Below are 72089 nucleotides of genomic sequence, written 5' to 3' on the forward strand. Positions count from 1 at the left end.
GCCCTGAAACGCACACTCGTGAAGGAAACTGACTGCTATTATATTACAGTCCAAAAAGTTTTGTTTTTGTTAAATGCAAGCTATTGTGACACCAGATATGAGTGGTGGCACTGGGAGAGTGGGCACAGTATACGCTGTGAGCCTGACACACTCGCTGGCAGACAACTAACTGCTATTCAATCCATTACAGTCAAAAAAAAAAAAAGGTCTTACCTCAGTGCCACTTGGGATTCGGGCCAGCAAACAGCTTCCCGCCCGCCCACCCCTTGTAGGATTAGTAAGTCACAGCGAGCCGGTGGTATGTCCTTGCCAATTAAGTTTGAGTGTTTATGTTTAAGGATGGAGTAAGTTCATTATGTTTGCAGGTCTCAACCTCCCCTGCTTCAAAGGTTTAACATTAGGTTGCCTGAGGTCTTGTGCCCATCGAGCGTGGATAAGGTCGGCTGATGGCGGGCATTGGAACAATATGTTTTTTATGACGAAGGAGGAGGTGAGAGGAAGTGGTGTTTAGGAACCACTGTATGTTTATTGGCAAGGACGGTTGGGTCTCTGTATAACACTGTATGTTGAGTTACCGGTATATATGTATATATGTTATTTATGATTATTTATTTCTAACAATTTTGTTACAGAAAAGAAGAGTTTAATATATGAAGTTATGGATGTGTTATACAGTAATTTATTTATGTTATAATAAATGCTGTGGTCTGTTCATCCATACTACGTTGTCTGTCGTTATTGGGGGGTTGAATGGGATTAGTCATGTTTATGTGGCATCGTAATTCCCCACTACATACATACAAGGTTCTTAAGAAAATCCCTTTCTTAATGTCTCCACTCCACCACTCTTCAGGATATAACAACTGATGCCAAGATACAGTAGGATACAGCAGGTAAAATAACACAAAAAGATGGGGATGTGTGGTAAAATGTAATGACATAAGAAATAAAAACAGGAGGGGCGTGGCCGACCGCCAAAACTTAATGGACGCACATTAAACCTCCTGCTCCGGACTCATATGCAATCTACAACAATCGGAGAACTTAAAGAAAAATGGGTAATCCCAAAAAGCACATTAATACCCAGGGACAACCAGGGAAGACCCCTACGACAAAATCGGGCTCTCTAACCCGGTATTTTAAGGAAAATCCTGATCGCTCAATTGAGGCCGCGGCCGCGGCCTCGAGTATACTGGAAACAGATTCTCCATCGGAATCACAACCACGCAGGCCCCTGCTACTCAGATAGCTCACAACACGCAGACAATCAGGACGAAATAGATATAAGGCAAATTATTAAAAACTTATCATCCATCCCCATCTGAACTTTCCCCCTGTTCTTCTTCTCTTCTAGCGGGCACCCACGTGACATCCACGGACGCATCGTCATCATCAACCGCTTCACTTGTATCTGACAACTCAGCAAAGGAAGCAGCAGTGGGTACAACATCATCATCATCACACCATACGTGTGTAATGCTGCCTGACTGAGACATATCCCTGTTATCTACATCCTCTGGCAATAATGGTTGTGCATCACTCATTTCTTCCAACTGATGTGTAAATAACTCCTCTGACATACCACGTGAAGCGGCTGTGGTGCTAGTGTTGGTGGTGGCGGCAGGCGGGCGAGTGGTAACTTGAGAGGTGCCTGAAGCTAAGCTGGAGGAGGATGGTGCGTCGAGGTTCAGAGCGGAAGCTGTAGAAGATTGGGTGTCCTGTGTTAGCCAGTCAACTATGTCCTCAGAACTTTTCAAGTTCAGGGTATGTGGCCTCTGAACACTGGGCATTATTCTAGGGCCAAAGGGAATCACAGCACCATGACCACGATGGCCCCTGCGGGGTGGCCTGCCTCTGCCTGTCATTTTTTTTTGATTAGTGGTACTATGCGTGCAAGCTACTGTGACAACAGATATGAGTGGCACTGGTGTGACACTGTGCCCTGGCAGGCCCTGAAACGCACACTCGTGAAGGAAACTGACTGCTATTATATTACAGTCCAAAAAGTTTTGTTTTTGTTAAATGCAAGCTATTGTGACACCAGATATGAGTGGTGGCACTGGGAGAGTGGGCACAGTATACGCTGTGAGCCTGACACACTCGCTGGCAGACAACTAACTGCTATTCAATCCATTACAGTCAAAAAAAAAAAAAGGTCTTACCTCAGTGCCACTTGGGATTCGGGCCAGCAAACAGCTTCCCGCCCGCCCACCCCTTGTAGGATTAGTAAGTCACAGCGAGCCGGTGGTATGTCCTTGCCAATTAAGTTTGAGTGTTAATGTTTAAGGATGGAGTAAGTTCATTATGTTTGCAGGTCTCAACCTCCCCTGCTTCAAAGGTTTAACATTAGGTTGCCTGAGGTCTTGTGCCCATCGAGCGTGGATAAGGTCGGCTGATGGCGGGCATTGGAACAATATGTTTTTTATGACGAGGCGGGAGGTGAGAGGAAGTGGTGTTTAGGAACCACTGTATGTTTATTGGCAAGGACGGTTGGGTCTCTGTATAACACTGTATGTTGAGTTACCGTATATACTCGAGTATAAGCCGACCCGAATATAAGCCGAGGCCCCTAATTTTACCCCAAAAAACTGGGAAAACTTATTGACTCGAGTATAAGACTAGGGTGGGAAATGCAGCAGCTACTGGTAAATTTCTAAATAAAATTAGATCCTAAAAAAATTATATTAATTGAATATTTATTTACAGTGTGTGTATATAATGAATGCAGTGTGTGCGTATGAGTGCAGTGCGTGTATGAGTGCAGTGCGTGTATGAGTGCAGTGTGTGTGTGTATGAGTGCAGTGTGTGTGCGTATATATTAATTGAATATTTATTTCCTGTGTGTATATAATGAATGCAGTGTGTGTGTGTATGAGTGCAGTGTGTGTGAGTGCAGTGTGTATGAATGCAGTGTGTGTGAGTGCAGTGTGTATGAATGCAGTGTGTGTGAGTGCAGTGTGTGTATGAATGCAGTGTGTGTGAATGCAGTGTGTATGAGTGCAGTGTGTGTGAGTGCAGTGTGTGTGAGTGCAGTGTGTGTATATGAATGAAGTGTGAGTGTGTGTGATGCAGTGTGTGTTTGTGTATGTGTTGGTGGGGGTGGGGGTGGGGGTGGGCATTTAATATATTATTAATTATTATTTTTTTAATTTTTTTTTATATTATTATTTTTTATAGTATTATTTATTATTTAATTATTATTTTTTTTAATTTTTTTATATTATTATTTTTTTTTTGTATTATTATTTATTATTATTTTTTTTTTTTTTTTTATTATATTTTTTTTTCGTCCCCCCTCCCTGCTTGATACATGGCAGGGAGGGGGGCTCTCCTTCCCTGGTGATCCAGTGTCATTGGTAGTTCAGTGGGGGGGAGAGTGGGGCTGGCAGAGCTGCACTTACCTTTCCTGCAGCTCCTGTCAGCTCCCTCCTCCTCCGCGCGGTCTGTGCAGCTCCCTCTGTCAGCTCCCAGTGTAAGTCTCGCGAGAGCCGCGGCTCTCGCGAGACTTACACTGGGAGCTGACCGAGGTGCTGAACGGACTGCGCGGAGGAGGAGGGAGCTGACAGGAGCTGCAGGAAAGGTAAGTACAGCTCTGCCAGCACCCCACTCTCCCCCGGTCTGTATTATGGCAATGCAAATTGCCATAATACAGACTATGACTCGAGTATAAGCCGAGTTGGGGTTTTTCAGCACAAAAAATGTGCTGAAAAACTCGGCTTATACTCGAGTATATACGGTATATATGTATATATGTTATTTATGATTATTTATTTCTAACAATTTTGTTACAGAAAAGAAGAGTTTAATATATGAAGTTATGGATGTGTTATACAGTAATTTATTTATGTTATAATAAATGCTGTGGTCTGTTCATCCATACTACGTTGTCTGTCGTTATTGGGGGGTTGAATGGGATTAGTCATGTTTATGTGGCATCGTAATTCCCCACTACATACATACAAGGTTCTTAAGAAAATCCCTTTCTTAATGTCTCCACTCCACCACTCTTCAGGATATAACAACTGATGCCAAGATACAGTAGGATACAGCAGGTAAAATAACACAAAAAGATGGGGATGTGTGGTAAAATGTAATGACATAAGAAATAAAAACAGGAGGGGCGTGGCCGACCGCCAAAACTTAATGGACGCACATTAAACCTCCTGCTCCGGACTCATATGCAATCTACAACAATCGGAGAACTTAAAGAAAAATGGGTAATCCCAAAAAGCACATTAATACCCAGGGACAACCAGGGAAGACCCCTATGACAAAATCGGGCTCTCTAACCCGGTATTTTAAGGAAAATCCTGATCGCTCAATTGAGGCCGCGGCCGCGGCCTCGAGTATACTGGAAACAGATTCTCCATCGGAATCACAACCACGCAGGCCCCTGCTACTCAGATAGCTCACAACACGCAGACAATCAGGACGAAATAGATATAAGGCAAATTATTAAAAACTTATCATCCATAGCTGATATTCAACAAATGCTAAACAAAATGGAAACGTCCTTCCAATCCAAAATGGAGAAGATGGGCACCGACGTCCAGCAATTAAACTTAAGCGTCACTGACCTAGAAGAAGAAAAAGACTTATTACAAGCGCAAATTACAAATATAATGACAACTTTAGACTCACAAATTTTAAATTGGACATCTACACAGCGCCATATTGACGACCTCGATAACAGGAGTCACAGAAATAACCGGAGGATCAGAGGTATACCGGAATCCCAAGGGGAAAATATTACAGTGCTTCTCACGGAGCTTTTTAACTTAATACTGGGAAATGCTGCTGACAATCCCATCCTCTTAGATAGAGCTCATAGATCACTTCGCCCAAGAGGCCTAACACAAGACACCCCGAGGGATATAATCTGCAGGCTACACTATTTTAACGTGAAGGACAACATAGTGAAAGTCCTATGGGATACAAGTCAACCACTATTGTTCCATGGAACTCCAATTCAAGTGTATCCAGACATATCTCGGTACACCCTCCAAGCGAGGAGAGCTCTTAAACCCATCATGGAGCTTCTACGACAAAGAAATATAAGATACCGTTGGGGATTTCCCTTTGCCTTGATTGTGTCAGCGAAGGGTACTATATACTCCATCGCAACATTCATAGATGTATTACCATTTCTACGGGCCCTGGACCTTCCAAACACATCAGTGGTAGACTGGAATAGCCCAAGACTCACTACCGCCCTCCCAGCGGCAAAGATGGCTCACACCGGCAAGAAAAAGACGCACTTACCGGAGATTCCAATCCCCTAACCAGAGGCTAAGTAAGCTACTAGTGGAAGGCACTCCACAAAGGCAAAGCTCAAAAGACAGTCATTCAACGTAATCAGCCAACCTGTTATCTTAGAAATCTACTAACTCTCTGATCTGGTGAGATCAGCTCATAACCTGACGTTTACAATAGACTTCCCCTTATTGGACTTGCCTTTCTATTTGTCTCTGTCAGCGCCAGACAGAGATCCGAAAAAATCTAATCACTCAGGTCGTATACTCTTATATCACAGCTTGTTGTATATACCTAAAATACTCTAAGTTAAAAAGTCACGAAACAGTTAATTTCAATGTTATTGTATATTGTTACCAGAGTTCACAGTCTAGCTAGACATGTTTGCCTTCGAATGATATCTATTTGCAAAGAATTATGATTTTTATATCCTTTAAATCTATATCTATACGTTAATAGCACGTAAGTAAACTGTAACTCCACAACATCTTTCCCCAACGGAGAGATCAAAGATCCAACCACGCTTAGCACTAATTAAGAGATGCGTAAATATCGTCATGAGACGACTATAACATAATGTGATTTGCAAATTATTTCCTTTTTGTAATTTATGTAAAATATGGGGATATCTGGTACAACCGTACGCGACAACTGGTAACACTAAACTCCACGACTTCTCACAGCTCCCCTTCCTGAACCAGGACCATACTTCCAGATCCCCACTACACACAAAGCTCCATAACTCTCATTTCTTCCCTTAATCCATAATATCTCGAAAAATCCCACCCAATCACTAGAGCTCCCATATGTACCAAATGGTTGCAAAACACATGTCTCAACTAAATTGATGTCACTTGTTGGAATTATGGTAACTTATACCTTTTAATATTAAGCTTACACACCAATAGTACGTAAGAAAATGAAGCTATATAACTTACTCCCCCAGCAGAGAGTCGAACACCTCTATCCCACTCAGCTCGGGTCACGAGTTGCACAGGTATTGACATGAGATGAATATAATTCCATAATACATACAAACTATCCCTTTCCGGTGAAGTCTATTAGGATAAGGGTTATCTATTAAACCAGTACGAGACAACTAGTACCACTATCCCTCACGACATATTTCAGCTTCCTCTCCTGAACTGAGATAGTACCCCCGGTTCTTCACACCACACAAAGCTCCATAACCCTCACTTCTTCCCTTACTCTGGAATACACCAGAAAAAACTACACAAAAACGCTAGTGCTCTCAGATGTATCAATTAATTGCAAGCTACAACAACACCAGCTAGATGTCACATTTAAAAAAATATATATAATATATATATATATATATATATATATATTGATTTAATCACAGCAAACATAGCATAGTTAAATAATGCATATCTACAACTTGCTCAAAACTCTCTCATAAGGCCTAAAACTATCTCTCGAAAACCACGACCTAATGATTACTCACTAGACCTCAATACCCTGAAAGGCATCCAGATTTCTAACAAACCTCACCAGACAAAGAGGGAAATTGTATATAGTTAATACTTCTCCAATACAAACTTATATATTAAACTATTGGATTGCAACTTGGGTCTTCAGCCTAAGCGCAAGTTCTTGACCCCAATATCTTTAGGTTCTATCTCCTGCGTCAAGATAGAACCAAATTTCCCTTAGGGAAAAATTCTTGCTGTCTTTTATACCCCATAATCTTCCCTCCTCCCCTGTCCTTTCCCCGTCTTACAACCTCCCTCCCTTTCCCCTGACTTCAACCGTACCCCTACCTCTTAACCTCCCTTGGACACTAGGTTTTCTAGAAACCTCATTTAGCGAGTAGTCTAGACTTCTCTAGACCTCAATACAGAAGACGTAACCCCTACACTCTGAGGGGTCACCCTTTCCTACTAGTTATTAAAAGTGTTTCATGATTTTAGAAACTGTTTAATACTGTTACTCAATACAAAAGTTGTTTTGTTGTATCACTTAACTACTATAAGCAATAATTGTGTTCTAATACTACAATATTTATACTTTGATTATTTAAGTTGTATTACAGGCACTGGAAGACCAAGCACTCACTCCTTATTTATAACTTGACAAACATCCATACAGTAAGAACCTCTCATAATTGACACACAAAAATTACTCTAACTTATATAATCTTAAACAATCCCTCAACAGGAGAAGCTTAGACCCAACATTTGTCTTTTAACTAGATAATATTCCTCTCCTTCTACCAGACTCCCCCCAAATCCGTCACTCTGATATTCTTTTCCACCCAGCGATTTTACCCTTAAGGTAATTTCATTACTATACACCCACAAAGGTGACTATGACTACCATTCATATCCACACACAAAACGGAAGGGGATTGAATTCTCCAGAAAAAATATCTATCGCTCTTACTGACTTCGAAAGATACAAAGCACACATAGTATATATACAAGAAACTCAGTTTAGGAAAAATTCTTCTCCCAAACTCCGTAATAAAGACTACCCACTAGGATACTTTAGTCACTTCTCGGAAGCAAAGTCCAGAGGAGTAGCAATTCTTATAGGACAACATTTACAATTCTCATTCCAGGAGCAATTGGTAGATGACTCTGGGAGATTTGTATTCGTTAAAGGCAAAATAGGCAACACCCAAGTCACCCTAGCAAACATTTACCTTCCAAATAAGAAACGTAAACTCTCCGTATTTCGAGAAGGAATCCTCATAGCAGGAGGAGATCTGAACATAGCATTAGATGAAACACTGGACACTACTTCTAGATCTAGAGACTACCAATCTCAATCTCGATCTCTCATTAAAAAATCCTTATATGAAGCTCAACTCTATGATAGTTGGAGAACCATCCATCCCACAAAAGAAGACTACTCCTTCTACTCCTCGCCTGCGGGTACCTACTCTCGAATTGACACTATTTTCTTACAACATATATATCTCTCACTAATAAAAGAGGCCAGTTATTGCCTGATCACATGGTCAGATCATGCCCCCATGTCACTTACCCTTTCCCTACAAACCACTTCCACACCATTCTCTCAATGGAAACTCAATGACCTAATTCTGAATGACAAAGCAACCTTGAACAAGATACGAGAATCGGCATCAAACTATTTCACAGAAAATACGGGCCCTGACACTACCCCTATCATGACATGGGAGGCTCATAAAGCAGTGATTCGAGGGGAACTAATTAAATCTGCAGCTACATTAAAGAAAGAAAGTGAAAAAAAGATAGAGCAACTTACCAGATAAATCACTAACCTAGAAAGCAAACATAAAACTACCCTTTCTTTAGAGGAATACAAAATACTCTCCAGCAAATGGACTGAATTAGCGTCCATATTACATCTCCATGCCAAGAAAAAACTATCCTTAACGAAAAACACATACTACACTCAGGGAGGCAAAGCAGGCAAGCTTCTAGCAAAATCTATACAACTAGAAAGCCAATCTTCCTTCATTTCTGAAATCAAGAAAAGTGATGGTGCCTTAATAACGTGCCATATGCCAGATATATTGACCTCTTTCCACAAATTTTACTCCCAACTATATAACCTCACCAATAACAAACCCACATCTGAAGAGATACTGGAATTTCGTAGGCCCAGAGTTAAACGCACTATCCCCCCAACGAAATAAAATTTCTAGATAGTCCAATAACAATAGAAGAATTCCTTAACACGGTCAAATCTTTACCCCTTGGTAAAAGCCCAGGCCCTGATGGCTACACAGGGAAATACTACAAGGAACTGTCTACCATACTGGCACAACCCTTCGTCAAGGCATTTAACATGAGTCAACTCTCTTCCCATATCCCAGGCTCAGCTCTTGAAGCAATCATTTCCATTATTCCAAAACCGGGGAAAGACACAACTATATGCGGGAACTACAGGCCTATCTCACTTATCAATATCGATTTGAAAATACTGACCAAGATAATGGCCACCAGACTTAAACCATTCATGCCGGCACTAATACATCCGGACCAAGCAGGCTTTGTACTTGGAAGGGAATCCAAAAACAATACCATGAAAATTATGAATATAATTCATTGGGCCCAATTACACAAGACCCAGAGTGCCATCCTAGCCATCAATGCCGAAAAGGCGACAGAGTCAACTGGTCATTATTGAAACACGTCCTTAACTTTCTTAATTTCGGTCCTAGATGGTTGGAATGGATAGATATAATTTATTCGAAACCTACTACGAAACTGAGAATTAATGGCCAACTGTCCGACTCAGTAATTATTTCAAATGGCACGAGACAAGGCTGCCCTCTATCACCACTCTTATTCATTCTGGTGTTAGAACCCTTCCTCCAGGGCATCCGTGATAACAAATTAATAAAGGGAATTCAGATCAAAAACCAAAATTACAAAATTACAGCATTTGCTGACGATCTTCTCTTCACCATGTCAGACCCACACAAAACCATTCCCAACATTATTGCTGAAATGCAATTATACGGAAAGATCTCATTCTTTCAGGCCAACCTCACGAAATGCGACTTGATGCCAATCTTTTTGACAGATGCCCAGAGTAAACTGGTCAAATCCAAATTTGCATTTCAATGGACCGATACCTCTATTAAATATCTAGGAATACACATTCCGAAAAAATGAGATTCTACTTACTCAATAAATTTCCCGCCTCTGATTGATTCCATCACCAAAGACCTGATTAGATGGCACAAACCGTGTTTTAGGCTCTTATGCCGAGTAAATATCATCAAAATGAACATTCTCCCTCGTATCCTCTACCTACTTCAGACAATTCCACTAAAAATTCAGTCTAAATTATTCTCTACTATCAAGTGTTTGTTTTTGAAATTTGTATGGGCTCACAACACTCCTCGTCTGGCCTACCAAACACTAATAAGAAAACGAGAACAAGGCGGATTAAATCTTCCAGACATAGACAGTTATTACAGAGCGACTCATTTACAAAGGCTATACGAATGGACGAAAACACCCAACACACTCCAATGGGTTGAGCTTGAAAACAGTTTTACAGATATTCCACTCCATATACTCCCTTGGATTCATATTGATAACCACCTTATGGGAAAATTCAACAAACATCCAACAATCTCAGCCTCACTGCATATATGGCTCAAGATGAGGACACAAACGAAGATCTCACCTTATCCACCATCCGTATACCCTTTAACTGTTAACCCCTACTTACATGAGGGAAACACGGGTAAACAATTTGGTCTTCAGTACAAAGGCTCGTTTCTGAAACTTTGCGACGCAACACAAGAGGATAAACTAAAATCCATGCAAGAACTCACCGGCTCCGATAAACATTCGGGGGTCCAAACCTTTTTCTATGACCAAATGAAACACTTTATCAACGCTAGATCACTCTTACCGAAGGGAAACAGGCCTCTTACTGAGTTTGAACTTCTTTGCACCACACACCCACCAAAGATTAAAACCCTCTAAACCATGCACTCCATACTCAGGGAAGCACACTCACAAAATTTTCCCACCTTCAACCTAAAATGGACAGAAGAATAACAAACCACCTTAACTAAAGATCAGTGGAAAAAGGCCTTTATTTCCATCCATAAATCTTCCATCTCAACACACGCACAAGAATGCAACTACAAAAGGTTAACCCATTGGCACAACACACCTGCTAAACTACACAGATACTACCACACCCCACCTGATGTGTGTTGGAGATGCAACACTCTAAATGCACATCATGCCCACATTTGGTGGCAATGCCCAATGATACACAAATTCTGGAAGAGGATCCACATGATCATTCAGCTGATATACCAAAAACCCTTTGCATGTATCCCGGAACATTATATTTTTCTCCTCCCACCACAAGAACTCACGAAGTTGGAATACACCCTGTTCTGTCACCTCGCAATGGCAGCCTCGCAACTAATTCCAAAATATTGGAAACAACCCCAATCTCCTTCAATTCAAGAGTGGGTGCTGAGGGTTGAGGAGATCAAACTAATGGAAGAAATCACATCAGCTAAACTAGGGAGACACATTAAATTTCGATCAATTTGGAATCCATGGAATACATATAATAGCTATAATCTTTCTCTTACCAAATAGAAAAACTTACTTGAGGAAAAATATCTCAAACAAAATCACGAACATCAGCCATATATCCTGGTCTATACCGACTTGAATGCCCTTGATTCTTTTCTCCTTTGTCCCGCATTCCCCCCATTTCTCTCTTTCTTTCATCTCCTTCCCCTGAAAAGAGAACACAACATAAATAAACATAGGGTTGTATGATGAAACAAACCAATAACTAAATAAAGATTTTGACTAACTTAACATGTAAACTGATAAACAATTACTTAAGTAATTGAATAAATAAATCAACAAATTAGAATAAACAGAGCGACATGACATAAGTCAGCACCTTCTACAACTACCTTCTAGAAACACTACTACAATGATACATTATTCTCCTTTTTCGCGAATTCATTCATATACATATCACTTATCTCTGGTAACCACTTCAAACAGAGACTTGGTCTTCCAACCCTCGGAAGGGAGTTCCTCTTCCTTTTTTATCTATATATGGAATATATTGAAGTTTATACAGGACACAATGTAAATGTTAAAAATGTATTGTACTCTTTCAAACATTTTTAGTTCGGATACTGGTTTTCTTTAATTATGATGATATATATCCAAACTTTTATGAAGATACAACTGACTGAAAACTGAAGATACCACAAACTCCGATGATCACAGACTACACTGAGATCTTGTGATATCCACTATGCTACTACTGTTAATATTGTTGATTGATGATTTGCAATGTCTTGAGTTTGTTTATGGTGACTAGACACCAACTTGATAACTCGCTATACCAAACTGTATTTCTTTTCTTTGTATAAACTATAAAACAATAAAAAGATAAATTAAAAAAAATAAAATAAAAACAGGGATAAAAAGTGCATAAAGTGAAAAATAATTGATAGCAGCACTGATGCGTTTCGACTCATATAGTCTTTCAATTGTATGAATTTTTCCTAGTTATAAGCTGTTATTTCTAATTTGCTCTTACATATTTTATGAACAATAATTGTATTTTTATTTTCACTTTTTTTGAGCTAATTCTCTTGTGCATTTTGATTTCTAGCACTTTAGACCTTGCTCAAGACTTTAAGGATCTCCGAGATTCCATTGCCTAGCAACAGCCTTTCCACTGATTGTAGTTTCGTATGATATCACACTTCTCACGAGATCTCGCCCTGGAGCTATGATGCCAGGTCTAGAGCTGGAGGAGCCAGTGGTTGGTGGGATTTTCTTTATTTTCACTTTCTATATAATTGCTTGAGTGCACTGTTTTATTCCTAGGGCTTTGCTTCATTGATAAAGGGCAGCGGTTCCAAAATGTTTACATTTTGGCATGTTCTTCTAATAAACTGATTAAATAAGCTGCACTTGTACTTTTTTCCATTTAGTTTACTATATTACATTTGATCTTTCAATTGCATAAGTGACTCTGAATTGTAATGCTTAATTAATAAAATAGCTGAGCCCCCTTTGTCTGCTGGTTTTATGACTATGTATTTATCTTTTTTTTTTATTCACAGATTGCTTATCTTTTCTTTGTTTTCATAATTTGTTTTCTATAACTATTAATTTCCTTACTATTCCATTAGTTTACTACTAATTATTCAAATATGAACATTTAATTTTACTTAAACGCATGTGAATAGAAACTGGATCTGAATTTCAATCCCAAATTTATTTCTCCTGTTTTCCATTTAGCATAATTATTTTTCTTTGAATATATATATTTAAAAAAATATTTTTGCAACACTAACTTTCTTGTGAAGTCCACATATGCTTTAAATGTATTAAGACTTTTATCTGGAACAGACTTAAGACCTTTTCTAGTCTCCTATATTAACTAAATATAAACAATGACATTCTTGTTAATGATCCAGGACGGCTTATTAAAAGAGAAAATTAATCAAATTTATAGAAATTTTCAAAGAAAACATTTTGATTCTTTAGCAACACTGCTTTGTATTCCTACTTTCTGGTAACAACATCCATCTTTTAGCCTACAGGAGAAAGATTGAGCTGCTCCTCTTATAGTAGCAATATGATGAATTAGAATTTATATGTTTTGCCTGCAGGTGCAGGCTATGGAGAAACCCCATTGAGGCCTGACAGTTGGTGAAATGAGAACCTTGTTTAAAGAGATTCATGGAAATATAACCACTGTGTAAATGTGAAGATAATCAGAAGCTCAGCTGCTGAAATGTTCAACAATTGGATACGGATAAATCAAATCACGCAGGAAGACTATTTTTCATTGCATATGTCTAGCAAATATTAATAGAGTGATGAATTGATGCCTCCATGCCTTGCAAGTTTGACTACTCTTCAAGGTTATCATTTCAACTATAAATTAACATTTTCCCAGGCATTTCTTTATCTATAAATGTGCAGAGAAAAATGTAATGCATTTTGTAATCATAACACTGGGAATGCATTAACATTTAAATAAGTATAGAGTTTAATTTAATTGCTAAATTATGTAAGGGCAAATTGATCCTATGGATGATGGGTTATGGAAAATGATGTGCTAAGAAGATTTAAATAGTCACTTTTGTGTAAATTGAAATTTTAACAAGATTATTCATTAGTCTAAAATGCCCCCTCAAATTATCAAGTATCATCTGTAGGTATCCTGGGCAAATGTGGACATTGATCACCATATTTACTCTCTTCCTGTCCATGCACTGGATGGCCAGTGCTGAATTCAGTGGAAGATTCAGATATTGTAAAATAGGTACATACTGGCAGTTCTAGCAACCAGCTGTCAAATAATTAAAAATACTGTTGGAGGTGCAAGGATGTATGATGTATGTCATATAACTATGAGGAGGACAAAGTCCTTCCACTACCAGACATGCTGCAGGTGGGGGCATGTCTCCAAAACTTTACCACTCCACCATATAAACAATGGAATGTTAGTAGAATAAAAATAAGGAGGACCTGTCCCCTTATTTGCCCACTACAGCTGAGGAAATAACACTAACACTACAGGGAGGACATTTCATTGGTCCCCAGTGCCTTCCAATAATCTCATGTTAATGGAACATTGCCCTAAAGCATTTTCCCCCTAATAGTTATAGGCGTATTTCAGATTCCAAGACCCTTTTTTTTTAGTTAAAAAAAAGCCATTAAATAATTTTTCTCACCTATATTACAAACAGCCTATTTCCTGTAGCCTGATACTCCAATGCAGATGTCATCATTCTATATGACCATTTTGTCCAACCAAATGCATGTCAACTTTGTAGACTTAATGCTCATGTGCACAAATGTCAGAGATGAGACAATTAATGCAAAGCATCTCCATGATATGCATTGATTGCACTTCAACATTCTCATGCAATGAAAGAGGCTGTAGAATGTCAAGAACTAAGTTTGGCTCAAATTCATTCAGATAAAGTGGTTTGTGTGCTTATAATGTTCCTTTAACTTCTTTGTGTTAAAAGATCTTAACCCCCAATAGTGGTGACTTCATATTTTGGTGCTCATGAGTGGTGACCTTGTGGAAACCAGTGGTCCTCACCTTTGTATTGTTAAAAAGCTGCTAATCGGATGGGGAACCATACTGCCCAGTTTTTACTAAATTGCATCCCTTCAAAAGCAAGCATATATTCAAATTTGTCTAATAGACCACTCTACTGTTCAGGGTTAGGGGCAAAAAAAGTTGCTTGCTGCTGGCATTTCTAGTTTTAGCAGACATGCCTCCACCTGTGGCATATTGGGTGGGAGTTAAGGGAGTACTTTGTCCTACTTTTAGTTGCATGGGGCCCTATTGCGCGCCATATTATTTATTTATTACTTTTTAGTATAGTGGCTGGCAAGTGGGAGCTCACTATTGCTATACTGAGCGTGTTTTAGCTATTTGCCCACTGGCTTAAGTGCTGCAAGTAGGCACATATTCCCAATTTAAATAGATTTCCCTGTCTTTGTGATTTTGCCTTTATCTGAAATAGCAAAGTGCATTGCCAGTGAAGAACCCCCCCCAAAGGTTTGCTTTGGGGGGGGGCGTGTCCCACCGGCGGACGAGAACGGCCGCGTGAGTGAGGAGCTCCTCCGATACACGGTGTTCCCAGCTTGCTCCACAGCGTCTAACCGGCTCAAAACTGGCCCAACACTCAGCAACATATCGGGCTTTACCCGCGGACACGTATGGCGGCTAAAACCGGCAAGAAAATGAAGCAACGAACGCTGCAGATACAGGTTACCCCTGCTCACTCACACACCACAAGAAAACAAGATGGCGCAGACAGCCCGCGCTCACCATCACCCTTCTCAGATGGAAGTGACAGCACCCACAGCATGTCAGACCCCACTCACACTGTCACTAATGCTACACTCAAGGCATTGCTATCTGACCTCAAAGCCACCCTCCACACTGATCTGATGCAGGTGGCAGCTGACATAAGATCAGACATTCAGCTAGTGGGAGAAAGGACAGCGAAACTTGAAGAAAGGGCAGACGAAATAGTAGATGCCCACAACAACCTGGCTGATGCTTACTCTGCATTAGAACACAAACTTAAATTCCTAGAAGATAAAGTGGCAGATCATGAGGACAGAGATAGACGCAATAACATCAGGCTAAGGGGGATACCTGAATCAGTAGTACATACGGAGCTGCAGTCCTATGTGCAAGAAATATTTAAAGCCTATATGCCTGATCCTTCAGACACCGACCTTCTCTTGGATTGCACGCACAGACTCCCCAGACCAAAACACCTGGGAACCACCCACCTCCTCCGGGGAAATTTGAGCAAATTAAACTGTTCATCGACCTATCAGCCTCCACAATGCTGAAGAGAAAGTCCTTTGCCCCCATCATGGCAGCACTACGAGAGGCAAAAATTCCATACAAATGGGGATTCCCGACTAAACTCCTGGTTAAAAGGAAGGTACAGCACTGTTGAGGGATTGGGACATTTTCCTGGCCAAATCAACTTCCTCCATACCACACCAAAAGGCATCTCCAATAAAGCTTAACAGGGACTGGTCAAAAGTGGTCCACATTCGCCCACAGAAGACTCCCTGAACCTCATCGGATGGGCAATGTGCACGCCCAATGGCATGCACAATATGTCACTGTAGATCGAGATGTTGTAATTGCAATCCATGTATTATGCTTCTGTTGCTCTTCCTCTCTCTTTTCCAAGAATAACACTCCAGTTGATAAAAAGTTAAATACCGTTACCGGAGACTACTATTTGAAGGATTAGATACTCTATCCTTAGTCCCTACACGTTCATTGTGGAACATCCACCCCCCCGAAGTGGCCAAAGAGATGGTCCACACTCTTAACCGTTTCCTATGCCCTTGTCGATACACATCGACCAACGGTTTTTTGTACATAGTTAACGTATCAATGTTCATTTATCTATGTTTTACGTGTGACAACCCTGAAAGGCAGATAGTAAGAATCACAAGAATCTATATGTCCGGTGCCACTAGGCCCCAACTCAACCCTCAGATATCCCAGATATACCTTAGAGATCCCGATGAGGGAGGACTCCGCAGGGCTACCCAATGGCTCAGCGTTAACGCTGAGAGGCACAATAGCAGAGGCCCGGTTCCCTCTTCCGTTGGAAAGGGTTATTTAACTGCTCTTCAACAACAAGCATATGTGCCACCCCCAACCAATGGTGCTTAACATATTTTCCCTTTACGCCAAAGGGCTTAATTCTCCGAACAAGAGACACCTAGCATTAAAAGAAGCCAAATCCCACGCTGCCCACGTGGTGTTCTTTCAAGAATCCCATTTTAAATGTGGTCAGCAAACGAAATTCAACTCTGCAGCGTTCCCTGTGGACTTCCATGCCTGCTACGCAAAGAAAGAATGAGGGGTGTCCATCTTAATTAGCAAGGATGTAGCATTCTCGCTGGTTAGGAAAATCGGGGATAAAAAAGGGAGGTATATTGTACTGCAATGCTATGTCAATACAGGGAGTGCAGAATTATTAGGCAAATGAGTATTTTGACCACGTCATCCTCTTTATGCATGTTGGCTTACTCCAAGCTGTATAGGCTCGAAAGCCAATTAAGCATATTAGGTGATGTGCATCTCTGTAATGAGAAGGGGTGTGGTCTAATGACATCAACACCCTATATCAGGTGTGCATAATTATTAGGCAACTTCCTTTCCTTTGGCAAAATGGGTCAAAAGAAGGACTTGACAGGCTCAGAAAAGTCAAAAATAGTGAGATATCTTGCAGAGGGATGCAGCACTCTTAAAATTGCAAAGCTTCTGAAGCGTGATCATCAAACAATCAAGCGTTTCATTCAAAATAGTCAACAGGGTCGCAAGAAGCGTGTGGAGAAACCAAGGCGCAAAATAACTGCCCATGAACTGAGAAAAGTCAAGCGTGCAGCTGCCAAGATGCCACTTGCCACCAGTTTGGCCATATTTCAGAGCTGCAACATCACTGGAGTGCCCAAAAGCACAAGGTGTGCAATACTCAGAGACATGGCCAAGGTAAGAAAGGCTGAAAGACGACCACCACTGAACAAGACACACAAGCTGAAACGTCAAGACTGGGCCAAGAAATATCTCAAGACTGATTTTTCTAAGGTTTTATGGACTGATGAAATGAGAGTGAGTCTTGATGGGCCAGATGGATGGATTGGTAAAGGGCAGAGAGTCCGGTCTCCCAAACGACTATTATCGTACATTCCAAACAATCCTGTCCCCGCATCTCCTTAATCTTTTCCGTTATAGCATAGAAAAGGGTACCCTACCAAAATAACTTTTGCTAGCCCACATCTCTATGCTCCCTAAACCCGGGAAATCCCCCACAGTATGTAAGAACTTTAGACCAATTTCCCTGCTCAATTGTGGCGCAAAGCTATATGCGAAACTCCTTAGAAACAGACTGGCACGACTCCTACCCAAATTAATACACAACGATCAAACCGGCTTCGTAAGAGGGAGACAAGGATCAGACAATTCCAGAAAGGTGCTGAATATCCTAGTGGGACTGGAGAGGGGAGGAAGCAAGGGCCTTTTTTAGCATTAGATGCAGAAAAGGCCTTTGATACGCTGAACTGGACGTATATGCAAAGGGTACTCTCAAATTTGGCTTCCCACAAGCACTCACAAAGACAATCATGGCTTTGTATGCACTCCCAGAGGCTAAGGTATCATGTGGTGGCTTCCTTTCCGACACCTTCCCCATCACCAATGGGACCCGTCAAGGGTGCCCTCTCTCCCCACTGCTCTACATTCTTTCCCTGGAGCCACTAGCACAAAAAATAAGAGACCACGTACACATAAAGGGAATCCACATGCACGGGAGGGATTATCGCCTTGCCCTTTTCGCAGATGATATCCTCATAGCACCCACTATACCCGGCATAATTAAACGTAACTACACCCCACTGATCCGGATGTGTAAGACGGAGCTGTCGGGATAGAAGTCAACCAACTTGTCATGGTTGGGCAAAATCAACACGTTTAAAATGATGACCCTCCCGAAGCTCCTCTATGTTTTCCGGATGCTACCCCTGCTGGTCCCTACTTCGTTTCTCAAGTCCCTGCAATCCATCTGCAGTGCGTTTGTTTGGGGAGGCAAAAGAGCGAGGATCCCGCTCGCGCTCTTACAGAAAACACGTTCAGCAGGAGGCGTCGGCCTTCCTAATTTACCTCTTTACTTCAGAGCTTCGGCCCTTGCGGCCGGAATAGCAGTACACTCGCCCCAGGGCCACACACAATGGGTAGATATGGAAAAAGCCCAGTTTCCAGATCAAGCCCTGATTGATTACCTCTGGACGCCGAAACACCTCCGACCTGTCCATAAGGACCTCCTCCCAACCACTAGGCTAACCTTGAAGGTGTGGGACACCTTTATGGCACAAATGGGTTGTAAATGCAAATTCCATCCTAAAGCCCCATTGACGGCACTTAAAATTATAACATGGACGATATCCCTCAGTACCTGGTCCCAAGCGGGCATCACTCACCTCGAGCATCTCCTGGAAGGGAATAGAGTGAGGTCCTTTCCCGAATTACCAGACCAAGACACTTTCAAATACCTACAGGTGAGGAGTATGCTAACCTCCCATGCCCTCCCCTCGCCCAACACCCAAACAAGTCGCAAATTGTTATCGCCTCCTCTGATAATAGGTGCTGGGCAACCCCGACAAAACCAAAGGCCCTCTCACTTTGCTATAAAGCGTGGCTAGAAACACTACCAGACAATCCACCAGTGTGTAAATCCCAGTGGGAAAAAGATTTAGGCACGGTTATCTCAGAAGATAACTGGCTCAGAGCATTGAACGGACTAACTAAATGGACGAAATGCTACTCGCACATAGATTCCCACAAAAAGCTACTATTCCGATGGTATCTAACGCCGCACAAACTTCACAAAATATATCCAGCGGTGTCCCCAAAATGTTGGCGATGTGGGGTGGAGGAGGGGGCGCTGCTCCACGTTTGGTGGTCATGCTGCGGTATCCGCCCGCTGTGGGAAGATGTGCACACACTGTTAAAACAATTAGGATTAAAATCGTTCACACCCTCAGTCCTAACATGCCTACTCTTGCTGCCAGACACTAATACACAACCGGCCCAACACCAACTCATAGCACTGGTGTCACTGGCAGCTAGAAACCTGATAGCAACTAACTGGAAAAAGACGCTTTGCCCATCACTAACTCATTTGAAAGATAGGCTACAACAATATTATATATACGAAAAAATGTCGCTCAGCTTGCCATCCCAAACCACCAAATTCTAGGCAGCTTGGGCAAACTAGGTCTCAATCTCACGGCAAGATAGTCAGTAAACGCATACAGCAGGCCACGACAAAGCCTTTCAGTTTATATGATTCCTAGCCCCCAGGCCACACGGTTCATGTTGTCACTGTTTTTAGTTTTGTTTTTAGTTTCATTTTAGTTCATTCTGTGAATTATAACATAGTCACTAAGTCTGTTAAGCTACTAATATGCTACAATTTGTGTTATCCTACGCTGTACCAACAAGTTTGTTACCATGACTGAGAGCAAGCTGCGACTTGCGATGCAACTTATGTCATCTTTACCAAGTAACTATGTTGTGATTACTTTTGTCTTGAAAAAAACTCAATAAAATATAAATTGAAAAAAAAAAAAGGTTTGCCTTGATACTTAACCACTGTTAGAATGGTTCTACAAACCTGTTATTTGGATTTGATATAATAAATAGGTAAATTTTTTTGCAAATGTGCTTGTTTCCACTGAAAATATGATACAAATCCTGTTGTGCAAATCCTATACAATATATAAATACACATCTGAGAATTACTGATTTTAAAACAGACATTGGAATACCGACATAAATGTGATCATTTGGCATTTGCAATTACCAAACATGAAAAATGCTATTATTTTAACTGAATATTATCCATCTGGACCAAATTTGGACAGTAATGAACAACCCTGTAAATGAACAGTGGTCCTCAATGATTTTCAAAATCAAGGACATTTTTTGCAACATTATGTCGTACTTATTTAAAACAAAAATTAACAAAACCTGGTAGTCAAAAGTATATACCTCTGTAGATGTGCAAACTTTACAAGAGCATATATTTATTTTAAAAAATAATTATTTCTTAATGTGTTTTAAATCACTATATAATAGTGTTTCTAAATTTGAGATTTTAAAGAATCATCAAAAACCCTTCACTAATCAGTATGTAATTTTGTCAATGTTATGAAATTAAAGTGGGCTATTCCTGTTAATAAACTGGGCAATATAAGGCATTCTTAGTTGGAAGAGCAGATGTGAAAGATTCGTCCCAGTGAGAGACAATTCTCCACCATACGCATTCACGAGACTAGAACATCAAATGGTAATTTTGACGATAAGCCACTCACTGAATTAACTTCTAAGGCATTACACACCTTTCATAAATTAATATTTATGTAAATAAAGTCTACAAATATGCTGCACATTTGTTTTCAAGGTTTGTTGATTTTATTAGAACAAGGTTTGATTGTCATAAAACAATTAGATTAATATGTATTTGTGCGTTTTGTTTGTGTAATACACATTGATGATTACTCTTCTTTGATTAATAATTTGATGTACTAAAAAAATTGATATATTTAAAAATGAATACAGAACTAACATTCTAAATAAAACAGCAAATCGGTGAAAATTTAAAATAATTTGCAATATTAAAAACGTGAAAAAGTATAAGCTTTAACAAGTGGTAGGATTTTAAACAAATTCTTTCATGCTTAGCTCCTTTGGTTATGAACACATTTATAACAAGGCAAGATGCAATTATGATTTGCAAAGTAACACAAAGATGACATATGGTTTTGGATGATTAGCAGTTTAACAGAAGCTTTTAAAAATTCTGCAGTAAAAAATAAAATACGTTCAACAGGATTCAGCATCCTATTTCAATGCAAATTCTTTCACCCCACCTTCTAACACTCAGCTCATAAATGTTGTTATGAGTCTTTTTTGCATATCAAGAGAAAAAACACCATACATCTCATTAATACATCAATCCATTATATGGAAATTCATTGTAATATTTTTGATGGGTTTCAAAAGTAATTTAAATAATTGATGGACTTCGTCATCAAAATTTTTATTTAATTTTTTTTTGTTAACAGATTCTTTAGAAATATATATCATACAAAAGAGTACGTTATACTTGTCTATTAACATTCTATGTAGTCAAACATTGCTCACAAACTTTGGCAATTACAGGATATAGTTCTGCAGGCAAATGTAATTTTAAATTAATGGAAAACTAGTTTTATCATAGTCAGCCATATGTTCATTTTACATTTTATTTCTTTTGCAAATAATAAGAGCGTAATAATAGTATAACCCTAATTCCCACTCAGGTGAGACTATCATTGTGAAATTCATACCTACAGAGAATATGAACTTTCATTAAAAATTCTAGGTAAAAAAATATAAATAAATAATATGTACATTAAATATATTTTGATAAAGATTGTTAGCCTAATAATTCAAAATTTAAAGGGACACTGTAATCACCCAGACCACGTTAGCTCAATGAAGAGGTCTGGGTGCCTGGTCCCTCAGGTTTTAACCCTCCAGATGCAAATATATGAGAAATTGCTATGTTTACATTTGGGGTTAAGCCAGCCATTAGTTGCTGTCTTCCGGACAGCCACTAGAGGCGCATCTGCGGGGCTGGAGGCATATTATGCCTCCATCGCACAGAGCGTCCATAGGAAAGCATTTAAAAATGCTTTCCTATTGACAGCTTGAATGCGCACGTGGCGCTTGCTGCACATGCGCATTGGGCTCCGCTGACGTCGGCAGAGGGAGCTGAGGTTGGCGAGGGGAGGAGAGTTTGCAATTCAGATGCATATGCAACATAAGCTGAAATGTACTAAAAAACATATATCAAATATAACAAACTAGGCATGACATACAATATTTAATTCCCTAAGAAAATTAAAATAAAATAAAAAATAGTTTATTGAGAAAACATAAAAATAAAATGAAAATAAGCCTCAGACGAAGGCACCGAAATGTGCGTTGAACACTTTGTTGCTTTTCGCACATTTTCTCACATTTATTTTGAGCAGTTTATGATTTACATTATTAAATGAATTTTGAGTGAATTGGGTGGTTTAGTTATATTACTTAAGCTCTAAATTTTGATGGATTATTTAATCTCCATGCTTTTGAGCCTGTGGATTCTAAAAGCAGTATATACATTTTTTGCCCCTCTATCTTTACAATATTGTAGCAGATGTTATTACAGAGAGAGCTTTAGATTTAGTATCTATTTATTTGTGTAATATTTCTGTTTGGATACACCTGAAGAGAGGGTCTCATAAAATTGAATATAGTTTATCTTATCTGCAATAAGAGTCATTTGTAGCTCATTTTGACCTAAGGGGAAACTCATTAAGGGCTCTGGTGAATTGCTCCTCTCAAGAAATGGTTTATATTTTTAGGTTATATGTATTATCCCTGTCTGGCAGGCTGTCAGGATTACAAGTTGATCCAGCACGCAGTACTGTGTCACACCTAGGACTAAGCATAACGTATAACAGGACCTTAGAATGGCCGGACTTAACGTATCCAAGAATAGTCAAAATACTAGCCGAGGTCAGGGATACAGAATCAGAAGATGAGGGAAAGCCAAAAGTCATGGATACCAGATATCAGGGAAGTCAAAACAAAGCCAAAGTCAAAAAACAGAAAATCAAGATCAGGAAAGCACTCTCGGATAATCATATGGATGAAACCTCGACAGGGCACTGAGCAAGAGGAGAACTGGGCCTAAATACCCCTCCTGTGGATACGATTGGTTGTAAGGCAAAGGCAATTGCCCAAAGGCAATTACCAGGTGTGCATGATTGCTGCTCAGCTAAACCCTCCTGTGGATTTGATTGGCCATGACCTGCCTTTGACCCCAAAAGTGATTACCAGGTTTGCCTGTGCATGATTGATGCTTGGCACAACTTTTCCTGTCAGGACAATAATGTTGCTCTGCACAACTCTCCCTGTCAGTACAGTAAATGCCATTAACCACATTTTTATGTGCGGATGAATACGTGACACAGGCTCCTTGTATACTTTATACACCTCTGTCAAACTGCATGTAATTATCTCCCACTTTTCTAGCTCCAAGCCTATTTTATTATTGTGCAACTAGTGTGAGCCCCTTTATTTTATTTTTATGTTTTCTGAAAAAATTATGTGTTTGTAACGGATCACCTGGCACCCCGACTGGGTACCTCCGTTGAAGGATGCTCCTAGTGCTTCCTGAGGGCTCCAAGCACTCCAGCAGACACCATAACCACCGTAGACTCCTTCAGAGAGCAAAAACCGGAACAAGCTCTTACAAGAGCTTAGCAGTGAATATAACAAGGGAGTATGCAGAGCATAGCAATCCCTTGTAGCAGATTCCCCCAATAAGAGACGACACTCCAAATTGAGGGTAAAGTAGAACTGTAGCTTTAATCCAACACTCTGCTTTTATTTTATTATTGTGCAACTAGTGTGAGCCCCTTTATTTTATTATTGTGCAACTAGTGTGAGCCCCTTTATTTTATTTTTATGTTTTCTGAAAAAATTATGTGTTTGTAACGGATCACCTGGCACCACGACTGGGTACCTCCATTGAAGGATGCTCCTAGTGCTTCCTGAGGGCTCCAAGCACTCCAGCAGACACCATAACCACCGTAGACTCCTTCAGAGAGCAAAAACCGGAACAAGCTCTTACAAGAGCTTAGCAGTGAATATAACAAGGGAGTATGCAGAGGATAGCAATCCCTTGTAGCAGATTCCCCCAATAAGAGACGACACTCCAAATTGAGGGTAAAGTAGAATTGTAGCTTTAATCCAACATTTTACAAACATAGTAATGCCCACAGGGTTTTGAAGAACAACCAATCAATACATTACAACACAGCTAAACGCTCCCATTCATAACAGCAGAAATCCTCCCCTCTGCCTGTGATACAATTATCTCAACACAATAGACTAACTTAATTATCACAGGCAGAAAATATACAGTTTATACACAATATTAATAACTTTCAAAATATACATGCCATTCACATAAAACATACATTTTCAGAAACAGCATACTCCATATACAAACATACTCAAAAATCATACAATTCCCTCCAGTGGTTTAAAAGTTAGGTGTGGTAACTTACTTATCTCCAGTACAGGCATATCTCCATTTACAACAACAGTAAAATACCTAAAAATCCATAATTCCTATCATACTGAACAGAACCCCCACATTCAACCTATCCCCAGATAGCTTGGATCTGAGCGCTCACTATATCCTAACAGCGCTCAGAATCCACAACCACAGTCAAATCGCCATGGGGTTAAACCACAGCAAGGGCTGATAAGAGACAGAGGAGGGGCAAAACAGCAAGTTCCAACTGGTCTGGCAGTGTCCCTGGGACAACGCCCTGCTGGAGAACAATAGACAGGAAACGGGGGAGGGGCACACCTTCCCACGTATTCAAAGGGGCAGAAAAAGTGTTTCAAAATCCAGTAAGCCCAAATAAGTTTCTTAAAGGGCAATACATCCCAGGGGCCATAGTCACATGGTAGGAGGCTGGCAATCAGTCTTCTCCAATGCCCAGTGGCGAGGCTGGTTTCGCCACATTATTTTCTTTTCATTTCGTAGGGACTTATTATTGTCTGGCATTAGAGATGTCGCGAACAGTTCGACGAGAACTATTTGCCGCCGAACATAGCTTGTTCGTGGTCGCTGCAGCAGGTGAACATATGCGATGTTCGGTCCACCCCCTATTAGTCATCATTGAGTAAACTTTGACCCTGTACCTCACAGTCAGCAGACACATTCCAGCCAATCAGCAGCAGACCCTCCCTCCCAGACCTTCCCACCTCCTGGACAGCACCCATTTTACATTCATTGTGAAGCTGCATTCTTAGTGAGAGTAGGGACAGTGTAGCTGCTGCTGATTTGATAGGGAAATTGATAGCTAGGCTAGTGTATTCAGTGTTCACTACAGTCCTGAAGGACTAATCTGATCTCTGCTGTAAGGAAAGCACCCCAAAAAGCCCTTTTTAGGGCAAGAACATCAGTCTGCTTTTTTTTTTTCTGTGTAATGTAATTGCAGTTGCCTGCCTGCCAGCCAGCCTGTGTGTCAGGCTCACAGCATATACTGTGCCCACTTGCCCAGTGCCACCACTCACTCACTGGTGTCACAATAGCTTGCATTTAACAAAAAAAAAAACCTTTTTGGACTGTAATATAATAGCAGTCAGTTTCCTTCACTAGTGTGCGTTTCAGGTTCTGCCAGGGCACAGTGTCACACTAGTGCAACTCATATCTGGTGTAACTGTAGTGTACATTTAAAAAAAAATAGATTGAATAGCAGTTAGTTGTCTGCCAGCGTGTGTGTCAGGCTCACAGCGTATACTGTGCCCACTTGCCCAGTGCCAACACTCACTCATTGGTGTCCCAATAGCTGGCATTTAACAAAAACAAAACTTTTTTGACTGTAATATAATAGCAAGAAGAAAAACTCACAGGCACTTCTTCTTGGATTATTGTTCTGGGATTGCTGGTCCTGCTCTGGAGCACCCTTGGCCGTTGGGATTGAGTGCGGTTATCACCATTTACTCTGTAATATAATAGCAGTCAGTTTCCTTCACTAGTGTGCGTTTCAGGGCCTGCCCAGTGCCACCACTCACTCACTGGTGTCACAATAGCTTGCATTTAACAAAAAAAAAAACTTTTTGGACTGTAATATAATAGCAGTCAGTTTCCTTCACTAGTGTGCGTTTCAGGGCCTGCCAGGGCACAGTGTCACACCAGTGCAACTCATATCTGGTGTAACAGTAGTGTACATAAAAAAAAAAAAAATACAATTTTGACTGTAATAGATTGAATAGCAGTTAGTTGTCTGCCAGCGAGTGTGTCAGGCTCACAGCGTATACTGTGCCCACTTGCCCAGTGCCACCACTCACTCACTGGTGTCCCAATAGCTGGCATTTAACAAAAGCAAAACTTTTTTGACTGTAATATAATAGCAGTCAGTTTCCTTCACTAGTGTGCATTTCAGGGCCTGCCAGGGTACAGTGTCACACCAGTGCAACTCATATCTGGTGTAACAGTAGTGTACATTTATAAAAAAAAATACAATTTTGACTGTAATAGATTGAATAGCAGTTAGTTGTCTACCAGCGTGTGTGTCAGGCTCACAGCGTATACTGTGCCCACTTGCCCAGTGCCACCACTCACTCACTGGTGTCTCAAAAGCTGGCATTTAACAAAAACAAAACTTTTTTGACTGTAATATAATAGCAGTCAGTTTCCTTCACTAGTGTGCGTTTCAGGGCCTGCCCAGTGCCACCACTCACTCATATCTGGTGTCCCAATAGCTTGCATTTAAAAAAAACAAAACATTTTGGACTGTAATATAATAGCAGTCAGTTTCCTTCACGAGTGTGTGTTTCAGGGCCTGCCAGGACACAGTGTCACACCAGTGCAACTCATATCTGTTGTCACATTGGTTGCACGCATATTACCACTAATCAAAAAAAGTTGAAAAACTATCAAGCGTCCGTGGATGTCACGTGGGTGCCCGCTAGTAGAGAAGAAGAACAGGGGGAAAGTTCAGATAGGGAGACAGAGAGGAGGAGGAGGAGACGAGTTGGAAGCAGGGGGAGGTCGTCGCAAGGAGCTAGTGGCACAGTCAGACAGCATGCATCGGCACCCGGGGTCAGCCAGACAGCACGCAAATCAACGCATGCTGTTGCCACCACCAGAATGCCGTCATTGCAGAGCTCAGCAGTGTGGCATTTTTTTTGTGTGTCTGCCTCTGACTACAGCGATGCCATTTGCAACCTGTGCCAAAAGAAACTGAGTCGTGGGAAGTCCAACACCCACCTAGGTACAACTGCTTTGCGAAGGCACATGATCGCACATCACAAACGCCTATAGGATCAACACATGAGTACAAGCAGCACACAAACTCAAAGCCGTCATCCTCCTCCTGGTCCAGCATCTTCAGCCACGTTAAACACTGCTGTCCTCCTTGCCCCCTCTCAACCATCCGCTCCTCCATCTCTCGCCATGAGCAGTTCCTGCTCATCTGCCTTCAGTCAGGTGTCTGTCAAGGACATGTTTGAGCGTAGGAAGCCAATGTCACAAAGTCACCCCCTTGCCCGGCGTCTGACAGCTGGCTTCACTGAACTCTGAGCCCGCCAGCTTTTACCATACAAGCTGGTGGAGTCTGAGGCATTTAAAAAAATTTGTAGCTATTGGGACACCGCAGTGGAAGGTACCCAGCCGAAATTTCTTTGCACAAATGGCAATCCCCAACCTGTACTCGATTGTGCAAAAGGAAGTAATGGCATGTCTGGCACACAGTGTTGGGGCAAGGGTCCATCTGACCACTGATACCTGGTCTGCAAAGCATGGTCAGGGCAGGTATATCACCTACACTGAGCATTGGGTAAACCTGCTGACGGCTGCCAAGCATGGAATGTGTGGCTCTGCAGAGGAGTTGGTGACACCGCCACGACTTGCAGGCAGGCCTGCTGCCACCTCCTCTACTCCTCCTACTCCATCCTCTTCCATAACCTCCTCGGCTGAGTCCTCTTCTGCTGCTGCGTCTTGCTCCACATCAACGGCACCCCCCCAGGTCCCCAGGTACTGTTCCACATCCCGGATACGGCAGTGTCACGACATCTTGGGGTTGACTTGCCTGAAAGCAGAGAGTCACACCGGACCAGCACTCCTGTCCGCCCTGAACGCACAGGTGGATCAGTGGCTGACTCCGCACCAACTGGAGATCAGCAAAATGGTTTGTGACAACGGAAGAAATTTGTTGGCGGCATTGCATTTGGGCAAGTTGACACATGTGCCGTGCATGGCACATGTGTGTAATCTGTTTGTACAATGCTTTGTGCATAAGTACACAGGCTTACAGGACGTCCTTATGCAGGCCAGGAAGGTGTGTGGCAATTTCAGGCATTCCTACACGGCAATGGCGCACTTTTCAGATATCCAGTGGCGAAACAACATGCCAGTGAGGCGCTTGATTTGCGACAGCCCGACACGTTGGAATTCAGCACTCCTAATGTTCGACCACCTGCTCCAACAAGAAAAAGCTGTTAACGAGTATTTGTATGACTGGGGTGCTAGGACAGCCTCTGTGGAGCTGGGAATTTTTTTGCCACGTTACTGGACGCTCATGCGCAATGCCTGTAGGCTCATGCGTCCTTTTGAGGAGGTGACAAACCTAGTCAGTCGCACCGAAGGCACCATCAGGGACATCATACCATGTGTTTTCTTCCTGGAGCGTGCCCTGCGAAGAGTGCTGGATCAGGCCATAGATGAGCGTGAAGAGGAAGAGTTGTGGTCACCATCACCACCAGAAACAGCCTTATCAGCATCGCTTGCTGGACCTGCGGCAACGCTGGAAGAGGATTGTGAGGAAGAGGATTCAGAGGAGGAATGTGGCTTTGAGGAGGAGGAGGAAGACCAACCACAACAGGCATCCCAAGGTGCTCATTCTCACCCATCTGGTACCCATGGTGATTACGTGGCTGGGGGGAAGAACATACCTTCAGAGAGATCACTGAGGACGAGGAACAGGACATAAGTAGCTCGGCATCCAACCTTGTGCAAATGGGGTCTTTCATGCTGTCGTGCCTGTTGAGGGACCCACGTATAAAAAGGCTGAAGGAGAATGACCTGCACTGGGTGTACACGCTACTAGACCCCCGGTATAAGCAGAAAGTGCCTGAAATGTTACCGAATTACGGCAAGTCAGAAAGGATGCAGCAGTTCCAAAATCAATTAAAAAGTATGCTTTACACAGCGTATAAGGGTGATGTCACAGCACAAGGGGAATCTAACATGGGAAGAGGTGAAAGTTATCCTCCTCCTCCCACGACCACCCCGGCAAGGACAGGACGCTTTACAGACGTGTTGTTGATGGAGGACATGCAGAGCTTTTTAAGTCCTATGCATCGCCACAGCCCTTCGGGGTCCACCCTCAGAGAACGACTCGACCGACAGGTAGAAGACTACCTCGCCTTAACTGCAGATATCGACACTCTGAGGAGCTATGAACCCCTTGACTACTGGGTGTGCAGGCTTGACCTGTGGCCTGAGCTATCCCAATTTGTGATAGAACTTCTGGCCTCAAGTGTCCTGTCAGAAAGGACCTTCAGTGCAGCAGGAGATATTGTCACTGGGAAGAGAAGTCGCCTAGGTCAAAAAAGTCTAGTTTACCTCACCTTTATTAAGATGAATGAGGGATGGATCCCGAAGGGACTGACAGTGGGCGATACATTCGACTACAAAAGGCCTGATGAGGGGGACTACTTAACACACCACTCCTATCTGGTGGCACATTAGATTGCACGCGCAGTGCCCCAAATTTGAAGTAGGAGGACCGACCATGCATGTCTTTCCATCTCCCGCTTCCTAAAATCGATGCCTTATATACACGTCCCCTGATAGGGGACGTAACAGGGATTAAACTGATAAGAATAGTACTACTTAACACACCACTCCTATCTGGTGGCACATTAGATTGCACGCGCAGTGCCCCAAATTTGAAGTAGGAGGACCGACCAAGCATGTTTTTCAATCTCCTGCTTCCTAAAATTGATGCCTTATATACACGTCCCCTGATAGGGGACGTAACAGGGATTAAACTGATAGGAATAGGAGGAGAGAGGCAATGCAGAAAGAGGAGTCTGAAGAAGAGTTGTCAGAGGAGGAAGGTGGCTTTGAGGAGGTGGAAGGCCAAACACAGCAGGCGTCCCAGGGGGCTTGTTGTCACCTTTCGGGGAACCTTGGTGTTTAGTGGCTGGGTGGAGGAAGAGACCTTCAATGACATCAGTGAGGACAAGGAACGGGACATGGCTAGGTTGGTATCCAACCTTGTGCAAATGGGGAGTTTGCGGTTGTGCAAATGGACTGTTTGCGGTTGTTTGCGGTGCGTTAAACGGGGAGTTTGGTCTGTCACCGTGAAGCGGGCGTAACCCTTACACTACCTGATCGATACAACATCATACCTGATGTTTTAAAGCAGGTTATTCCAAACAATTTAGGAATGTTAGGTGATTTATGCCCTTTATGGATTAAAACCAGACTCTGCATCAACTATGTAATTTTCCATGGGAGTTTTGCCATGGATCCCCCTCCGGCATGCCACAGTCCAGGTGTTAGTCCCCTTAAAAACTTTTCCATCACTATTGTGGCCAGAAAGAGTCCCTGTGGGTTTTAAAATTCACCTGCCCATTGAAGTCTATGGCGGTTTGCCCGTTCGCGAACATTTGCGGAAGTTCGCGTTCTCCGTTCGCGAACCGAAAATTTTATGTTCGCGACATCACTATATGAGATACTGGGACATCAGGGATGCTGATGAGCTCAAACATAATGGGCAAGTGACCTTACAAGCATACCTTGTTGGAGACACCGTGCAATCTTTATTTGTTGTTAATTTGTTTTTGTATAAGTTGATCTAAGTGACAGTTACTGAAAATATAAATTTGCTTGATTGTCTATTGTCTATGAAAAATAAATGACAAAGTGAGTTATTACATTAATTATGTTCATCTGTATATATTCAATGTCAATTAATATGTCTAGAGCCTTGAACCACTGTTATTGCTCGCATGTCATGATATGTTGGGAAGCAAAAAATTATGTGTTTTTAGCTTTCTAAATTTGATTTAGTAACTTTGATGAAGCCAATTAATTCCTGTATGCCTGACTATAAGATAAGCAGTGGCAGTTTTTAACAACCTATCATAATTGTAGCCTTAGGGTGTCATCATTAAAATCTAATACTTGCAAGATAAGTTACAGATTAGCATTACTTAATAAATCCTAAGGCACTTTTCAATATATGCTGTGACTAGATAGATAGATAGATAGATAGATAGATAGATAGATAGACGCATATTTATAGGTATAATCCAAAATCAGGGAAAAAAAAAGGGAATTAGACACCACTAATTCAGTCTCCATGAGAAGACTCAGTCAGTGGAGGAGCGTACATATGGGACAGCCTACACTTGGAGCAGCATCCCACCAGTTTTTATGAGGGGGCTAAAATATTTGCAGTAGTTTAAAAAAAAATGAGTCTTTGTCTGAAGGGGAGGGTGGTAAGCCCCTGCAAATGGAAAAAATATATATATCTTTAATTCTGTAACAGGTTTCAGTTTTGCTGGGTCCCTCCTCTATCATTGATAGCTGTTTAGAGAAGCTTACTTGAGAGCATCTAGACATGTCAAAAGATGTTGCTGGTTTGAAAAGGTATAGCAAATTTTGCACATGCATGGTGCCCTTTAAGAAGGAATTTTGGTAATTCTCATTGAGTTGCCATTCGGCAACAGAGTCAACTATCCATGAGTGGAGGCATGCTGTTGGCCTCTCTACTCTGGGGCCATCATTGACTGAACACTAGGGGGTGGGTTTACGGCACCAATAGCAGAGAGAAGGAAGAAACCATCTTGAAAGTAACACACAAAGAGCACAACAGCAGCATCTGGCCCCTGCCAAATATAAGTGTGTAATATTGTTGTTTTGCCTTCGTAAATAGCCCTAGTGACTGCCTGAGGGCTAATAAAGCACAGGAATTTACTCAAATATATAATTTATATATATTAAACCATGGAAGTGCAGGAGTAACAATGGAAAGGAGACATTTCTGACACAGAGCACTGTTCTGCTTGTCACTATTAGTTTTAATAACCCCCTACTGCACATACCAATCAGGGCTGTCTTTAACACAGGGCAAACGGGGCAGCTGCCCTGGGCCCAGTTACTCCTGGGGGACCCAAAGCAGCTGCCCTGTGGGCCCACAACAATTTGGAGGGGCCTATCAGGTGGCCCATGCATTTAGGGCCACCCGATGGGTATCTCTGAACAGGGACCCGGTGGGGTGCCATGGCCCTTTGAGAGCCGACCGGGCCTCTGTAGTATTAGCTGGCTGGGAGGAAGTGACAGCCAATCACGTCCTCCCAGCTTCGGAAGAGAGCACCACGGGAGGAAGGAGGTAGCAGCATGGGGAGAAGAGGCAGGAATGAGCTGCTGCTCATTCCCACTCCCATCAGCCTCAGCCAGCTCTAAGCTGAGTTGAAGGTAAGTGTATCCAGTCCCTGATCCTCTCCTTCTGGGTGAATGGCTGCAGCTAGGATAGTTTTTAGAAAAACCACCCCACTCTCTGGCCCTGTCCTGCTTTCCCCCACTTACTGCTTATCTTCTCTGTGCCCCCACTTACTGCTTATCTTCTCTATGCCCCCACTCTCTGGCCCTGCCCTGCTTTCCCCCACTTACTGCTTATCTTCTCTGTGCCCCCACTCTCTGGCCCTGCCCTGCTTTCCCCCACTTACTGCTTATCTTCTCTGTGCCCCCACTTACTGCTTATCTTCTCTATGCCCCCACTCTCTGGCCCTGCCCTGCTTTCCCCCACTTACTGCTTATCTTCTCTGTGCCCCCACTTACTGCTTATCTTCTCTATGCCCCCACTCTCTGGCCCTGCCCTGCCTTCCCCACTTACCTCTTCTCTTCTCTCTGCCCCTGCCCTGCCTTCCCCACTTACATCTTCTCTTCGCTGTGCCCCCACTCTCTGCCCCTGCCCTGCCTTCCCCCACTCACTTCTTCTCTATGCCCCCCACTCTCTGGCCCTGCCCTGCCTTCCCCACATACATCTTCTCTTCTCTGTGCCCCCACTCTCTGCCCCTGCCCTGCCTTCCCCCACTCACTTTTTCTCTTCTCTATGCCCCCACTCTCTGCCCCTGCCCTGCCTTTCCCCACTTACTTCTTCTCTTCTCTGTGCCCCCACTCTCTGCCCCTGCCCTGCCTTCCCCCACTCACTTCTTCTCTTCTCTATGCCCCCACTCTCTGCCCTGCTTTTCCCCACTTACTGCTTCTCGGTGCCCCCACTCACTGCTCCTGCCTTCCCCCCTCACTGCTTTTTTACCCCGTGCCCCTACTCACTGCCTTTCTACTATGTGCCCCCACTCACTGCTTTTTTTCTGTTTAGATGAGTTTAATTATTGCTGCAGTTGCATTTAAGCACAGTGTTTATTTTATGTTTTAATTCTTTTTTTTGTTGTGCATCACATATAACAGTACCAGCTTGCCTTGCCACATCAGCATCAGCATTTGCAAGCTTTGTGCCTCCTCCAACTATCTGCTTATGCCCTGCTGCAAACATAAAAATTATCACATGTATATCAGAGTGTGTGTATCTGTGTGTATGTGTGTGCCACTGTGTCAGTATGTTTATATGTGTGCAAAAAATACAATCTACAAATAAACATAAAAGAACATAGTGTAGTTGGTTTTAAACACCATATAATGCGCTAGTTAAATTGCACTCACAGAAAGAAAGCGCAGTATAGGCGTATAACAATCTTTGTGGACTTGACGGAGTCTCTGTAATCTTCTTTAAGACCTTATTGGAGAAGGAGAGACACACAAACCATAGTGCACCGATATAATATATAACAATATGATTTTATTAAGTTACACTTACAGAAGTTCAGGTGTAATGCAGCGTATCAATCACTAAAAGGGATTATGGTGTCGACATCCTTCCTCCCATAGCTGATAGGAAATCGCTGAATTTAGAACATATATAAAAATGAACTTTAAACATAAAATAAAAATTAAAATTAAAATACAAATAAAGTCCAAAGGTGCTGTTGTGGTCCCTCCGCCCTATGCGTTTCATCCAAATTTGGACTTCCTCAGGGGCAAAAAAAGAAGGTCTGCAAGCAGAAAAGGTCTCCGTCCGTCTTTTAAGTCCTGGATTCAAAAATCCCGCCATCTATGTGGCCAATCCCATCATGCCGTCATATGCGTTCCATTTTCGCTATTCAAGCCTCTCTTTCATGTCCGTATAAGGTGTATATACTTCCGGTATTGTGTGGAACGCAAATATGCGTTCCACACTCGTAAATTAAACAAATGAGTAGAAAACGGGCATGAAAAGGAAAAAGAAGAGTAACTATCAGATTCTTAGCCAGAAAAAGATAAATGAATAGATACATTATAACTGAAACAATTTAATATCGTCAGTTTAAATTACGAAAATAAAAGTATAAAAGAATACTGAAAAAACATACTTGATATCAAAGTCCACTTATAGTCATATACATAAAAGATATAGCTATAAAAAATAAAAGTGTAAATACTATGATTCATATTTCAAAAAAGGGACGATTGGATGACATAAATATAATCACTAAAGGAATTTATATATAAAAATTGATAGAAAAATTTAATAGAAAAAATTAGATAGAAAAAATTCATTTAGAAAAATTTATAAATAGTATTTCAAATTTATAAAAAAGATTATAAAAAACATACCATGTCAAAATCAACATTCAGTCCTATTGGGCTAAAAGTCTTCAAATTAAAAATCCAAAAACCCTCTCTTTGTCTTAATTTCATAATTAAATCTCCTCCTCTGTCACTTTTTCCAATCCCGTGCATAGAAAGGTTTCCAATTTAAAATCAGGACAGTTGTTACAGTGAACAGGTACCGAGTGAGTGGTTAATTTTTTCTTTATGTTATTACAGTGTTCCATAAACCTAACTTTCAAGGCCCTGCTAGTCCTCCCCACGTACTGAATACCACATCCACAAGTTAAAAGATATACTACATTAGTGGTATTACAATCAATGTGACAATTTATCTTGAAAGTTTCTCCTGTTGACTGACTGTTAAAAGTTGACAGTCAGTCAACAGGAGAAACTTTCAAGATAAATTTCAAGATAAAGATGGCCCTGATACCAATCATCTTCTTTAAAGTGCTCAGTCACTCTACAGCTGAGATTTGAGACACTCATGCTGTGGTTCGTTAAAAGTTGTGAAGCTTCAAGCTGCAAGACTCTGACTGTTACCCTGAGGACTGATCTGAGTCTGATTTCAAGCTGTTTTAATCTGTAATCATTGCTGATTCTGTTAACCATGACAGTTACTTATTTGCTCCATATTACTTATGCAGATTAATTATGTTGCCTGCTGCAAAAGTAATAAGGAATCTATCAGAATCCTGCTACTTTATTCCTGGGTACACTGTGTGAAGAGAGTTAATGTACACAGGATTAAAAAGCAGCAGAATTTTGATAGCAACATACTAGTCATCAATGGAAGACTTCTTTGCAGTTGCTGGAAGTTTTGCAGAGCAAGCGGAGACCTGGCAATATACAGACAAAGATGCAAAGAGTATAAGGTGGGTGTTTACAACCACAAAGCTTCCATATACTACATCAAGAGACAAGTATCTGGAATCTAAAAAAAGAGAGAAATAGACCTGGACCTCCACTTACCACAAAAGATTACAAAATTCCAAAAAAATTCCATATCAAAAACATCCCAACTATAGGCAGACTGAAACCCAAAGTCTGCAAAACGTGGACAGCTGTCCACAATAAATGCTCATTCGAGGTAAAACAGGAGGATTGGTGTAGCACCTAGGTTGTCCTTAGGAGATATATGTAATGACAAGAAAAGAAAATACAGGAACAATCAAGCTAAGGTGTTTAGCAAACAACCTATGACGTCACCAATTTGGAAATTTTCATTGAATTCTCTTTTAAAATCGAAATCAAAGAATAAACAGCACATACAATTACTGGTGGTTTTAAATTATACTAATATAATGAAAAAGAGTATAAACAAACACTGTGACCTACTGAAAGAGGATGATATCTTAAAAGAAGTCATATCCGCTAAAAGAAAAATAATTTTTAGAGGAGCCCCTAACCTAAATTCTTTTTTTAAAGGGACACTATAGTCACCAGAACAACTACAGATTAAAGGGACACTCCAGGCACCAAGACCACTTCTGCCCATTGGAGTGGTCTGGGTGCCAACTCCCACTACCTGGGTGCCAACTCCCACTACCCTTAACCCTGCAATAATTACCTTGCAGGGTTAACTCTTCCTCTAGTGGCTGTCTACTAGACAGCCACTAGAGGGAACTTCCGTGTTTATAGCATATGAAAAGTGTGCTATAACGTCGCTGGACGTCCTCACGCTATGTGAGGACCTCCAGTGTCGCTGAAATCCCCATAGGAAAGCAGCGAAAGCATTTTTCAATGCTTTCCAATGGGGAGGTCTAATGTGTGTGTGCGTCATTGCCGCGCATTCACATTAGGTCTCCCCCGCCGGCGGCCGTACATGCTCAATAGGTCTCCCCCGCCGGGGGACGAGCGTGAGCGGACCCTGACCCAGTGCCGAGGGATATCAGCACTGGATAAATGTAAGTCACTGAAGGGGTTTTAACCCCTTCAGCAACATGGGATGGGGTGGCAGGGAGAGGGGACCTGCTGTGCCAGGAAAACGGTTTGTTTTCCTGGCACTGGAGAGTCCCTTTAATGTAGTTGTTCTGGTGAGTATAATAGTTCCCTTCAGGCTTTTTTATGCAATCACTGCCTTTTCTGAGAAAAGGCAGTGTTTACATTGCCTCTAGGGACACCTCCAAGTGGCCACTCCTTCGATGGCTACTGGAGGTGCTTCCTGGGTTAGTGCTGCCAAAAAAGCAGCCCTGACATTCAGTGTCCCCACGCTCTGCATGGAGATGCTAAATTTTGATTGACCAAAACAGCATTTAGCCCCACCCACATGCCGATTTTAACCAATCCAATGCTTTCCCTATGGACCCGCGCGGCGCTGGAAATAAGGTGAGTTTTACATTTTTATAGGGGGCTAAACAATACATTCCTATACAAACAATGCTTTTTTATACATCTTTCTATAATATCAATAGATTCATATCTGAATGATGAGTGATGTGTGAAGGAGGAGAGTGATGGTGAGAGGGAGGGGGGTAATGGTGAAAGGGAGGGAAGGTGATGGTGAGAGGGAGGGGGTGGAAGTGAGAGGGAGAGGGTGATGGTGAGAGGGAGCAGGAGTGGGGTGATGATGAGAGGGAGGGGGGTAATGGTGAGAGAGAGGGAGGCTGTTGGTGTGAGGGGTGGAATGAGGGAGGTGGGTGATGGTGAGAGGGAGCAGGAGCGGGGTGATGGTGAGAGGGATAGGGTGATGGTGTGAGGGAGGGGGGTGATGGTGAGAGGGAGGGGAGGTGATGGTGAGTGGGAGGGGGGGTGATGGTGAGTGGGAGGGGGGTGATGGTGAAAGAGAGGTGGGTTATGGTGAGAGGGAGGAGGGGTGAAGGTGAGAGGGAGGGGGGATGATGTTGAGAGGGAGGGGGTGATGGTGTGAGGGAGGTGGGTGATGGTGAGAGGGAAGGGTGTGATGGTGAGAGGAAGGTGGGTGATGGTGAGAGGGAGGGGGTTGATGGTGTGAAGGAGGGCGGTGATGGCGAGAGAGAGGAGGGTGATGGTGTGAAGGAGGGGTGTGTTGGTGTGAGTGAGGTGGGAGAGGGAGGGTGGGTAATAATGTGTGGGAGATAGGCGATGGTGTGAGGGAGAGGGTACTAAATACCTTTTGTCATTTTCTGGTGGTCCGGTGTGAGCCCCTTGGTAATCCAGTAGGCTCCCTGGTGGTCAGGTGGTGATTTCCGGTCTGCAGCTCCTCAGTGTGCAGAGCTGCAGACCATGTATCTCACGAGACCCGGTATCTCGCAAGCTGCAGACCAGCGTTCAATGACGTTCTCCTGCCAGGCCGTGCAGCCTGGAGTGGCCTTGCACCCGGCGGCATACTGAGCAATAGACATGTGCAATTCATTTCCAAATGTGAATCTGGATGAATTTCGGGCAATTCGGATGCATCTGAATGTCCGAAGTACCGAACAGAACCAAATTGCCAAAATGCCGAATTGCCGAATTTCAGGAAATGCCAAACCAAACGGAATTGACAAAGTGCCGAATTGCTGAAGTGCTGAATTGCCGAAGTGGCAAATTTCTGAAGTTGCAAAGTGCTTTGGATTAATGAAAAGTGGCAAAATAAGAGAGGGAGGGAAAATTATGTGAATGATGACAGCGGTAGGGTTTGGGTTAGGGTAGAGTTAGGGTAGGGTTAGGGTAGAGTTAGGGTTACGGTTAGTGTAGGGTTAGGGGTAGGGTTATGGTTGGGTTAGGGTAGGGTTAGGGTAAGGGTAGGGCTCGGTGTAGGTGTAGGTTTAGGGTAGGATTAGGGCTAGTGATGTCGCGAACACAACATTTTTGGTTCGCGAACGGCGGACATGAACTTCCGCAAACGTTCGCGAACCGGCGAACTGGGCGAACCGCCATTGACTTCAATGGGCAGGCGAATTTTAAAACGCACAGGGACTCTTTCTGGCCACAAAAGTGATGGAAAAGTTGTTTCAAGGGCACTAACACCTTGACTGTGGCATGCCGGAGGGGGATCCATGGCAAAACTCCCATGGAAAATTACACAGTTGATGCAGAGTCTGGTTTTAATCCATAAGGGGCATAAATCAACTAACATTCCTAAATCACAATGGATATGGATTGACACCTGACATATTGACACCTCGACATATAGATTGACACCTGTCCTCAGAGACCCTGATACACACTGACACAGAGCAGAATAGGGACTGTTCCCCCTACATAGGGTCACTTGGCAGATATGGATTGACACCTGTCCTCAGGGACCCTGATACACACTGACACAGAGCAGAATAGGGACTGTTCCTCCTACATTGGGTCACTTGGCAGATATGGATTGACACCTATCCTCAGGGACCCTGATACACACTGACATAGAGCAGAATAGGGACTGTTCCCCCTACATAGGGTCACTTGGCAGATATGGATTGACACCTATCCTAAGGATCCCTGATACACACTGACACAGAGCAGAATAGGGACTGTTCCCCCTACATAGGGTCACTTGGAAGATTTGGATTGACACCTGTCCTCAGGGACCCTGATACACACTGACACAGAGCAGAATAGGGACTGTTCCCCCTACATAGGGTCACTTGGCAGATTTGGATTGACACCTGTCCTCAGGGACCCTGATACACACTGACACAGAGCAGAATAGGGACTGTTCCCCCTACATAGGGTCACTTGGCAGATATGGATTGACACCTATCCTAAGGATCCCTGATACACACTGACACAGAGCAGAATAGGGATTGTTCCCCCCTACATAGGGTCACTTGGCAGATATGGATTGACACCTGTCCTCAGGGACCCTGATACACACTGACACAGAGCAGAATAGGGACTGTTCCTCCTACATAGGGTCACTTGGCAGATATGGATTGACACCTATCCTCAGGGACCCTGATACACACTGACACAGAGCAGAATAGGGACTGTTCCCCCTACATAGGGTCACTTGGCAGATATGGATTGACACCTGTCCTCGGGGACCCTGATACACACTGACACAGAGCAGAATAGGGACTGTTCCCCCTACATAGGGTCACTTGGCAGATTTGGATTGACACCTGTCCTCAGGGACCCTCATACACACTGACACAGAGCAGAATAGGGACTGTTCCCCCTACATAGGGTCACTTGGCAGATATGGATTGACACCTATCCTAAGGATCCCTGATACACACTGACACAGAGCAGAATAGGGATTGTTCCCCCTACATAGGGTCACTTGGCAGATATGCATTGACACCTGTCCTCAGGGACCTTGATACACACTGACACAGAGCAGAATAGGGACTGTTCCCCCTACATAGGGTCACTTGGCAGATATGGATTGACACCTGTCCTCAGGGACCCTGATACACACTGACACAGAGCAGAATAGGGACTGTTCCTCCTACATAGGGTCACTTGGCAGATATGGATTGACACCTATCCTCAGGGACCCTGATACACACTGACACAGAGCAGAATAGGGACTGTTCCCCATACATAGGGTCACTTGGCAGATATGGATTGACACCTGTCCTCAGGGACCCTGATACACACTGATACAGAGCAGAATAGGGACTGTTCCCCCTACATAGTGTCACTTGGCAGATTTGGATTGACACCTGTCCTCAGGGACCCTGATATACACTGACACAGAGCAGAATAGGGACTGTTCCCCCTACATAGGGTCACTTGGCAGATTTGGATTGACACCTGTCCTCAGGGACCCTGATACACACTGATACAGAGCAGAATAGGGACTGTTCCCCCTACATAGGGTCACTTGGCAGATATGGATTGACACCTATCCTAAGGATCCCTGATACACACTGACACAGAGCAGAATAGGCATTGTTCCCCCTACATAGGGTCACTTGGCAGATTTGGATTGACACCTGTCCTCAGAGACCCTGATACACACTGACACAATGCAGAATTGGGACTGTTCCTTCTACATAGAGTCACTTGGCAGGTTTGGATTGACACCTGTCCTCAGGGACCCTGATACACACTGACACAGAGCAGAATAGGGACTGTTCCCCCTACATAGGGTCACTTGACAGATATGGATTGACACCTGTCCTCAGAGACCCTGATACACACTGACACAATGCAGAATTGGGACTGTTCCTTCTACATAGAGTCACTTGGCAGGTTTGGATTGACACCTGTCCTCAGGGACCCTGATACACACTGACACAGAGCAGAATAGGGACTGTTCCCCCTACATAGGGTCACTTGGCAGATATGGATTGACACTGTCCACAAGGACAAGCTGCAGGCTTCCTGGCAGGGCCCATACAAGGTGGTAGAGTAGGTTTGTGATACCACCTTTGTGATCGGTGCGGTCACAGGCACGGGAGGCAAGCGCATGCTCCATGTGAACATGCTCAAGCCATACCACGAGCGCACGGAAGAGGTAACCGCGATCTGTGCACCTGCCACTGAAGATTATGATAATTTGCCACGCCCAGATCTCCTAGACCAAGAGGGCCAGAGCGGAGACCTGGGAGAAGTACAGTTAGGAGAACGGTTAGACCCCCAGGAGTGAACCCAGGTCCAAAGACTAATCCAGGACAAGGTGGCCACGTTTTCCAACCTACCTGGGTACACTCCGTTAACCACTCACAAAGTTGAAACCCTAGACCAGACCCCCCTTTGCCAAACCGCTTATCGCATACCCGAAGCAGTTAAATAAAATATAAAATAAAATAAAAAAACCTATTGTCCCCCCCTGGCCCCCACCCCTGAGCGGCGGGTGGGGGCCCTAAAAATAACAATTAGGGGGGACCTATTGTCCCCCCCGGCCCCCACCCCTGAGCGGCGGGTGGGGGCCCTAAAATTAACAATAAGGGGGGACCTATTGTCCCCCCCCGGCCCCCACCCCTGAGTGGTGGGTGGGGGCCCTAAAATTAATAATAAGGGGGGGGACCTATTGTCCCCCCCCCACCCCCACCCCTGAGCGGTGGGTGGGGGCCCTAAAATTAATAATAAGGGGGGGACCTATTGTCCCCCCCCCCGGCCCCCACCCCTGAGCGGTGGGTGGGGGCCCTAAAATTAACAATAAGGGGGGGGACCTATTGTCCCCCCCCCCGGCCCCCACCCCTGAGCGGTGGGTGGGGGCCCTAAAATTAACAATAAGGGGGGGGACCTATTGTCCCCCCCCCGGCCCCCACCCCTGAGCGGTGGGTGGGGGCCCTAAAATTAACAATAAGGGGGGGGACCTATTGTCCCCCCCAGCCCCCACCCCTGAGCGGTGGGTGGGGGCACTAAATACAAAGGGGGGTGCCCTTGTTAACCCTTCCCCCCCCAAAAAAAATGATCTACCTACCTACCCCCCTCACCCTAAAAATAATGAGGGGGGGACCTTTAACTAAAACCCTGTAAAAAAAATAGATAAAAACAACTTACCATTTGATGTTTTCTTTCTTCTACAATCTTCTTTTTTCAGCCCCAAAAAAGGCCAAAAAAAAACCATAATAACCGACGCAATAAAAAAAAAAAAAAAAAACGACCGCACAAAAAAATAATCCATCTTCACCCATGGAGGGCTCCGCGCAGACTGAGCTCTGCAGGGCGGGAGAAGGCTTATAAAGCCTTGCCACGCCCTGCAATTAGGCTAAGAACACTCTGATTGGCTGGTTTAAGCCAATCAGAGTGCTCTTTGTCATTTTACACAGCGTGGGAAAACTCCAAAGAACTTTCCCACGCGTGTAAAATGACACAGAGCACTGTGATTGGATGGCTTGAAATCCATCCAATCACAGTGCTCTGTGTCATTTTACACAGTGTGGGAAAGATCAATTTTCCCAAGCTGTGTAAAATGACACAGAGCACTGTGATTGGATGGATTTCAAGCCATCCAATAATAGTGCTCTGTGTCATTTTACACGCGTGGGAAAGTTCTTTGGAATTTTCCCACACTGTGTAAAATGACAAAGAGCACTCTGATTAGCTTAAACCAGCCAACCAGCCAATCAGCCTAATTGCAAGGCGTGGCAAGGCTTTATAAGCCTTCCCCCGCCCTGCAGAGCTCAGTCTGCGCGGAGCCCTCCATGGGTGAAGATGGATTATTTTTTTGTGCGGTCGTTTTTTTTTTGTTTTTTTTTTTAATTGCGTCGGTTATTATGGGTTTTTTTTTGGCCTTTTTTGGGGCTGAAAAAAGAAGATTGTAGAAGAAAGAAAACATCAAATGGTAAGTTGTTTTTATCTATTTTTTTTTACAGGGTTTTAGTTAAAGGTCCCCTCCTCATTATTTTTATGGTGAGGGGGGTAGGTAGGTAGATCATTTTTTTTTTGGGGGGGTGGGTTAACAAGGGCACCCCCCCCCTCCCTTTGTATTTAGGGCCCCCACAATAGGTTAATTTTAGGGCCCCCACCCACCGCTCAGGGGTGGGGGCCGGGGGGGACAATAGGTCCCCCCCTTATTGTTCATTTTAGGGCCCCCACCCACCGCTCAGGGGTGGGGGCCGGGGGGGACAATAGGTCCCCCCTATTGTTAATTTTAGGGCCCCCACCCACCGCTCAGGGGTGGGGGCCGGGGGGGACAATAGGTCCCCCTTATTGTTAATTTTAGGGCCCCCACCCACCGCTCAGGGGTGGGGGCCGGGGGGGACAATAGGTCCCCCCCTTATTGTTAATTTTAGGGCCCCCACCCACCGCTCAGGGGTGGGGGCCGGGGGGGGGACAATAGGTCCCCCCCTATTGTTAATTTTAGGGCCCCCACCCGCCGCACAGGGGTGGGGGCCGGAGAGGGGGAGGACAGTAGGTCCCCGCCTCATTATCTTTATGGCCCCCACCCGCCGCCCAGGGGTAGGGGCCGGGGGGGGGACAGTAGCCCCCCCCTCATTATCATTATGGCCCCCACCCGCCGCACAGGGGTGGGGGCCGGGGGGCAGAGGACAGTAGGTCCCCCCCCCTCATTATCATTATGGCCCCCACCCGAACCCTGGGGTGGGGGCCGGGGGGGGAGGAGAGTAGGTCTCCTCCCCCCCTTCAACCACTATTGTGGGTTTTAAAATTCGCCTGCCTATTGAAGGCTATGGCGGTTCGCACGGTTCGCCGGTTCGTGAACATTTGCGGACGTTCGCGTCCGCCGTTCGCGAACCGAAAATTTTATGTTCGCGACATCACTACCGAGGACGCCATCCACAAGTCGGCATTTGTCACCCCGTTTGGCCTGTATCAGTTTAAGGTCATGCCATTCGGGATGAAGAATGCTAACTTTCAGAGGATGGTAGATCGGCTACTGGATGGGTTTCAGGAGTATGCCTGCGCCTACTTGGATGATATAGCCATTTTTAGCTGCTCCTGGCCCGAACACCTAACCCACATAGGAGCCGTACTAGACCGGATTAGGGAGGCCGGACTGACCCTAAAGCTCAGTAAGTGCCATATAGGAATGGCAGAAGTTCAATACTTAGGGCACAGAGTCGGGAGCCTGCTAAAGAAACCAGAACCCGCTAAAATAAAGGCAGTCGCCAAGTGGCCAACCCCCAGCACTAAAACCCAGGTCCTCGCATTCCTGGGTACCGCAGGGTACTACAGGAAATTTGTAGCTAATTACAGCACCCTAGCTAAACCTCTCACGGATCTAACATGTAAAAACCTCCCCAAGATTGTAGTATGGGCCCCAGAGTGTAAACAGGCTCATTAAAACACCTGTACTTTCTGCTCCTGATCCAACTAAACGCTTTCTCGTCCATACAGACGCTTCTATGTTTGGATTGGAAGCAGTACTGAGCCAAGTCGGAGCAGATGGCGGTGAGCAACCCGGGGCTTATCGAAACCGGAAACTTTTGCCCAGGGAAGTAGTTATACTGCCATTGAAAAGGAGTGCCTGGCGCTGGTGTGGGCCCTCAAAAAGCTGCAACCTTACTTGTATGGACAACCGTTTACCTTACTCACAGACCTTACTCACAACCCGTTGGTGTGGCTGAACAGGGTGTCAGGAGACAATGCCAGGCTGTTGCGCTGGAGTTTGGCGCTACAGCCTTTTGCCTTTACAATTCACTATCGCTCTGGGAAGCAAAATGGCAATGCTGACGGGTTATCCAGACAAACAGACCTTGAACAGTGATCTGTGAGTACTCCTCCGGACAACCCCAAGCCGATCCTGGCCTGCTTCAGGACATCATGTAAGCCTGGGTACTTGTACGATCAGATTACACACATGTGCCATGCACGGCACATGTGTCAACTTGCCCAAATTCAATGCCGACAACAAATTTCTTCCGTTGTCACAAACCACTTTGCCGATCTCCAGTTGGTGCGGAGTCAGCCACTTTTCCACCTGTGCGTTCAGGGCAGACAGGAGTGCTGGTCCAGTGTGACTCTCTGCTTTCAAGCAAGTCAAACCCAAGACGGCGTGACACTGCCGTATCCGGGATGTGGAATAGTACCTGGGGAGCTGGGGGTGTGCCGTTGATGTGGAGCAAGACGCAGCAGCAGAAGAGGACTCAGCCGAGGAGGTTATGGAAGAGGATGGAGTAGGAGGAGTAGAGGAGGTGGCAGCAGGCCTGCCTGCAAGTCGTGGCGGTGTCACCAACTCCTCTGCAGAGCCACACATTCCATGCTTGGCAGCCGTCAGCAGGTTTACCCAATGCTCAGTGTAGGTGATATACCTGCCCTGACCATGCTTTGCAGACCAGGTATCAGTGGTCAGATGGACTCTTGCCCCAACACTGTGTGCCAGACATGCCATTACTTCCTTTTGCACAATCGAGTACAGGTTGGGGATTGTGCAAAGAAATTTAGTCCGGGTACCTTCCACTGCGGTGTCCCAATAGCTACAAATTTTTTGAACGCCTCAGACTCCACCAGCTTGTATGGTAAAAGCTGGCGGGCTAATAGTTCAGACAAGCCAGCTGTCAGATGCTGAACAAGGGGGTGACTTTCTGACATTGGCTTCTTACGCTCAAAAATGTCCTTGACAGACACCTGAATGTGGGCAGATGAGCGGGAACTGCTCAAGGAGAGAGGCGGAGTGGTGGATGGTTGAGAGGGGGCAAGTAGGACAGCAGTGGTTGACGTGGCTGAAGATGCTGGACCAGGCGGCTTTGAGTTTGTGTGCTGCTTGTACTAATGTGTTGATCCCATAGTTGTTTGTGATGTGCGATCATGTGCCTACGCAAAACAGTTGTACCTAGGTGGGTGTTGGACTTCCCACGACTCAGTTTCTTTTGGCACAGGTTTCAAATGGCATCGCTGTAGTCAGAGGCAGACACACAAAAAAATGCCACAATGCTGAGCTCTACAATGACGGCATTCTGGTGGTGGACACAGCATGCGTTGATTGGCGTGCTGTCGGGCTGACCACGGGTGCAGATGCATGCTGTCTGACTGTGCCACTAGCTCCTTGCGATGACCTCCCCCTGCTTCTAAATCGTCTCCTCCTCCTCCTCTCTGTCTCCCCATCTGAACTTTCGCCCTGTTCTTCTTCTTGCCGAGCGGGCACCCACGTGACATCCATGGACACATCGTCATCATCAACTGCTTCACTTGTATCTGACAACTCAGCAAAGGATGCAGCGGGTACAACATCATCATCATCATCACACCGTACGTCCATGTGTGTAATGCTGCCTGCCTGAGATATATCCCTGTTATCTACATCCTCTGGCAATAATTGTTGCACATCACTCATTTCTTCAAACGGATGTGTAAATAACTCCTCTGACATACCAAGTGAAGCGGATGTGATGCTAGTGTTGGTGGTGGCGGCAGGCAGGTGAGTGGTATCTTGAGAGGTGCCCGAAGCTAAGTTGGAGGAGGATGGTGCGTCAAGGTTCCGAGCGGAAGCTGTAGAAGATTGGGTGTCCTGTGTTAGCCAGTCAACTATGTCCTCAGAACTTTTCAAGTTCAGGGTACGTGGCCTCTGAAAACTGGACATTATTCTAGGGCAAAAGGGAATCACAGCACCACGACCATGAAGGCCCCTGCAGGGTGGCCTGCCTCTGCCTGTCATTTTTATTGGATTAGTGGTACTATGCGTGCAAGCTACTGTGCGACCAGATATGAGTAGCACTGTGCAGTGGCAGAGGTTGGCAGAGTACACGCTGTAGGCCTGACACACCCGCTTGAAGACAACTAACTGCTATTCAATCTATAACCGTGAAATTTTTTTTTCTTTTTAAAGGCACGCTATTGTGACACCAGATATGAGTGGCAAAGTACACTGGCAGAGGTTGGCAGAGTACACGCTGAAGTCCTGACACCCAGACGCTTGCAGACAACTAACTGCTATTAGCTTACAGTGAAAAACTTTTTTTTCTTTTTAAAGGCACGCTATAGAGACACCAGATATGAGTGGCAAAGTACACTGGCAGAGGTTGGCAGAGAACACGCTGAAGGCCTGACACCCAGACGCTTGCAGACAACTAACTGCTATTAGCTTACAGTGAAAAACTTTTTTTCTTTTTAAAGGCACGCTATAGAGACACCAGATATGAGTCGCAAAGTACACTGGCAGAGGTTGGCAGAGTACACGCTGAAGGCCTGACACCCAGACACTTGCAGACAACGAACTGCTATTCAATCTATTACAGTGAAAAAATATATATTTTTTTTTAATGCAAGCTTAAGCTATTGTGACACCAGATATGAATGGTGGCACTGGGCAAGTGGGCACAGTATCCACTGTGAGCCTGACAGAGAAGCTGGCAGACAGGCAACTGCAATTACATTACACAGAAAAAAAAAAAAAGCAGACTGATTTTCTAGCCCTAAAAAAGGCTTTTTGGGGTGCTGTCCTTTTGGGGCGTTAGCCTTTGAGAAAGGCGCTTTTCATAGCGCCGAAACGCGTTAGGCAGATTATGATTTTATGATCACAGCACTTTATTTTCTTTAACACTGTTTGGGGTGTGTAGTTAGGGAAAGAGGAGTTGTAGCCTGATTGGAGCGTTATGTAGGGAAAGTGTGAGCTTACTCTTTTCAAATGGCATTGTTTCACTGAGGATTTATTTGATCACAGTAGTCAGTGTGAGTTACTATGTAACACTGGTTTAACTAGTATCCTTCAGTGTAGCCATTTAACTGGGGCTGGAATGTCTTTCTACTCTTAGTTGGCATTTTTTCACTGAGGATTTATTTGATCTCAATAGTTAGTGTGAGCTACTATGCAACACTGGTCTAAGTAGTGTCCTCTAGTGTAGCCATTACTGGGGCTGGAGTGTCTCTTTATTATCAGTTGTCACTATAGCTTATGTCCGTTTTTTCCGAGAGCTATTGATTAACAATCTCTCTTATTTGTATACCCAATCTTTTTTTTGGGTGGACACTTATATAGCTATAAACTACTGATACCTCCTATTACCCCTTGTTTAAGCTCCTCTGTTAGCTCCCTGAGCTTCTTATTTCTCCTCTCTCCCTCTCTGAGTGTGTTTATTTATTTATTATTATTATTATTTTGGTTCATTTTCTCTTGTTCATGGTCTTGTATACCAATTAAACGATTTTTATTTTAAAGTGACAGGCAACTCAGTTCTATATCTCACTAGTGTTTCCTGGACGTTCTGTCCTAGATCTACACTTTTTTCCTCCTTTTTGTAAAATGGATGCTGTACAGGAGGTGGGAGGGTCTGGAAGGGAGGGTCTGCTGCTAATTTGCTGGAATGTGTCTGCTGACTGTGAGGCACAGGGTCAAAGTTTACTCAATGATGACGAATAGGGGGCGGATCGAACCGCGCATGTGTTTGCCCGCCGTGGCGAATGCGAACACGCTATGTTCGCCAGGAACTATTCGCCAGCGAACAGTTCGGTACATCACTAATTAGGGCTAGGATTACGGTTAGGGCTAGTGTTAGGGGTAGGGGTAGGTTTAGGGAGCCCTACAGATGTTCCGAATTCTGAAGTCCCGAATTGCCAAGTCCCGTAATGCCGAAGTCCCAAATTTTGGAAGTGCCGAGGTCCCGAATAGCCGAAGTCCTAAATTTCGGAAGTGCCGAACCGAAGTGCCAAAAAATATTCTTACACGAATTTACGAACCGAACTGAACAGAATTTTTTGATCATGCACATCCCTACTGAGGTGTCGGGTCCTCAATCACCGACCAAGGACCCGAAACAGTCTGCTCTAAGGTAGTTTAGGCAGCCTCCTAAACTGCTTAATTAGAGTTTTTAAAATGATGTAGGGTGGCCTTTGGGGACAATTGCCTCCCTGCCCCCCATCCCAGCCCACCCCTGACCATTATGGGTTTAAATGCAGAGCTTGATTTATATATTCATATATTTCTTGTTTTCAATAACCTCACTTTTTCCCCACCATTAACAATGTCATTAAAAGACTGTTTTTATATTATGTTTGTTTTCACATTTGCTTTTATATGTTTTATTAGCATATGTATATATATATATATATATTCAATATAGTATTCACTTAATATGTGTTTTATTTTATTTACTCTCCCTTCTATATGCATTAATTACATTAAAGGGACACTATAGTCACCAGAACAACTACAGCTTATTACATTTGTTCTGGTGAGTATAATCATTCCCTTCAGGCTTTTAGCTGTATACACTGTGTTCACATTACGCCCTGGTAATAACTCCACTGGCCACTCCTCAGATGGCTGCTAAAGCGGCTTCCTTGGGCAGTGCTACAGAGCAAGCAGCACTGCCATTCAGTGTCTCCACCCTCTGCATGCAGACACTGAACTTTCCTCATAGAGATGCATTGATTTAATTTATCTCTATGACGAGATTCTGATTGGCCAGGGCTGTGTTTGACTTGTGCTGGCTCTGCCCCTGATCTGCCTCCTTGACAGTCTCAGCCAATCCTATGGGGAAGCATTAAAATTGACTAAGACCACTGCTTTTGATGATGTCAGAAGACAGAGGTAGTTCAGGGGCAAAGGCAGAGGCAGTAGCTTCAGACTTGAATAGAAGTAAGATTTTACTATATTTTTTTTATTCCATTTTAACTACTGACTTAAATTTTACCACTTAAAGAATTTGATAAATAAAATAGCTATTTAATGCCAAGAGACATAGCATTTCAACTATGCAGTTTTAAAAATGTCACTCAGTAGGGCAGCTTTTTCCTTTTTAAATCATCTGGCAGTAGTTGATAATACTCTTCAAAATGTTACCTGTGAAGACTGAAATGTCACCTAAATAAAACAGTAATATTAGTATTTACAACATTAGCAGTTTGGTCCTCACCTCTCAAATATCTAACTGCAGATTACTTATTGATGTGTTCTTATATTGCTTTGTTTTTTCTGTTTGCATCTTTCATTGATTTGAAAGAGCAGTGAGAAATAAGCTTCAAAATCTTCCCTTATTGAAGTAATTTCATCTCACTTCATCTCTGAATTGGTGAAAATTAACCCAATGAATTCCCATATATTTATACATGTGTGAGGTAATGGTAGGTTGATTATAATGAACATCGGTTTCATAAAAATCCAACTCCCCACATGAGATCAGGTAAAGAGGTCCAGTGGTCCCATTTTAATACAAAAACTCACTGATTTATTTATTTATTATTATGCAATATATATATATATATATATATATATATATATATATATATATATATATATATATATATATATATATTGCATAATAATAAATATATATCTAATTTCTTGTATGTAGAAATTCTACTATAATGTTGAACATGTCTTATTACTGTATCATTGTAAACATTGTGAATTTCTCTATAAATATATATATTATAATATATAGTCCCATATGTATGAAGTTAATTTATATGATCTTCATCATTATATTAGAGATTAATGGAATTTGTTCAGTATAGTTACAGAAAATGTGGGGGAATGTCGTGACAAACAAATGTTATGACTCAGGATACATGTCCTTTTACTTCGGACTACTTAGCCTTTCAAATACTAAAGAGCCAAACTCAGTCAACACCTTTAGTGAGGTCACAGGGCATACTTCCTTTCTCTCTCTCTTCTTATGTGTCATCGTAGAAAGGCATGGTACATAATAGTGTTGTTGTGGATGTGATCTAAAGGTTTTTGTATGTTTATTTGTGGATAGTGGGTTTGTTGCTCTAGATAGCTTATGTTCTTTCTATTTGTTTGTGCTGTGTGTTTTATTTTTTTAGTTGTAGAAGGTGGGTTTGTTGTCCTGGCTAGTTTTTGTGCCATTTATGTGTGTGTGTGTTGAGTATTTGTCTCTGAATAAATATTAAAAATAGATGGACCAAAGTGATTGTATTTTATTGTGAAAAGTATTTTAATACCACAAATCTCACAAAAATGTATGTGTTTTATTATGCCTTGTATGTATGTGTGTATGTATGTGTTTTAGGACCTTAAAACCTTTTCCTGTGAAAATAGTCAAACTGTGTTGATTTAGAGAAATTGTACTAGGTTTTCTATATTTACATTACTTCACATTGCAGCAGAATAAAAAAAAAAAAAAAAAAACGAGAGTTGTTTATCACTTTTTTCCTGTGAGGAAACAAAAATAAAATGAGAGCATTTCTCCCCTATGCAGTCGTAATATGCTATCAATCGTCAGCATTATGGGTGCACTCTTTACCTTTCCTCATTATACAAGATATATTACTTTGCAAAGTGAAAGGCTGATTGGGAACAGACTATGTTTATTGTCATACCTCCAGTGAGTGTCATTCATAATCATAAACACCAGAATACTAAAAGTGTCCTTTGCGACAAGTACATAAGTATCAGAGGATAAATAAGCAACTAATAAAAAATGCCTTATATCATTTAAAACTGTGCTCTGTGCAAAGTATTGTAAAGTAACTTTGATTTCTCATTGCAAGGTAAGGGACCACAAATATTTCAAGAAATACAATTTTTCGGTCATGTGGTGACTTGTACTTTGAAGGAGTGTTAATATAAAAAAAAATATATCACCACTATGGTGTTGATTGACTAAGCATACTGTTTAGTAAACACGAGAATTCAACGTGAATTTTAAATTTAAGGCCAGGGTGGTTGAACTACAAACATAGCCAAACTGAAAACAAATGAATTTTTCCAGTTTGGCTTTTTCAAACCTTATATATTTTTTTTAAATTCTTTATTTTATTGAGATATGGCATTTATAATACGGGATTGCAAGAGAATGTAATGGAAGAAACGGGTGTACAATTTTACATAAGTGAGACGAAAACAACATTCCAGTTTATCGTACCTAATTTTTGTTATTTGTAATACACGAGTAATCCTGTGTCGTCGGGTGTCAAGTCTAAGTGAATCTCTTTGAATTCACCTCGAATCCTCACGTTAGTGAATAACATTATGTATTTTCTGGTGGCGGGTTTTAAGCCACCTGCAATACTATAAAAAAATATAACCTCTGGTCTGTGCAAAACCACTTCATAGCAAAGCACAAAATATGCAATGCTACACTTTGCTACACTTTGCTACAAGGCATTGTGATTTCTCAGGTGTAGAACAGTCAATTTCTGAGGTAAATTATATGGCTAGCAGAACCAAGTATAAGGTTTTACTATTGTGAGATGGCATGTAAAGCATTAGATAAATGTATTAATTGTATGCCACAGATTGGAAAATTTATATATTTTCTTATGTGATGATGAAAGGATACCACAGGGGGGGGGGGGGGGGTGAAAGCATGGCCAGACCACGGAGCTAGCCGGACGCATATAAGCAGAACTCCTTGCCAAACCCAGGCCTAAAAGCTAACAATAACAATCAAAAGTGCACCAATCAGCGCACAAGAAGCACTCCAAAGTACATCATGGACAAGCGGACCCTGAGATAACCTCAAAAGAAATCCTCCGACCCAGGGATGACAGTAGCTGAGCTGATTGCAGCTTCCTGCATGGCTCAGGCCGAGCACCTAGATGGCAGCCAGAACAGCTCGCAGGCCTCACAGACGCTGCCGAGAGCCAGCACTCCAAAACACCCAAGCTCACCGAGAGCGGACACTTCCCAAATCCTCTTAAGGCTAATGGAGGTGAAAACCTACCTGGGAGGGGAGATCACCAAATCGACCAATGAGTTGAAGGCAGAGATAGCTGCACTGGGGCACCGGACAGCCATCATAGAACAAAGGCAGGAGTTCACCACCAGGGCACCCAATGAGGAACTACCTCACTACGATGCTTACAATGGCAGAGGCCAAAATAATATCAGGCCGAGAGGCCTACCAGAACGCGACGGAGAGGGCTACCTGACTGAAACAGTCTTAACTATACTGAAGTCACTTTTTTTGAATAATTCCTAGGCGAGTGTCTATTGAATGTTTTACTGCTGTCCAGAACTCCTGCAGGTTTGTGCATTGCCACCAAATATGATGTATTGTGCCTTTTTATGTTCCGCACCTCCAGCACGTGTTAGATGTATTAGGAAACCTATGCTTAAGACGGGTCAGTACCAAATACCATTGTTAAATTATTTTCCTGGAGAGTTCTATATGATTTGTACATAGGGTTAACTGTTCGTGTTCTGTAAATATTTGTTGCCAAATAGAATCAGGGAGAGTGTTGTTTAATTCTTTTTCCCAGGCTGTAACAAATTTTTATTTTTTAATCAGACTCAAGTCTATTGAATTGGAATAAAGTAAACATATTAACTTGGTTGCTGGTTTAAATTTTAACATAATTTTTTCAAAGCTCGTCAGCTGTTGCTTATGTACAATTCCTTTTTTATGATTTTTTTGTTCCCACATCCACGATTGTATTTGTCTGTACGAGAAATGTGCTATCAAGGGGAGTTTATGAATTGTTTGCAGCGTGTAAAAATCTTCAATCAAATAAAGTGCATGTGAGTGTAATTTCACTAATTTGAGATAATAAAGTGCTTAAGTGAGCTACAAAACAATAGACTTCCATTCTGAGCAATGGAGTAACCCAAAAAATCTCCTCAAATCTACAATCAATGCAAATACAATACAAAAGTCAATCAATACAATACAAAAGTAGTACCTTGGAGTGATTGGAACATAAACCTGACAGCCATACTAAAGACAGAAATGAATGACCCTGTGTTATTGTATCTTGTTAATGTACCCATTTCAGTGGGTTGTGTTGTATTTGTACTGGTGCTATGGAGCTAATAATTGCCACCTGATGGTATAGTTTTACGTTAGGGAGATTCATTCCTCCTTGGGTAAATTTATTATAGAGTGTGGATGCTGCAATTCTTGGGATTTTATTTGCCCAAAAGCTAGCATTACCAGATGAATACAGGGAATGGAGGAGAGTCACAGATCTCCTGAGAAGACACAGCATCAAATACACCTGGGGCTACTCCTTCAAAATGGTGATCAAGAATGGCAGACCTAAGAGCCTACAACCATACAGAGATATTATAGCCTTCCTACAAGTGCTAGATATACTGGCACCTCCTGGGCTCAAGTTGAAGATCGCTTCCATGCCCGACATGCTGCTACTCCCCAGGGAATGGTACTCGGCAGGAGAGAGACGGCGCCCATCCTAACCACTGAGCAATATATTCAGGACACCTACCAACGAGCCCCCATGGATTTCCACTGACCCAATGTGTTACACAGGTATCGGGGCTGTGGGATGGGGAAAGAGAGGCCACACATATGCTGCCAACGTTGGCAAAACTTATTGAAACCTGGCCAATATATGACTAAACAGTGGGAAGCCATACAATACCTTCAGTAAGTTTTTACTACGGGGGTCACTTACTATACCCACCCACGATCATCTATCTCGGGGAACACAGAACTGCACAAAGGGACTGCACATACTGCAGTTATATGCATTGGGGTGGGGGGAAGGAGGGAGGCAGGGGTAGTCTAAATGACTCCCCGGAAGGACAGAGACAAGGGTATCCCCACAATGGTCTTTCAATGTATCCTACCCTCCCTTCTGTGGGGCAGCCGCAAACCAAACGAAATGACATGCAAAATGTAATGATGTGTTGCAATTTCATGCAGGAGATCATCTGCATGGTATATGCAACATGCTGCTTGAATCTAGGGAAACATTCTGAATTAACATAGGCGAACGATAGATAGACACACACACTTTAACCCCACAACACATATAGGAAGACACCCTCCTTCCAGACGCACCCCCTGACATACTGCTTACCAAAAAACATAGCAATCATCCCACTACCCACCCAAAGTAACCACCCTAAGCCCACAACACAACAGACCACACATGAATAACGACACATAGCAACCACCACACATCACAAGAAACCTGACACCACTCAGTCATCCAAGGGGAATAAAAGTGCGAGGAAGTCAGCGATGGGCACAACCCATAATTGTTATTATTTTTCAATGCATATAATTACCTTAGAGTATTTTACTTGAAGCGGGCAACACAGCTTGTCCCAGAGGACTACAAAGATACCTACGGGGCACCATAAATGTGCACCCACACGCGGTCAGGAACGGGCCATGCGGCACGACCGCACAGTTAAAGGGTCCATGCCTCCGCACGCCAAACTCGACTTAGTCGGGTGGGATGTGCTGATGCATGCGCTCCACTAAAGTCTGGCAATAGGTAAGACCAGACATTACTATTGTATACGTTTACATGTTTTATCTCTCCATCTTTTTCATCTCATTAATTCTACATCTCTTTCCATGGACAACGGTGACATCCTGTTGAGCACCTGATACAGCAGCAGCTAAGGGCAGGTTTCAACTGTAACTGTAACTCAAACGGCCTGGCAGGTGGACAAGGTCAGAGGCGGGCAACAGTAAGTCACCCACACAGCACATAAACCCCAGACATTAAATGTCAATACAAATTACCTCCATAAATGTTAAGGCACTGAACGCACCTAAAAAGAGACGCCTCTTGCTTAAAGAACTCAAAAGACTGAACCCAGACATAGCTTTTTTTGCAGGAAACCAACTTACCAGTCAACATAGGAGTGAAACTCAAATATCACATGCACAGTGCTGGCCTTGAAGCCAGAACACATCGCAAATGCAACATGGCGATACTTGTCCACAAATGATGCCCCATACAAATAACAAATGTGGAACCAGACTCGGAGGAACGATTTAAAATCATCTCTGGGATGCTGTTCACGCATATCATACACCTCATCAACATATACGACCCAATGAGCCAGTCAACGACACGCGGCAGGGATGCCCACTATCCTCACTACTATTTGTACTGTCCCTAGAACTGCTCTTCCAAGCCATACGCACGGATCAAAACATACAGGGCAGTACGGTGGGCGGACAAGAAATTAAGGTGTTGGGATACACGGGCGAGGTTTTACTCACCCTTACACATCCCAGAGACTCAATTAATTCATTGACTGGAGAACTGAAAAAATATGGTACTGTTGGGGAATAAAGTAAACCTAACCAGATCCAGTGCACTTAAAGCCATGTCAGCGACAGACATGGCGTCCATACGGGACAAGCACCGTATAAACATAGCACACATGTCTATAAAATACCTGGGAGGCCAGCTGACAGCTGACCTGGCGCAACTATACCACTCCAATTATGTACCTGTCTTCAAGACCCTGATAGGCGACTTAGACAAATGGGTGGACAAGCATGTGTCTTGGATCGGAAGGGTCCATCGAATATAAAATGAACAGACTACTGTTCTACTTCCAGGGCATACCAATCACCAAAACCAACTTAGATCCCTTACAAAAAGCAATAGAAGACTTCATTTGCAAAACAAGAGACATAGAATATCTAGAGATGTTTTATACAGAAAGAAGCCTAGGTCTGCCAAACCTTTTCTACTACTACTTAGCGGCACAGCTAGCACAGATCGCTATGTGGCACTCTACACCTGACGAACGCAGATGGGCAGTTCTTGAATCCAATATGATGGGGCTGATCTCCCTCAATCCTATATCTGGCTACCAAGGCGATCCTCCGCACACAGTGCCCCGCAATTTTAAACTCCCTCTGGATCTGGGACTCCACTGCTCTGAAATACAAACTAACCACATCCCCCTCACCAATTATGCAAATACTGAGAAACAGGGCATCCTCCAGGAATTAAAGCACATGACTACAAGGGCATTGAATACACAGGACTGCTAAGGGTGTTACGGCTATACGAGGGAGGCCAAATCATAACATTTGAGGCACTGAAGGACAGGGATTGCTAAAACCCACAGATTTTTTTAGATACCTCCAGATTAGAGATTTCACCCAACACAACCTAGTAAAAGAAGCAGCACATAACAACCGACTTTGAAAACCTGTGCCTCAAAGAAAAACCTCAGAAGGGACTCATCACCTCCCTGTATGCCCACCTGAGCTCTAATAACACTGACTGGGGAGTATTACACTAACCAACCCAATGGAAATCTGATCTCTGGAGATGCAGAAGGGTACAGAAGGGAGAGAAAGATGGGACACTAATAGGGCTACATCAGTATGTGCCACACAACAGGAACAGGCATATAAAACCATACTCAGATGGTACAATACCCCGGTAAAGTTATACCACATGCACTGTGGGGATATTTATGGGATGATAATATTAAACAGACGAGAATTGCCCACTGTTTCAATTCTCTTAGATCTTAGAGATCGTTATCATCTAGGTGAAATGTATTACATACAAATAAAATCACAATTTGTTATAAAAATAGATATAATTTATTGTGACAAATACAATAATAATAATATCAGGCAGCATGCATGATATTAATCAGTGAATATTTAGTATAACATAAGTATGCAATACAGTGGAATGGCTATACACGTTCCAATGGCTAACACAGTAAAAATCTACAGCATCAACTGTCAAGACTTTAGATTTATGAGGGTATTTCACAGACAGAAAGTAAAACTTCACACAGTTCAGCGAAAAGCCATAAAACCTTGGCTAACAGTTAACTCAACTGAATAACCCTTTCAATGCTGGCTAGATCCTCCTAGGCATATAATATCCTATTCTCATGAAATTTTCAATTAAAATAACATTCAAACCAGCTAATTAATCATTTCCTGGAACCATCCAACAAGTATAATCTACAGATTCTATAAGCCGAATTTTAATTTGCCTAAAATGATATCTTATCTTATTTAGAGCAAATCAATATGCCTGGATAAAAACAGTGGTATGCTAACACGTGATAATATCACACTCATATATAATTATTCTTAATTCCACCTGCAGAATGGAATGTTTATAACTATATATTCTTTAGTTAACTAAGATTTCTAAATATAGAAATCTAACCGTGATTTATCCAGTCATATATCATGCTATTAGATTTTTAATTAATTTAGATTAATTAAATAAAACCAGCATAATTACCAGTTAAGTAGATGTTCTCATCAGATGAGTAGGTAGTCCCAGGAACTTGAATGCGTGTATGATTGGTTGTATGGAGGTATGTAAGTAATAGTAAAAAAAGTAAGTGTCCAGGAGTGTTTCTTGAGTGTTAGTATAAGAGAGTTTGAGTGTTAGTCCCAGAGTGAATATCTGTCATGGATCTCTCTACATGTCTGAATTTGAAAGCCCAAACTTCTCCCACTCCAACTAACTTCTCTCTTCCCTATGTCCTAACTTTTAAAGGGCCAGACTCTCTGTACATCATTAGTTGATAAGGCCAATATGAAACTGAAGGTGTGGTCAACCTGCAGATTGCAATTTAGGTATTTGGTCCATAGAGGGCAGTCTCGCCTCACTAAACCTTCCTATCCAGGAAACAGTTAACTTTTCCTGATGACGATTTTGACGTCATTTGGCTTATCTAAAATAACCACCATAACTTAAATTTGCTGTCAGTTCAAAGCATTTCTTTGGATTTTCTCCAGACAGTGCGTCGACAATTCCTGTTGTAATTTATAAAACTGACAGTTGTAAACTAAATTTCACCTTCACTTTACAATGGAACCTTGTAAAATTTAGAAAGTAATATTAATTACTTGTCTTCTCTGTCACTAATGTCTGTGTTTAGAATTATTTCTATTCTATTAACATTTAAACAGAGCATTCCATCCCCCTGCTTCATTGCTTGTCACTTGGCTTGTTTATATAATGCATTCCTTAGCTCAGGCTCAGTGGTTAGTGTTACAGAAAGGATAGAAATTATGTGTCTTTGTCTTGCCTGTAGAAAGCAAAATGGAGTCTGCTCTGTTCTGAGTGACTCTGACAATATACACTTTTAATTTCTATTTTAGCACAAAATGCCTGCCGATATAAATATCCTGACAGCGCCAAACCCCGGATGACCTGTTCTGGAGGGGATGTGAATACAGGGGGACATATAAGCACATGTGGTGGGACTGCCCTAAAGCACAATCCTTTTTTGGAAGAAGTGGGAGACCTATTAGACAAGGTATTCCAGAGACAGGTAAAAAGAGACCCATGGGTGATCCCGCTGTCCAGACCATTAGACAACTGGCCGAGAAAGCAACACTAATTACTAAACAAACTTACCCTAGCCGTCAGTCGATCTATGGCACAAGTATAGCTCACACCTGACACCCCCCTATTAGACACTGTAATTCATAAAATTAAAGATGAACATATTCTGGACCACCTGCGCAAGTCAGAGGCACAATTAAATCATATGAAAATATACAGGAGTTGTGGATGGCTGGAGACTGGGGGTCTAGGGGAAGCGGGAGCTGGGAGGGGGAGACCAAAACCCCTACACCCAGTAACAAGAATCCCGACCCCGACCTCCCGGTACAGCAAGACACGAACCCAGGAAAGATACGGAACCCCTGCCAGGCCAACCCGACATGTACACTACAAAACCCTTACAGCAGAAGCCTAACCGATAACAAACATACATAACTCTTACGCCCTGAACTCTGACCATATGAACTTTTCTCTCTTCTCTTTTATCCTTCCTTCTCTACTTCTTTTGAGATCATCATTTACATTGCCAACATTCAAATAACTGCACCTGTGGCTGATAGGCAAAGTGTTTTGAAATGACAGGCTCTTATGTTGATGTTAACCCCTTAACGCCGTTACGGCGTTCTATGCCGTCCCGGCTTTAAAGGGCTTTAAAGCCGTTGCGGCGGCATAGAACGCTGTAACGGCTTAAGCCCCCAGGAGGTGAGATCTACTTACCTCCACCGTGATCCTCTTCTGGAGGGCTGCCTGACAGCCCAGGCAGCCCTCCCCGGCAAATGAGGCCTCCAGGGACCATGTGATTGCTCTCAAAGAGCGATCACATGTCCCCTTATATCTGGCTGTGGATCTGCCAGCAGGGGGAGTATCTAAAATATCAGACAGTCCCCCTGCTGGTAGGTAGTGTTAAAAAAAAATTAGACATGTTTAAAATTAAATGAAAAGTATTTTTATATATATATATAATATATGTATATATATTATATATAATATATATACATATTATATATATGTAACGTCATACAAAGTGTATTTTAATATTATTAGTATATATATATTAATATTAATATACACTTAGAATGACGTTACATATATATATAATATGTGTATATATATATATATATATATATATATATATATATATATATATATATGATATATATAATAGATATATACACATATTATATATATATATATATATATATATATATATATATATACGTATAATTGCAATAATAAATAAATAAAATAATAAAATAAATAAATAAAATATTGAAACAAAATGTAATATAAATTATATATTCATATGTAATTTCATTCTAACTGTATTTTGTTATTAATATATATATATATATATATATATATATATATATATATATATATATTGGTAACAAAATACACTTAGAATGACATTCTATATATATCTATCTATAAAATACAAATAACCGCAAATATATATATATCTAGATACATACATAAAATTACATAAAAGATTACATTAGTATACACGTAGAATTTAAATACCTATAAATGCATATATATTAAAATTCTATGTGTATATTTAAATAATCTTTTAACATAATTATGTGATTTTATTAATTAAAATTTGATTGACATGTCTGACAACACAGGGAGAAAGTGCAGAGAATTTATTTCGCAAGCACTATATTTGACCCTGTAACTCTCCAAGACACCATAAAACCTGTACATAGGGGGTACTGTTTTACTTGGGAGACTTCGCTAAACTTAAATATTAATGTTTTAAACTGGTAAATTGTATTACACCGATGATATTTTAAGTAAAAGTGACTTTTTTGCATTTTTTTACAAACGAACGGCACTTTTATGGACTATATTATTGTTGTAACATGTTTTAAAACAATATTTGTGTTTAGTGAAGTCTCCCGAGAATAACAGTACCCCCCATGTACAGGTTTTATGGTGTTTTGGAAAGTTAGAGAGTCACATATAAGGCTTGCATTTAATTTTATTGACATTGAAATTTGCCAGATTGGTTATGTTGCCTTTGAGAGCGTATGGTAGCCCAGGAATGAGAATTACCCCCATGATGACATACCATTGCAAAAGTAGACAAACCGAGGTATTGCAAGTGGGGTATGTCCAGTCTTTCTTAGTAGCCACTTAGTCACAAACACTGGCCAAATATTAGTTTTTTGCTTTTTTCACACAAAAACAAATATGAATGCTAACTTTGGCCAGTGTTTGTGACTAAGTGGCTACTAAAAAAGACTAAACATACACCACTTTCAATACCTTGGCTTGTCTAATTTTTCAAATGGTATGTCATTATGGGAGTAATTCTCATTCCTGGGCTACCACACCGTCTCAAAGGTAACATTACTAATCTGGCAAATTTCAATTTGAAAATGGAACGTTCTATATTTGACCCTGTAACTTTCCAAAACACCATAAAACCTGTTAATAGGGGGGGTACTGTTGTACCCGTGAGACATCGCTGATTAGAAATATGTGCATTTTTTGCAGTAAAACCTAACAGCATTATGACATTTACAGCTAAAATGTGAGGCGGAACTACAATTTGTAAAAAAAAAATTAAATTTCTCACTGTTTTTTTTATTTTATTCATAATAAATTATGTTTCATATATAACTATTTGATATGAAATGAAAGCCCTGTTTCTCCTGAACAAAATGATATATAATAAGTGTGGGTGCATTTAATATGAAAGAGGTGAATTACGGTTGAACAGACATATAACATATAACGCAAATTCCAGTTTTTGTTTACGTTTTGTTTTGATCAGAACGTGTACTATTGACTCCGTCCTGAAGGGGTTAATTTTTGTATTTTGTGAAAAAACAAAACAAAAGAAAACATTGATGTTGGAAAGCAAGAGGCCCATGACGAGCAACAGAGCTATTTAATAAAAACAATAATCATAGCAATGGAAGTCAAATGTTAAATGCCAACTTGCAACATAGACATTGTATAACAAATGCATATGATATATATAGATGCAAATATAATATATGGCAACAAACCAAAAATAAAGACTAAAAAAGAAAAATAGAAAACACAGATGGGATTAGTGAGAATCTATAACTTAGATAACTGGACACCTCCAGTGGTGGATGATTAAAAAAAAACAACAACAATTGTGAGATCCCATAAATATTATCTAAGGGGCCTATTGAAGGGCACCCTCTTCCTTGATTCTGTGGGGGTGGAGAAAGTAAATATCTAGAAACTGGCCCTTACTACTTAATTTACTCCATCTAAGGTGGGTGGAGGGCAATTCCTATTGATTAGCAGGTGTCTGTGATATCTAAGTGAAGGATTTTCATTAGTGTTTCACGTAGGAGTGGACAAATTAGTCAATCCTCTTTCAATGCTATAGTCCTGTTTGTTACACATCAATCTTTTGTCTACCAAAGTATAGTTATTGTTCAAAATGATCATTACAAGTATAGTTTACAAAGCATTAGAAAAATGTGATCCCTATTAATGATTATTACTAGAGATGTCATGAACATAAAATTTTCGGGCGAACCGTGCAAACCGCCATAGACTTTAAAAGGCAGGCGATTTTTAAAACCCACAGGGACTCTTTCTGGCCACAATAGTGATGGAAAAGTTGTTTCAAGGGGACTAACACCTGGATTGTGGCATGCCGGAGGGGGATCCATGGCAAAACTCCCATGGAAAATTACATAGTTGATGCAGAGTCTGGTTTTAATCCATAAAGGGCATAAATCACCTAACATTCCTAAATTGTTTGGAATAACGTGCTTTAAAACATCAGGTATGATGTTATATCGATCAGGTAGTGTAAGGGTTACGCCCGCTTCACAGTGACAGACCAAACTCCCCGTTTAACGCACCGCAAACAACCGCAAACATTCCATTTGCACAACCGCAAACTCCCCATTTGCACAAGGTTGGATACCAAGCTAGCCATGTCCCGTTCCTTGTCCTCACTGATGTTATTGAAGGTCTCTTCCTCCACCCAGCCACGTACAACACCAAGGGTCCCCGAAAGGTGACAACAATCCCCCTGGGACGCCTGCTGTGTTTGGTCTTCCACCTCCTCAAAGCCACCTTCCTCCTCTGTCTCCTCTTCTTCAGACCCCTTTCTCTGCATTGCCTCTCTCTGCATTATTATAAGGTGTGTTAAGTTGTACTATTTCTATCAGTTTAATCCCTGTTACATCCCCTATCAGGGGACGTGTATATGGCATTGATTTTAGGAACTGGGAGATGGAAAAAGATGCTTGGTCGGTCCTCCTACTTCAAATTTGGGGCACTGCGCGTGCAATCTAATGTGCCACCAGATAGGAGTGGTGTGTTAAGTAGTACTATTCTTATCAGTTTAATCCCTGTTACGTCCCCCTCATCAGGCCTTTTTTAGTCGAATGTATCGCCCAGTGTCAGTCCCTTCGGGATCCATTCCTCATTCATCTTAATAAAGGTGAGGTAATCTAGCCTTTTTTGACCTAGGCGACTTCTCTTCTCAGTGACAATACCTTCTACTGCACTGAAGGTCCTTTCTGACAGGACACTTGAAGCGCGGCAGGCCAGAAGTTCTATCGCAAATTGGGATAGCTCAGGCCACAGGTCAAGCCTCCACACCCAGTAGTCAAGGGGTTCATCGCTCCTCAGAGTGTCGATATCTGCAGTTAAGGAAAGGTAGTCTGCTACCTGTCGGTTGAGTCGTTCTCTGAGGGTGGACCCCGAAGGGCTGTGGCGATGCGTAGGACTTAAAAAGCTCCGCATGTCCTCCATCAACAACACGTCTGTAAAGCGTCCTGTCCTTGCCGGCGTGGTCGTGGGAGGAGGATGATTACTTTTACCTCTTCCCCTGTTAGATTCCCGTTGTGCTGTGACATCACCCTTATACGCTGTGTAAAGCATACTTTTTAATTTATTTTGGAACTGCTGCATCCTTTCTGACTTGCGGTAATTCGGTAATATTCCAGGCACTTTCTGCTTATACCTGGGGTCTAGTAGCGTGGAAACCCAGTACAGGTCGTTCTCCTTCAGCCTTTTTTTACGAGGGTCCCTAAACAGGCACGACAGCATGAAAGACCCCATTTGCACAAGGTTGGATGCCGAGCTACTCATGTCCCGTTCCTCGTCCTCAGTGATCTCACTGAAGGTATGTTCTTCCCCCCAGCCACGAACAACACCACGGGTACCAGATAGGTGACAACTAGCAATTAGATTACACAGGAAAAAAAAAAGTAGACTGATGTTCTAGCCCTAAAAAGGGCTTTTTGGGGTGCTGTCCCTACAGCAGAGATCAGATGAGTCCTTCAGGACTGTAGTGGACACTGAATACACTATTAAATCACTGTCCCTCCTCTCACTAAGAATGCAGCTTCCGAATGAATCTAAAATGGATGCTGTCTAGGAGATGGGAGGGTCTGCGAGGGAGGGTCTGCTGCTGATTAACTGGAATGTGTCTGCTGACTGTGAGGTACAGGGTCAAAGTTTACTCAATGATGACGAATAGGGGCGGACCGAACATCGCATATGTTCGCCCGCCGTGGCGAACGCGAACAAGCTATGTTCGCCAGGAACTATTCGCCAGCGAACTATTCGGGACATCTCTAATTATTACATTTGTAAAATGTGTTGATAACTAATCATAGCACTACAAAAGATTATAATTGCAGCACAATGGTCTGTATCTTGAAGAATTATACCATTTTATTTGTACTACAACACACAATAATACATAAGCAATATTTCAGTCTCTGTGAAAGAAATGTTGCTTAAATAGTATTGTGTATTGCAACACTATTTAAATAATTTAATTCTTCAAGATATGGACCATTGTGCTGCAATTACACTGAACAAAATTATAAATGCAACACTTTTATTTTTGCCCCCATTTTTCATGAGCTGAACTCAAAGTTCTAAGACTTTTTCTATGTACACAAAAGGCCTATTTCTCTCAAATATTGTTCACAAACCTGTCTAAATCTGTGTTAGTGAGCACTTCTCCTTTGCCAAGATAATCCATCCACCTCACAGGTGTGGCATATCAAGAAGCTGATTAGATAGCATGATTATTGCACATGTGTGCCTTAGGCTGGTCACAATAAAAGGCCACTTTAAAATGTGCAGTTTTACTGTATTGGGGGTATCCTGGGGTGTCTGAAAACCAGTCAGTATCTGGTGTGAACACCATTTTCCTCACACAGTGCAACACATCTCCTTCGCATAGAATTGATCAGGTTGTTGATTGTGGCCTTTGGAATGTTGGTCCACTCCTCTTCAATGACTGAGCAAAGTTGCTGGATATTGGCAGGACTTGAAACACGCTGTCGTATACAGTGAGTATGCCGACCATGCAAGAACTAGGATGTTTTCAGCTTCCAGAAATAATGTACAGATCCTTGCAATGTGGGGCCATGCATTATTATTCTGCAACATGAGGTGATGGTTGTGGATGAATGGCACAACAATGGGCCTCAGGATCTTGTCACAGTATCTCTGTGCATTCAAAAGTGCCATCAATAAAATGCACCTGTATTAATTGTCCATAACATATGCCTGCCCATACCATATCCCCACCGCCAACATGGGCCACTCGATCCACAATGATGACATCAGCACCCACAAGATGCCATACACGCTGTCTGCAATCTGCCCTGTACAGTGAAAAACGGGATTTATCCGTGAAGAGAACACGTATCCAAAGTGCCAGACGCCATTGCAAACTGATTGTTGAGGCAGCTGTCCGGGTGGCTGGTCTCTTACGATGTTGGAGGTGAAGATGCTGGATGTGGAGGTCCTGAGCTAGTGTGGTTAAACATGGTCTGCGGTTGTGAGGCTGGCTGGATGTGCTGCCAAATTCTCTGAAATGCCTTTGGAGATGGCTTATGATAGAGAAATGAACATTCAATTCACAGGCAACAGCTCTGGTGGACATTTCTGCAGTCAGCATGCCAATTGCACACTCCCTCAAAACTTGTGACATCTGTGACATTGTGCTGTGTGATAAAACTGCAAATTTTAGAGTGGCCTTTTAATGTGGCCAGCCTAAGGCACATCTTTGCAATAATCATGCTGTCTAATCAGTATCTTGATATGCCACATTTGTGAGTTGGATGTATTATCTTGGCAAAGGAGAAGTGCTCACTAACACAGGTTTAGACAGATTTGTGAACGATATTTGAGAGAAATAGGCCTTTTGTGTACATAGAAAAAGTCTTAGATCTTTGAGTTCAGCTCATATAAACACGAAAGTGTTGTGTTTATAATTTTGTTCAGTGTATTATATTCATTTGTGAATTTCTGATGGAGGCATTGTGGACTCCATACATTTCTTGCACTGGTGGAAGTTAATTAATATGTATTCAGCTATGCTGTCCCTGTGTCAGGATTACTAAGTGATCCAGCACACAGAATAATATCACACCTAGGATTAAGGATAACGTATAACCAGACCTTAGAATGGCCGTACTTAAGGTATCCAAGAATAGTCAGAATACTTGCTGAGGTCAGGGATACAGAACCAAACACAACGATGAGGGAAAGCCAAAAAGTCAAAGATACCAGAAATCAGGGAAGTAAAACAAAGCCAAAGTCAAATACCAGAAATATAACGATCAGGAACACTCTCTCGGATAACCAGCCATGGGGAACCACGACAGGCCACTGACCAAATGCTATTTTGAGTTTAAATATCCCTCCTTAGGCTGTAATTAGCTGTGTCTGACCTCTGACCTCAAAACGTGCGTGCGCATCTATGACGTGATGCCGCATGCACGTCAGCTCCATCTTTGACGTGGGCGAAGGTAGGTCTCTTATAAAAGCATGGTCCACAGCAGCTGGAGCTCCTAGGAACATCGCACTGCTGGGCACCAGAAAGGAGGAAGACCGGACAGCTACCCGCTTAGCCCAAGGTAAATTTAAAGAATTTCTGACAGCGTGGCTGCTCTGTTTGAGTGCAGCCACGCAGTTGGATATGCCGAGAGCCGTGACACCCTGTTCCTGTGTAACTATAGCATTAAAGAAATTTGTGGGCTAAATTTACCAAATAGCTAATCGTCATGAGAAATGTATTCAAATTCCTATAGCTAAACAATGTCTAAACTTTGCATTCTTGACCTATGCCCAACAGTGTAAAGTTTGGGTTAAATTTGAACTGGTTCCTCTGGTCTTTATATAAATGGGCTAAAGGACTTGGAGACCATGTAGCCCACTTATTTCTATGTCTATTAACCTCAAGAGTTGATTAAAGGGTAACATGACACCCAAAAGCACTTCAGCTTGCTCCATAATATGTACTTTCCTTGAGTTTCACTTTCATCAGGAAGATAGTCTCATCACTACCATACCTACATGCCATTATTAACTAGGCAACTGTAGGTCAGTGGTTGCCCTTCACAACAGATTTATGTAGTGCTCCTACCAGCATGCCTTCCTCTACTTGACATCACATTGGTTGCAGCCCCCAGTGCATGTTTTCAATATCTCTTGCTACAAGCTAATGTGATGAATGAAAAGCAAACTTCAGCAAACATTTTACACGCAATTAATTGGTGGCAAACTGGTTGGCAGGCACCAATCTGCATGTTGTGTTTGTGGCCACAAGCTGCAAGCATAATCAAAGCTCTTCAAGATGGTCCCTATGTAGGTGTTCACTGTTCTGCACACATCCTGCATCTTGTAGTGAAAGGTGCAAATCATCTTGTAAGCTCCAGCATTTCTAGGTTGGGCAATGTCAGGAAACCAATAAATGGCTTAAACCTCTCAGATCACCTTTACCCTGCTACTTTTATCGATACTACTAAGCATATCCTTTGAACACAGAAAATAATTGCTTCTGCCTGTGATATATTTAAGAATGTAGTTTTCTTTTTAAGTTCTCTGCAATTAAAAGCATTTCTCAATATAGATAAATGACAATGGGCTTATTGTAGTGTAACCTATGCAAAGAGCACACGTTATGGTGCTTGTTGTGTAAATTTCACTAATGCCTTTTATGTAATTATACATTTACAAGTATGTGCATATAGCATGGAGCTTCTTTGAACAAGTGTGAGTGTTTGTGCATATATTGTAAATATATGTGCAGATTTGCGTGTCAATAAGGGGGTGTATATGAGCATAAATGTAGGAATATAAGGTGGTATATTTGTTTTAGACAAGTGTCTATTTGTGTATTTGTAGCACGTCTGTTTGTGTAATTGCAAGAAAATATTTGGATTTTTACTCAGGGGACTCTGCGTGCTGCTGAAATAAAACATCTTAAATAAATATGTTTGCCAGGTTTTGTGAAGTTACATGGAGTGAATTATGGATATTTCGTTTTCTAAACGGGGACTATAACAATATTCTTTATTATTTCCGTGATATGGTGGCAGTTTAGCAAAACTCAGTTCAAATTGTCCACTTAGACATAGATATTATTCGACAGTAGAGAACACAGGATATTCAACATAAAGCATTTAAACACTGCTCATAGAATTACATGATCAAAAATTTCTGACATTATTTGTTGTATCCTTTTGGCCATGGTACATAGAAGATGTGAATTCTTGGTACAGAATACATTGTTTTCTGAAATACCTCTCAAGGGCATCAATAGTATTCATGCACACGTTTCTTATAATTTTTGTTCATACATGATAATTTACTAAAACGAGACTTCGGGATTCAAAGTTATTTCAAAGCAAAAATAAAAATTTAGACCATAATAGCTGAACTGAAAGTATAGATGGTTTGGAAAACAAATGTAATTCATCTATGTTGAACTTAAGTTTGAATTCACTTACAATTCTTGAAACTTTCACTATATAACCCTAATATATGCATGTAAACACATCACCGTATAGCATTTGTTGATTAGTCAAATTACCATTGTAACCAATATGAAAAATTATGCGTAATGAGTTATTCAATAAACAAGGAAGTTACAGGAAAAATAGATTATTATAATTAATGGATTATACTTTATTATTTATTTATTTATTTATTATTTATTAAAAATTCTTAAGAAAACGCAGTCTTATTACCCATAGGGTCTCGATGCGCATACCAGCAATAAAAACAGACAAAACAATATCCAGCAAAACCACAGCATTATAATCACATGCATTTGAACCAAGTTAAAAATTTCATGTCATCCCATACGCCTGAGCAAATAAAACTGTTTTTAAGCTCCGGCGGAATTTCAGTAGATCATTCTCAAGTCTTAATGTCAGAGGCAGGGAGTTCCAAAATTGCGCTCCCTGAACATCACTCGTTCTCCCTCCGCACTTTTTCTTTTTAAAATTTGGAATCTTCAATAAGGCTAAATCAGCCGATCTCAAGGATCGACTGGGAGCATAGCATGTGAATTTATCCTTCAGATAGTCTGGTCCCATACCATGGATTGCCTTATATACCAAACAACCATTTTTAAACAGAACCCGTTCACGAACGGGCAGCCAGTGCAAGGCTCTTAATGATGGAGTGATATGGTCATTGCGGGCCACACCCGTAAGTAGCCTTGCAGCTGCGTTCTGTATCAACTGTAGCTTGTGTATGATGTTCTGAGGCAGTCCAAGGTACAGAGCATTGCAGTAGTCCAATCGGCTACCGATGATGGCGTTGACCACCGAGATTTGATCGGAGGGGGTAATGAATCTAAAAATAGACCTCAGAAGCTTCAGGTGGTAGTGGCAAGAGCTTACCACCTGATTAATCTGGGGCTTCAGTGTCAACCTGGAGTCGAAAATGACTCCCAGATCTCTGACCTTGGTGGCAGGACTCGGAGATGGAGAAAACGAGTCCGGCCATGAGGGAAAGATACTACTCACCTCCTGGTTACTGAAGATGATGCATTCAGTTTTGGAGCCATTAAGTTTTAGATAATTGGCTCCCATCCACGACTGGATATCCTGTAGGAAGGAAGAAAGATTGATTTGATCCTCCTTTTTCTTGGCCAGGCGAAAGTACAACTGGGTATCGTCGGCATAGATATGATAGGGAAGCATGTGGCGGCGGATGATATGGGTCAGTGGCCTCATATAGATGTTAAACAGGATTGGAGATAAAGCCGAACCCTGGGGGACTCCACACGTCAGGGAGATGTTAGAGGAGTAAAATGTCCCCAATTTTACCCTTTGAACCCTGTCGTGGAGAAACAAGGTCACCCAAGCCAGCGCCCTGTCATCCACACCAGCCACAGTAAGTAGCCTCTCTGTCAATCTATCATGATCGATGGTATCGAAGGCCGCCGATAAATCCAGGAGTACCAGGGCAATTTCCTCCCCTCTGTCCAAGGCCTACAGGAGATTGTCGTGGACTTTAACCAGGGCAGTCTCTGTCCCTCTACCAGGTCGAAATCCCGATTGGAAGTCATCCAGAATGTGATTAGATTCCAGGTGAGGCTGAATTTGCCATACCGCCGCTCTCTCGATGATCTTGGCCAAAAAAGGCAAGGTGGAAATAGGTCGATTGTTGCTCAACTCGGAGCGTGGCACAGTTGGTGTCTTCAGCAGAGGAATAACCACAGCCTGCTTCAGAATGCCAGGAACAACTCCGGTGGCAAATGACATACTGACAATGTCTGCAATATAGGGGGCCAAAGCATCAGCGGCATCCTTCACCAGCTGAGCAGTGCAGGGATCCAACGATGAGGACGATGCCCTGAGAGACTTGAGGATGATCAAGATCTCAGATGTACTGACGGGTTTAAAATATAATAGGTAATATGATATCTCCTAGTAATATCCTAGTATCCCCTACAAATATTTATCTCTTTATATACTATGTATATATACAGTGCAAGTGTTTTGGATCAAAGAAAACTGTGATTATTTGTCTATCTACACCTTCCAAATTGATTAATGCATGCACATGTCTTCTGGAAGTAAAATCACACCGGACACATTGCAGGTTTGAAAGAACTCCAGAGTGGCCTTTATTGCAGGGGGTGCAATTCCCTTTTAAAGCAGAAAAACGTCATGTACAGAATCACAATTAGCATACAGTATCATTTATCCATTGGTTAACAGTTTAAGGGGTCTTTGTCTAAACCCACCCTACTGGGCGTGACCCCAGCATCATCACATGACATTTCTTTGTATCCCAGCTCCATTTTACTACATGTGGCATGTTTCTATAGAGCTTTTAGTTGCACAAAGGAAGTGGGGGAGAAATTAATAAAAGAAGCTGTTACACGAGGCTTGCTCAGATGGGAAGGGGGGGGGTGAGGTAGCAGCTTAGGAGACAGCTGCTGCCCCGGCTAAAGAGGAATTTGCAGAGGAAACAGTTACTGAGTACACAGAGGGGGGAAGGGAAGCTTTTACTCTAGAAACCAGTTTTTTTACACAGTGAACACAGAATAAATAGACATTAATAAATAGCCATTTTGGTTTAATTCTTCTGTCCATAACAGTCCCCCCTTAAAATTGCTATTTTATTAATAACTACTATCTCTAACTCTAATACTGTCCCTATAGAAAAATAACAAAAGGCTATCTTGCACATCTGTCTGAACAGGCCTCGAACGCTTCACTGTGCGGGTTACCCATAGCAGCTTGTCCACTACTTCTTCCGCGACAGACTTCTGCCCGTAGAGACAGACGCTATCCCTCAATGTCCTTAAGAGGAAGTAGCTATTGATTTAGTGCGGTGGGACTGTAAGGGTGTATGTGGTGTATCAGGTCTATGTCATCAATCTCTTGGTGAAGGAAGGTCGGGGTGGTCTGGTCGACTGTCTGATCAACTGTCTTTTGTAGGCATTTCTTAAGACAAGGTAATACACAAC

Source organism: Pelobates fuscus, chromosome 9, assembly GCF_036172605.1.
Source record: "Pelobates fuscus isolate aPelFus1 chromosome 9, aPelFus1.pri, whole genome shotgun sequence".
Lineage (NCBI taxonomy): Eukaryota > Metazoa > Chordata > Amphibia > Anura > Pelobatidae > Pelobates > Pelobates fuscus.